Raw genomic sequence first — 53,278 nt, forward strand, 5'->3', positions numbered from 1 at the left:
TCCCCAAAGAACGGAGTCCGAGCAGAGAAGCGTCTCCAGTCGCCTAGGCGCAAGGACGCACACGGTACAAGGTACCCATTTACTTAATGTTTCTACATTAATGTCCCTATATTGTCTATTCTATTCTTGGATTTCTCTGCCGGCGTCCCCAAAGAACGGAGTCCAAGCAGAGAAGCGTCTCCAGTCGCCTCGGCGCAAGGATGCACACGGTACAAGGTACCCATTTACTTAATGTTTCTACATTAATGTCCCTATATTGTCTATTCTATTCTTGGATTTCTCTGCCGGCGTCCCCAAAGAACGGAGTCCGAGCAGAGAAGCGTCTTCAGTCGCCTCGGCGCAAGGACGCACACGGTACAAGGTACCCATTTATTTAATGTTTTTACATTATCTATTCTGCTTTTGGATTTCTCTCTGCCGACGTTCTCAAAGAACGGACACCGAGCAGAGGAGCATTTTCAATCGCCTCGGTGAAGGGGTGCTCACGACACCAGCACAATTATACTAAGCCCGGTGAATCCCCGTCACGAGCTGACGAGTATTCAACCCATTCATTGGAAAGGAATCCGACCCGCCCCGGCAATGTGGGGCTCGGACCCAAAGTTTACTAACTTTGCTAAAAAGTTGAAGTCCCAGTGACCACCTTAGGGCTTGGTCGAATTCTGGGCTAGGCTCGGAAAGACTCCCCGAGCCCAAATCCCTTAAGCACAAGCGTTGCTATACCACTAGTCGAAGGGCCGAGCAATGGAGCTCGGCAAGCCAAACCTAAAACCAAACCCTGTGGCGGGTAAAGCTGAGGCCCTAGAGCCCATATCCTCGGAACCTAAAATGGATCCGAGCAGAAAAACTCGGACTACAACAGACGAGTTTTCAAAAAATACATATTCATTTCAAAAAAGGCCCGTGGGCTAAGTACAAAAATTCGAGTTTGGCCCTTACAAGTATGGGGGGCCATCCCGACTTTACGAAAAATAACAAAAATTACATCAAGTCTCGAGCTCGACTACTTCGGCTCCAGTAGTACCAGGAGTAGCTGGCTCGGCAGTCGGGGCCTCTTCGGCGGCCTCGGCAGCAGCAGGAGCGACCTCGGAGGCGACCTTGGTGACTTCGGGGATCGCCTCGGCCGCTTCACCCCTCTCGACCCCTGCTCCCGGTTGGAGCAGGTTCACGTCAAAATCCGGGAGGAGCCGCCGCAATTGATTGCAGAAATTTCGGAAGCCTTGGATTAGCCCGTTCACCCCCTCCTCTGCTAGGAGGTCGCGGAACTCCTCCGACTCGCGAAAGAGCGCCACCGCGCTCTGAGCTTGCTCCCGAGCCTCGAGCTCCCGAGCCTCGTGGTATGCGGCCTTCTGCTCGAGGGTTCTTATTTCCCGCTCGAGCTCTGAATGTCGGAGGCGGGCATTCCCCACCTCCTGCTCCCGGGAGGCCAACGCCAGCTCAGCCGCGGCTAGACGAGCTTCCGCGGCGCGCAGTTCGGACCTTGCCAGGGTATGCGCGCCCTTTTCTTCATCGAGCTCGGCGGTCAGAGCTCGAGTTCTTTCCTCGGATGCTCCAATTCTTTCTTGGAGCACCTGACGTTCGGCCTCGGAGGCCTGGTACCTCGCCTCGGCGGCCAAGTACCTCGCCTGGGCCTCATCGTAACTACGCTGGCACCTCCGGGCCTTCTCCCGGTAGTCGTGGACTATGTGCATCAACATTTCCGTATCGTGTAAATGCTGTAAAAAGAGACAAAAGGAAAAATATAAGGCGCAACGAGTAAAATTTTTACAAATTACAGATGAAAAATTTTATTTACCCGAATGGCGTTGCAGTGGGCAGCGTCCATGAAAGCATTGTAGCTCATGGCTTGGATCCTGGCCCGATCGGCCGGGGCAGCGCAACCCGAAAAACCTCGCGCGCCACTCGAGGATTGTCGAGGGCCGAATCGCCCTCGTATACTGCCCAGACGGGTGTAAGGGGCACCCGTTCCCCCGAGCCTGATGGGCCCGGAAGGTCAGCATCAGCTGGCCTGGATGGAGCCGACCCCGAGGCCCCCTGGCCGCCCCCTAGCTCGGAGCTGGAAGGCTGGGGGCGGACAAGCGGCCGATCTGACTGCCGCATCGCCGAAGCGGGGCGCGCGAGCGCGGGACCCGCAGGACTCCTCCCCTGGTCGGCGACTAGAGCATCCGGCCGACCAGGAACTTGTGCCAAGGGCACAGGGCAGGGGAGCACTGCCGAAGCTCCCCGGGAGCCCGTGCCCCTGGAGTCCGCGCTCTCCCTCCGACCAACGTCGGGGTGCGCGGGACGAGAAGGGCCCGCGTCGGGGTGCGCGGGGCGAGAAAGGCCCGCGTCAGGATGCGCGGGGCGAGAAGGACCCCCCTCGGCCACCGTCGTCGCCGAGGTCGCTGGGGTCGCCGAGACCTTCTGTTTCTTTCTCGGCTCGGTGGGCTCGCCCGAGAGCTCGGCTGCCCTCTTCTGGAAGCGGGCGTAGAGGACTTCGCTTTTCGTCACCATCTTTGCGATGTCTGCAAAGGCAAAAAGGATTAGAACATTAGAACAGTAAGGAAATAAATACACCTTGTAATTGCTCTTACCGTGGGGACGCGCCGAGCTCAAGCCCACGTTCACCAAAGCGTCCTCACATATGAGGCCGTTCAGTAAGATGCCGTCCCCGAGGCTGCGGATGGCGTCGAGGATCCCCTGCTCACGTGGAGAAAGTCTGGGGGGTTTGTTGATGGACTTGAGCTGGGCCGGCCCCCACCTGGGGTCAAACCCCCAGGACCGTTCAGAACCCAGGAAGAAGAATTTCTTCTTCCAGTCATGAATAGATGAGGGGGCACCATGAAAGAGCGGCCGACCCGCCCGAAGGGCGATATAAAGCCACTCTCCGTCTCCCAGATTCGACTTAAAGATAAAAAGTCGCCGGAAAACGTTGACAGAGGTCGGAATCCCCTGCAGCAAGCACAGTGACAGGAAACCTATCACTGTCCTCCAGGCATTCGGAGTGAGTTGCGCCGGAACCAACTGGCATACCGTAAGCAACTCATTCACGAAACTGTGAAGAGGAAACCGGAGGCCGGCCCAGAGCGATTCCAGGTGCACTCCGATCCGGCCTACCGGAGGATCGGTTATCTGATCCCTTCGCCTGGCGGGCTCCAAACGGAACCCGTGAAGAGGGAAAAACCACTCTTTGATCATTTCGACCTCCAGGACGCCCATGGTAGACTCGACTTCACTGGGAAGAGCACCCATTGTGAGGGAAGAAAGGGATTAAGAAAGAAAAAAAGGACGACCTGGGGAAAACGCCGGAGAATAAAACTTCGGACCGAGAGAGGCTGAGAGGAAGAAAGCTAGAAGCAGAAGGCAATAGAAAGAGGACAGAGGGCCAGGGGAGAGTTTAAATAGACCTCCCCAACGGCCCGGATCAGCGAGAAAAACGCTGTATCCTGTTTAGATGGCGACGCGTGTCGGTCCAAAAGACAGAACGACGCATTTAATTAGGGCTAGCGCTTCGGACGCCGAAGCGCCCCATCGGATCGTGCGGCCCCATCATGAGCCCATGACGCGAGGACGCTTCGCAAAAAGTGTCCCAATAATGAGACTTTTCGGAAAAGAAGAGACGCTGCCTATTAAAGGCACCTCAAAGCGCTCGATAATTCAAAACGCGCAACAAATTAAAATTTTTCGGAATCCGTAATGACCCAACTGAAGCTACTTTCCACGCTCCAGCTGTTAGCCAACTGGAACTCGGAAGTCGGGGGGTAGTGTTGGGGGAAAAACCCCAAGTCATACCGCCACGGAGGCGCTCGGCTAGAGAACGCCGACCGGAAAGGCGCTCTAGTGTTGGGGGAAAAACCCCAAGTCATACCGCCACGGAGGCGCTCGGCTAGAGAACGCCGACCGGAAAGGCGCTCGACTAGAGAACGCCGACCGGAAAGGCGCTCGACTAAAGGACGCCGACCAGAGAGAGCGCCAAGAGGCGCCCAACCAAAATAACCAAGTAGGGATGCCCGGCTAGAAAGAGCCGACCAGAAGACGCCGACCAGAGAAGCGCTCGAACTAGGAAGCGCCGACCAGAGACAAAAAGCGCCAAATAGAGGCGCTCGGCTAGAAGGTGCTCGCCCAAAGGGCGTCGACCAGAAGTACTAGAAGCAACCCCGCCACAGGGCGCCCCTCTGGGCGACCAGCTTGGCTCGGCACCCTTGCCGAGCCGATGCCTTAAACTAATACTCCTCCCCGCGTAGCTTTCTCGAAAGGTCCGGCGGCTATACACGCGACTCTACTACAACCTGCCACTATCTCCAAGCCATCAAGGCATAAGATCTCCGCAGGTATTCGGCACGACCTGCCATTAATGCATGAGACTCCCTCAAGTCTCCAATGCACTCAGTCATTTAATGAACACGGCCCAAGACGATCTCCGGATCACTGAACCATCAGAGCGTATGGCTCTCCCTGACCGCCGGTTCATTCGGTAATAAATGCACTTACCATCTACGGACCCCAGGCCCACCACGGCCGGCGGTTCAACCACTCCAACAGGTCCGATCAACCGTGACAACTCCCTGGTTCCGGTCTGATTCGGTCCCGTTCCCCACTACGCCATTAATGGGCCAAATCGTGCCCAATTATTACAAAACAGGACAAACCTCCTGTCACCTCCCAGGTAACAAAAATCCTTCTATAAGAGGAAACCTGGGGAGAAAAGGGAGAAAAAAAGGACCCCAACAGAACCCTCCTAGACCGGGGGGGAATAAGAGAAAACAACACAGACACAATTGAGGACATCATCCTCTTCATCTTATCCAAATATTCTTGCTGTCTTCTCCATATACTCTCTTCCTTGCTCTCTCCACATATCTGCCCCCTCTGACTTAAGCATCGGAGGGCCGGCGCCGGGGAGCCCGGCCACCGGCTTTTTGCAGGACTTGCGCCCCCCAGGAGGACGCCACCAGCCGGCGCACCGTCGACCACCGTTCCTGCGGCGGACTTGCACCCCTTCAGGAGGACGCCACCAGTCGGCGCGCCGCCGACCACCGTCCCTGCAGCGGAGCTCCACCTCCCCCGGCTTCGCGGCAGCCCCCGGGTCCAATTTCCAGCAACAGATGGAATGCTGGATTACATACAATGTGCTCGGGATTGGCTTGAATGTAATAAGAATTTCCATTCTTAGTTTTTTTTAAAAAAAAAAATCTTATATGAGAGATTCTCTAATCAAATTTATAAAAGGTATCTATCGTTACTGTCCATATCTGGTGAAGAAAGCTTACAAAAATCATAATATTATCTATTTCCTTGGATAACTTAACAAAGAAGTACCATGTAAACGCCATTTTTTGAAAATATAAAAAAAAATTATATTTATTACAATTTTATACTTATATGAGAAAAATATTTATTATATATTGTAAAGTATATAAAAAGCTCCTCTCGTGCTTTGTTTGTTTCTGAAAAATTCTATAAAATACTAGGAATTGTTTGAAAAAAAAGAAAATTATTTTACTAAGATAATAACATATAGGCTCCATTTGTTCACAAATTCTTTATTTAGCATGTAAACACTCATAAAATAATGTTAATATTTATATGCTTAGCCATTATTAAAATTTATTTCTTAATACAATAATGTAATGGGGCTGGTATTAATGTGCCCCTCTATTATCAAAATTTATTGCTCAATTTGTACTACACACACACGTACATCACGTCCTCATCCGTATTAGCCATCACTAAAGTTTTTTTTTTTTTTGTCAATATGGAACATATCTTAATAAAACCGATATTTTTGTGTTCAACCATCATCAAAGTTGATTCCTGATTTGCAAAAGAAATTTGGTTATTGAAGTTTCTATTTATTATATCCTAAGGCAATTCTTGATTTATCACTTCTATATATTGGATATCCTTGAATGGTTGAGAGTTACGGTGACACAAATTGGATTGTCGAGTCTCTAGATCTTAATAAACTATCTGTAATTTGTTTCTTCTCTGCAGTGCTACATAGTTTGAGAATCTTTGGGGCAAAGTATCATTTCTTGAAGTGCCATGGAAGTTGAGTTTATTGCTCTGAATACCATGTATATAGAGGTAGGGTGGATTAAAAAATTTTATATCAAAGTTACTTTTTGTACTAAAACTAGTTCTGATCATATCAATCTATTATAATAATAAAGTCGTAATTAAATTGATAGATCAAAAAAGTACCAACCAAAAGATTAACCGGCATATCTAGCTATACTATAAATACATAACACAAAAAAATAATATAATTTCATTGGAATATATTGAGTCATAGAAAAAATTGGCAAACCACTTAACCAAGTGTTTAGGAGTGGAGTATTAGAATCATCAAGGAGGATAAGGCTTGAGCCTTCTCTTTGGCAACCAACAGTGGATGCTCAGTATATGTGACTGGAGATTTCATGAAAGATATTCAATATAGTAGGAATGAAATTGATTGAGAAATCATGCACGAGCATAATTTTTGAAGAACATCTCCTCTCATCCATATGGCGAGTACTCTTATTAGTGATAAACTAAACCAAAAGGTTGAATAACGCTCTTAATAGGTCCAAGATTGCAGGGTATTATATTACAAATACACTTGAAGACTCATTTATATGAGAACAATCATAAACCCCATAACAAAGGGTTTGGGCTAATCTTGACAAATTGTCATGAAAAATCAAGTTACTAAGCCCGAGATTTTTTAATATGCACTGACCATATTAAGATCCAATCAGTCCATATTATATGTGTGATAGTAGAAGTTCGAGACAAAGACCTAATTCAAAATCTAACCCGCTATGCTTCTTTCAGGTAAATATAATCAATACTGCATAGGTAAAAGTCCACAAGATACCTCATCCATTGCATGGCATATGTGGCCCAGATCTTCTTCTCTATGATTTTAGTAACTTAAGTTTAAACTTTTTTGTGAGGGAATGTTGAAATTGAAATTTGATTTCTTATATATGCCAACTCTCCGCTGATCACCTGCGCATCGTAACATATGCGTTATGGGTCTTAATGCATAATGTTATCCAAGAACCTCTCTCTCGGGTCTCGAACAAGACAATCATGAAGCAAATCAAGCCTTGTACTATTATTCCTTTCAATTTTCCACTCAATTTCTTCTTCTTTTTGAATTTTCTAAGCCTTTTCTGCTCTTTTTCCTGGGTAACTAAAGGAGTTTATTGAGCCATATCTCCACGTAATCGTGCTCATGATAAAAGGCTTCAAGCTAAGTTGGGTTCGTTGTATCTTATGGATGATCTCATTGTAGTCCTTCAAAAGGAAGCAAAATTCATTCTTAGGATGGTATCTCTATGCACCCCGTTCTAGCTAGGCATGCATTCCTTCCAAATTATTCTTACAATTTATCTTATTTTTAAATTTTAAAATTATTTAAAAATCTTGTTTTATATAAATTCTTAACAATTCCAAGAGATGGCAGCCAACATTTGCAACAGGTATTCATGCTACCGGAGCTTTCGACGTAGGAGGAGACCAAGTAGACATCCCAACGGCTATTCTAGTCTTGCATGCACTCCCCCAACACAGTTGGTCATCAAGGTCAGAATATAAGGAATTAAAACAAAACAATTCTGAGAACCAGTTCCACATCAAAACAATACCAAAGTCTGCTATCATTCCACCCAACACCTGGGACTATGAAATCTAAGAGAGATTTTGTATGGTCATCAGCAACATTTACGTTGAATCTTACTGTTGCTGTCCAAGTGGATGGCTATCAATCCAAGTGGAGGTGCCATTCTCCATCTTTTAGATAAATTTGTCTTTGCCTAGTTCACTGCTCCAGCATACAGCCCTCCACGCTGGAGAATATGAGGAAAGAGGAGAGTAGTGATGCCACGATTCTTTTAAACTGTTGGAAACCAAGAGAATTCACACTCACAAATTATTCTATGGAAGAAAAGTGAAGAGGATTTTAGGCACACATGAATAACTTGTATTCTACTTATTTTTTCTTAAAAAACAACTAGAGTACATGGATATTTATAGGCATCATTAGATGATCTTTTAACCTTCCTAATTGAATTGGTAATTACACCATTCATAATCCCAAATAAATCTCAAATAACTCCCTCTAAATAAATTCCTTATAACTCCATGTAACTCCCACATGACTAAAAGCCCAAAAGATATGTAACTCCTCACCATATTAATATGCAATTACAAAATAAAACCATAAGTTACTAATATTAAAAAACAAGTTTAATAACCAACATAAACTTACATTTCTGGATCATGACCGTACTCCAAAGGTTGGAAGTTTGCATTACTAGCCATTCCACCATTTTGCTCAGCAGAGCCCAATGCCAAATAGGAATGGATCAAGTTCGCCTCTTCCTATCTCGAAGCCATTGAAATCTTGCATCCGAAGCCGCTTAGTTGATAGGAATGCCGAGATACATCCCAAGGGTCTCCGTCTTCTTCATACCCAGGACATTAATGAGCTCATGAACACTGTGCGGCTCTGTACTGGGGCTGAATAAATTTACGTTTTGACCGGCACCTACAAAAACCATGAAAGCGCCCCCATAAGGATGGAGCATCCAGTGGAGTTAGCTTTGGCAAAGAGAAGACGGTCGATGGCGAAGCGAAGTGAAACCATCACTGTTATAGATTTTTTTTTTTTAAGTAATATTTAATACCCATTAGATTCTTCTGCAAATAGAATAGGGCATTTATTCAGAATAAATTATCCTTATTTCTAATGAGACAGAAACGTTTTTTCCCTCTTCCCGAGGAAAAATGGTGGTGCCACCATCCCTGATGGAGCCTAGAACCTTAGACCGGCTCAAGCTCTGAGGAGAAAGATGTCAATCAGTAGGGAAAAAAAAAGAAGAAAAAAAACAGGTGCCATGCTTTACGGCTTGGACTCTCTATCTCCTTATACAACTGCTCACACTGTTCTAACATGAATACAATTAATAAAGTCGAGAGAAAGAAAATGGTGAAAAATGAAGAGGCGACTACAAAATATGTCTAATAAACTTCTCTCGAGTCGTGAGCAGCGAAGGAGGTGACCCACTTTGCAGCCATATTTGCCTCACGATACACATACGCAGCCTGAAATGAGCTACAATCTCTCGCCATCCTATGGATTTCCTTAAGCAGTGGGTGGCCATCACCCCGGCAATTCTTATTCCAAATTCACTCGATCACCGTAGCTGAGTCCCCTTCCAAGAGGAGCCCCTAGAATATGTCTCGCGTAGGTGATGCCCTCCCAAGCTACTCTGAGCTCCACCCCTATAGCTGTCATGTCAAAGATGCGACGCTCTCGAATAGCAACAAGTTTAAAGTTGTGATCCCTGATCACAAAACTCATACCTCCTCTATCTCCACCTACAGACATACTACCATTGAAATTCACCTTGAATTAGCCAGAGGGTGGGGGGTCCCAAGAGACAAGAGTAAATCTGAGTGCTGCAGCAGCGAAGTGAGAGTTCCAGATGTTCTTAGCCATCCCGATAAAGTCGCCATAGTAGTATTGATGATTTTGGCAACATAAAGAAGAGCTCTATCCACCACGGACCTTGGGGATGTTCTCCTACCTTCAAAGAAGGGGGCATTTCGGTCCAATTAGATGTGATAGATCGGGTAAGCACAAATAATGCTCCACTTAACAGAACTCGATCTTCACAAGAAATCCCTTAGATGGCGTAAAGCTCCTCAACTGATCCCACGGACCGCGACATAGGAAATGAAGCTTTCCTCCAAATCTACACTACATAAGGGTAGTTAAGAAGAGCATAGCTGATGACTCCTCCACGTTGAGGCACTCCTCACACATCGAAGTAGTCCTCATGCCCCTTCTGACCACCACACTCCAGATCAGTAGACAGCCCCATGCCACCTTCCAGATGAACAAGGCCACAGGAGGATGGATGCGCATCCTCCAAATCCACCCACCATCGATCTATCAGGTTGTCTCCCCTCTCATTAGTACCTGCAGACCTCTGGCACGTACCTTCACCCTTCTTGTCGAAGTCCAGACCAGTCTATCCGTCGTCTCTCCAATAGGAATCGGAAGTGTCAGAACCTTCTCAGCCAGCTGCTTCCCGAATGCATTCCGGATCAGCACCTCATTCTATCTATCCACTTCCGAAGTGATTAAATCACTGACTCTACAATCCGCTAGCCTTGTCGAATCAACCATCGTCAGCACATAATTAAATCATCCAAACATCATCTAACACATTAATGGATTGCTCATCACCGATGGCCTACCTGATCGCAAAGAGCACTGTCGGAGCACAGACGCAAATCTCCTTCCAAATAAAAAAATAGTGACGCCTGCCTGGAAGTCAGCCGCTACAGTGTGTATACTTGCTCCTCATAAGAACGATATCACTTTGAGGCGGTTGGAATGGATGATATCACTTGCCATCCGATCATTTCGAAGATGACAAAAAAAAGTCCAAATTGATAAAGGCGAACAGATTCTCATAATCTCATTTGAGTCTGAAGGCCGTTGGTTTCACCCATCAGCTCTCGTGAGCTTTAATAGGTCAAGAAAAATTTACTTTTTTTTCCATCAATCTCTCTCAAAAATAAGACATTGACACCGATCTTGAATCGATGACGTGAGCTTCTTTCTCTTGTAAGACAGCTGGTTCCGACCGAATTCTCTAATATTCAAGTCGGAACGCGAAAGATAAAAAGGAAGATAAAGATAATAGAGAGAACTTAGTAATGCACGTATTAGGAATACTTTGCGAATCAAAGTATTAAAATTAACTAGGAGTTAGGAGTAAGGGCTCGTACCTATTTTTAAGAAGTATTTTGCGAATCAAATTTGGGCTCTTATCTATTTTTAAGAAGTATTTTGCGAATCAATAACCATCTAGAATTATGCCGTAACCGCATCAAACTAATAAAATGCCACCATATTAGCTGAGATTACCGTCTAATAAAATAATAATAATAATAAAAAAGAAACCTCCACTGTCCTCTAGAGTGGTTAGCCATGGCGGTCGCCGCCTCCACCACCACCGTCGCTGCCGGCAGCAGCCAAAAAACCCCTTTCCTCTCCCCCAAAACCCTAAATCGCTGAAACCCATCAAACCTCGTCCTCAAATCCAATCAAACCGTTTCCCCCATCTCCATCTCCATCTCCATCTCAGTTATCTCCGAATCTTCCAAGAAAAGAGCCTCTTTTCCTCGAATTTGAGCCGCCGCCGCCTCCTTGGATCCCGACCCCGCCCCCTGTCCCCCGAACCGCGGACTCTCAAGTCCTGCCTCGCCGCTGGTGAGACCCTCTACGACCTCTTCCTCCTGAGCTCCTCACCGACCCTCGTCGAGATCGCCGGCCTCGCCGGCTATGACTAGGTGGTCGTCGACATGGAGCGCGGCCCTAACAGCACCACCGAGGCCCTCCTCTGCCTCCCTGCCCTCGCCGCCGCCCGCACCCCGGCCATCCTCCGCCTTCCAGAGATCTTCTCCACCTAGGCTAAGAAGGCCATCGACCTCAGCCTCTAGGGCCTCACGTTCGACATGATCAAGTCCCCCGCCGCCACCGAGCTCGCCATCTCCTTCTACCGTTTCCCGCCGCGCGACGTCCGCGGATCCACCCACATGGTGGTGCGCGCCTCCGCCTATGGTATCGACGACAGCTACTTGGTGTAGGTGGAGGAGGAGCTGCTGGTGAGGTTCCAGGTGGAGACGGCGGCAGGGCTGACGGAGATCGAGGCGATCGCCGGCATCGAGGGGGCGGACCAGCTGGAGATGGAGCTGTTGGATCTGAGTGCGAGCATGGGATATCCTTGGGATCCGACGAACCGGAAGGTGAGGGAGGCGATGAAGGAGGTGAAGGAGAAGGGGCTGGGGATGAGGAAGAAGGTGGCGACGGCGGAGGGAACCGGCGATTTTGGAGAGTTTGCGATGCCGCATGCCATGGTTTACCACTAGGCGAACACTACAGGTTTCTTTTTGTTTTTTTTTATTTTCTGCGGCAGCAATTGGGATGATGTGGCAGCATTTTATTGGCTCAATGATCAAGTACAATGTAATTTCTTGCATGGATGGATAGTCTCATTTTAAATTTTTCTTAAACATTGGAAAGATTTGACATGGTGCGGTCGTCCCAGAATTAAGAATAATACCGGTGGAAATGATGAGGTCATCGGTTATACAACGATGACCCTAAATAGCAGCGATCCTAAAATTATTGTCCCACTCAATAATGAAATATCTGACCTTAAGGTCGGATATCCATGACTATTCTAAGATAGTGATCTTAAACGAAAAAAATTAGTATATAGATATACGATTAGTATGTTATATATTATATTATATTATATTTATATTATTATTCTATTTATGATATATATTATGTTACAATATATTATTAATTATATTATTGTCGTATTATTATTTAATGAGAATTTTACATTATGGTAGGAACATATTATCGTGCTTTATATTTATATAATAAAATTATTTAATATATTACTTCTATTTATCTTATTTTCTAATCAAAATAAATATTAGTATTAAAAAAGTATATTATAAATATAAATAAAAATATTAATTCTATAATAAAAATTAATATATAATTATAGGATAAAAAATTTATAGGACTAATAAAGATATTTTTTATAAAATATATTAATAATTGGTATATTAATATTTTATTATAATATATTTTATAATATTAATAAATATATTTTTGTGGAATATATAAAGAATAATTTTAGTATTATATGGCCAAGCATCTTGAATTTCTATGGAATGCCAAACAGGTTATTCATATCCAAAAAATTTTAATCACTAGAACAGCATACTAAACACAGTAGTTTTAGATCATTGGGGATCATATTAGCCCAGGATAAAGATCACCTTGGTGATCCTAGTTAGATCACCAATGGCTACTTTAAAAGAAAGTAAGGTTCAATGTCACATATGCACCGAAGATAAGAGAAAGCAATGCATTTGATCCTTCGGTTCAACTTTAAAGATCAAGAAAATCTTTGTCTAAAACTATTACATGAAGACCAGTGGTGGTTTAGAATGAGCCACTGAAAATATAAGTTAGAACAATACATTTATGCCCCTTACTAAAAAACGAAATCAATAAGATTCTCTCTTTTTTTTTCCCTTGAATTATTGACACAAAACATGGTCACAAAAAAAAAAAAAAATCTCAACCATCCTATCGTCTATCACCTTGAAATTCTTTGCTTGCGGGCCTTGAATCAAGAACCCCACATCTTGTTATATTTTCTTAAAAAATAAATAACTTTGAAAAGGAAGTATGAATTCTGGGTGAACCCTTAGACCGGGAGGTGGGAATAGGTTTATATTTTCCAACCCATTGCCTTTTTGAACTTAAAATGCTAAATTTTATAAGTTGATTGACCAGGGACTTGACCTTAATTCGCCGAATCTAATCTCCTATGTGCCTCTTCATCCATCCATTTCTCGGATTCTACTTTTCGAAGCCCACTTGTTGGGTTCTTTACTAAACTCGTGACTCCCGTGTACTTTTTAAATCCCTCACGCATCTCCACGCCACTGTTTGCATTTGTCATGTTCTAATGTATTTGATGAAAGGATCACGTTACAGTTTTACAGGTTGGTCAGTCTGACTAAAGTTAGATTTATCCTCACACGATTGAGAGTTAGGCAACTACCGGTCTATTTCAGTCACACATATTAAATCAAGTTGATTAGAGAGGAGTATGAACCACATGATGTGTGTATGTAACATTGTTCTTTCTAATATGGAAGCAACTAAGAGCTCAAAAGAAAATCCAAGAGTTTATTAGTTATAATGCCAACTCATTAGATTCATACGAACTTCATGATCGCACACCCAAATTCTCGAGTGTCATGCTATTTGTGAGGCTTCATATAGTTGAGCTCCCCCCTGCTTTCTTTCTACTTATAATTTCTGCTATCATATTTTTATTTTTAAGAGTAGTACAAGATAACGCACATGACACGATCAATTCGATTCAACAGCTAATAGCGGACAGGTTTTACGAGATCTAATCTATGTCGGGAAATGCATGTATTAACTTCAATAAATTGAGATGAAAATATTTTTCAACTTCTCAATTTCTATATTTCCTATTTCCAAACCTATTATAGGTAGGGTTTATTGCAATTTTTGTACCTAGAACAATAGTTATATATTATAACTCCGGCATTTTCCAGATAAGTCCACCAATTGACTCCGCCTGCCAAAACTGTGAGTATGAGGACAATACGGGCCGGCTGAGATGGCCGCACCCCATGATCTTTCCCTCATCCCATGTCCCTCCGCTGCCCCTCGCCATCTTTTCAAGATAATTAAGACAAAACGCATTTAAAACTCCGCTCCCCCTTGCGTAAACCTCCCCGTTTTCCCTTATTAAGACCCCTCAAAGCCCCCATCTTCTCTTCCGTTTCCAACCCCACCCCCGCCCGCCCCCCTCTCTCTCCCCTCCTTATTAATTTCTTTTCCTTCAGCAACGGAAAGACTTCTCTTCTGCAGCTCTCGTTGGACCCTCCAATCTCTCCCCGCGCTTCCGTCGTTTCCCTCGCTGCCCGGCCCCCTCTCGTGGCCCCACCCAACCTCTGGAGTGTCCGAACCCTTTCGTAGTCTTCACGGCTGCTGGAAGAGCCTGCGAACGTCGCGTATTTATTCGCCGGTTTCCGAAAGCCATGTGGATTTAAATGCCCGGTGGAGGAACAGCGCTTAACCGCCGAACTAAGTCCGCATCTTGGGTTTCCTGATCCCGAGGAAGATCTTTGCTTCCTGGGAAGCTCTCCAATAAGAATCAGTCGGAAGTCGGGCTCCCACAAGGTAAAGATCGGATCTTTTTCGCTGTTTTTCGATCAAAGTTGCGATCTTGGATTTGTTCTGAGGGAAGTCGGGTAGTTTGGCTGGAACTCGAACTCATACAAGGTAAAGACCGGATCTTTGCACTGCTTTTTATCTAAAGATTCAATCTTGGATGCTTTCTGAGGGAATTGAAGTTGTTTTGCTCGAATATCTTCGAGTATTCAATGCGGAGTTGGTGTTAGATTGAGCGGAATACTTGGAATTGAAGTTTTCAGAAGTTTAAAAATCTCTCTTTTTTTGTGGCCCTCCTTTTGATCTGGTTAAGATGCAAGCTAGGGTTTTGCCTTCGGAGGATGGCAAGGATTCGTCGCAGAGGACCCAATCGAGGGTTTTTCCGGCGAGGATTCTCAAGTTTCTCACGCTGTTCGTGGTTCTGGGTATTGGATTTTTTGTCCTTAGCGTGTACACGACTCGGTATTTTGACCTTCAGACGATTGGGTTCCAAGCTCGCCCTGTCATCGAGCCCTGTGTCAAAGAGGAGCAGAGCGATCTTAGACGTTTGATCGAGCCCCCAACCAACCTGATGCACAAGATGAGCGAGGAGGAGCTCTTTTGGCGTGCTTCCTTTGCTCCTCAGGTGAAGAAGTATCCATTTAAGAGGGTTCCGAAGGTTGCCTTCATGTTTTTGACTAAAGGACCTTTGCCGCTCTCTCCACTCTGGGAGAACTTCTTTAAAGGTCATGAAGGGCTTTATTCCATTTACATTCATTCCCTTCCAGATTACCAGCCCAACTTCCCACCAACTTCTGTGTTTTATAACAGGCAGATCCCTAGCAAGGTAACCTTTAGATTTCTATTAACTTACTGGTGATTCTTATACAATTAATGGCCAATAAAGGCATTTTCTTTCCTTACTTGGATGCCAATTAAGTGCTTTGCATGTTACCCTGTGTATTTGTGACCTTTCACTTAACTTATATTAGATTCTAGTTCTTGATGCCTTTACCTTGCCATGCGGTTTCATTGAGGACTGCTAGATTTTTATTGTATCGTTTTCTGAATAAAGAAAAAAATCTTCATGGATTATGTGTCTGTCTATATATTTTTTCACAGGTATTCTTTATTACATGTATAACTGGAAAATGAGTCAGGATAATGAAATCATACTGTTTCTCCTATGTTTAAATTGATTTTGATTAAATTCTCGCAATCCCAATTTATTTAATGGTAGTTTCCCATATGTCGACATGCTGTGTTGTGCCATTCCTCTCATAATCTCATTCTGTGCCTCATGTGCCATTTAATATCTCTCCTCCAAAGTTCCTTATCTGCTGCAGTTACAAAATCAGTTGTACTATTAACCAACAACGACAAAATAATACTTGTAGTAGAATAGCAGCTTTCGTATAGAACTGTGTATGTCTTTTAATGTCTGTATTGATTCAGTCTAAATGCACTAACGCTTATTGCTTTATCACACTTATCTGTTTCGTTGGTTAACTATATATATATATATATATATATATATATATATATATATATATATATATATATATATATATATATATATATATATATATATATATATATATATATATATATATATATATATATATATATATTCTATAATGTTGGGCCTTGAATTGGTATAAAATAGGTTCCGTGTTTTGTCTGCAAACCGGAGCTGTCATGAGTTAATTTATCGGCTAATTTAGGGGGCCTTGTTACTGTTGTGGTTAATGGAAAATCAAAAGAGAATCATCTAGAATATGAGTGACTAGAAGCTTACCTTGTTAAGAATTATCATTCAGCTGTTCAATGAATTAATGCAATGTGGATATTTATTAGATGTTCAAGGAGTAAACAATGTTGAATGTAAGGATTGATACCGCCTTCTTGCAGTGACAGAGAATGATACCTGTGCTGAACAACCAAATGGAGATTACCATGCTACTTTAAAACATAATCTGTTTTTATATACTGGTCAATACAGAGTAAAATGATGCTGGAGCAAAATATTATGATGCACGGGAAGCAAAATGTTTGCTTTGTTTAAAATGATTTTTAGTCTTAGAGATTTCTGTGACCTACAAATGTTGACATAAATTTGACAAAGGCTGTATTTGAAGGCCACATGTTTTTTTCTTGCGAATATGGGAATTTTAAAAAATCTTGCTGGATCAAAGAAGCGGCTTACAACCTTGGTTTCCTATAATTAGAACATTTAATTTTATTTCTGCCGATAAGAGTGCAAAATATATGTGACAACTATATACGAAATTCGCTTCCTAAGAAATTACTGATGAAAATAGAACAAAGGATAGCTTCATGCACGAGCCTTTAATAGAGATTCATGGATCCTGGTATAATTTTTAGGAAAATGAATACTAAATCTAAAAACCAAGGATTCATGTCCAGGTGGTATAGGCGAGACTCGCCGGTACCGTACTATTTCAGGAAGTGCCTAGTATGGGTGCGAGACACCAGTTCTCTCTTGAACCAATTTACCTCGAATGTCTCGATTATATCCACACACCCAGGATGCACTGAGATGGCCAAGATGCAATTTCTTACTTTTTATTCTTTATGTTAATGACTTTTTTGGTCCATCTCTACCATACCGTCCACCCCAGTCCCTACTGTCCTACGAGCAAACTAAGATGGGGCTTGGTATTGAGATTTAAATCCTTGATACTTGCTAGAAACTATTGCAATACTGAAAACATGCTACCAGCAAGGGGGACATCTAAGAGTAATTGCCAAAAAAATTTAAATTGATTGTTTATTTCAAATTTCCATCCATTGGACATTATATGCTTAGCTAAGTACACTATATTCACATTTTTCTAAATAAAACTAGTTTTTCTATCTTTAATTAATCATTTAAAATCAAGACTTTTCCTTTCAATTAACTCTTCTAATAAAGTTCTGATCTTGTTTTCCTACTTGAGAGGCAACTTCTTTTATGATCCTGCACCTCAATGAAGCTTCAAAGTCTTAGTATCGTGTACCAATACCGGTACCTTACTGGTGCACTAAGGGACAGCCAATATCCACTGGTACAGTATGTACTACTCTCTGATTCATGTCCTAAATTCTACCTCATTTTCAATAGTATTAGGCTTGTCTGCCTTAGCTCATGAAAGATTGTTAAGGTATTTCTAGGTAAATCCTCTAGGGTCAAGCGCAATGCAAGAACAGCAGTTTTGGTGATGCATTTAGAAAATCATCTAGGGTGGAAAAGGTGTTCCTTAGTCGTATGATAGCTGCATCAAGCAGATGTGTTTTACCATCTAGAACTTTAGTCCATTTAACAAAATCCAACATTCAGCATTTTAAAGAGCCTTTTAACTTTCTTTCTGTAGAATGAGATTCATTTGTGGTGCAGTGGCTACTGCACAAAAAAAAAAAAAAAAAAAGAATAATGAACTATTTTGCAGAAAAGAAAAGAGTAGCAACATCAGAGATGTGATTAATGGACTTACTCCACCTGAGCTGTTGATTTCCTCACAAAGCACCCTTATTCTCAGTTGCTGTTGAATTCGGATGCTGGAGGAGCAGAGTTATAGGATGTTCAGCTCTTCAAACATTTCTGGCTATTAGGCCTTTTGAAGCTTGATGTTTAGATTTTGTTGGGTTTTGATATCTATATATCTGAGTTCTTTCTTATATTTCGATGCCTTAAATAAATTAGCAGGGTCTTGTTAAAACAGGACTTGGACTAAGAAATAAAAGTATGAGACCTGCTATGCAATTTCCTTAAGAATTGGCTCGAACCTGCTCCAGCAGGGTGGTTCCCAAGTCCATCTAATATGAGGCTAAGCCTTGGATATTGAAAAACCAACCTGACCTGCTTAAGGATGGATTGTGAGGTTAATTTATCATTTCTGATAAATTCTCATTGATGCTAATATCTTTTCTGTTATGGTGTATTTTTTCTTGAGAGAATTTTTATTATAGTGTATTGATCTGTTGGCACCATAGGTTTGCAATGCCTTGTAAATAGGCATGGGAGACAGAGTTTCTCCCTACAATTTGTTTCTCTTTTCCTCCCATTACTTTGCTGCCTCCATCAGCAATCAGCATTGACGAATAAACTTCTGCAAGAGGAAATCGGTTAGATGGCTATGTCATCCGATGGACATGATTTTTTAGCCACATAGGTAGCTTATAGAAAATGATCCATGAATTGATTTGTGCAGAAATATGGTTTGGTAGCTCTGCGCATGCTGTGTGATATAGAGGGATAAGAAATGCTACCACTGTTTAGGACAAATCCCTAAGAGCATCTACATATCAAAGTATTAAAGAATAAATTGTGTCATAAATTGCAATAAGTTTAGATCGATCAAATTTAAGATTTTGTTGAAATTTTGTCAGATACGCTGTGTTAAATTTAATGAATTTGTAAATTAAAGTTAGGACAGCTCATGTAATATTTGGCTTTTCCTATAGACTACTGCAGTATATTTTTCAGTTCAAAGGGTTCAGATAATGTTGAGAGTTGGTTGTAAATGTTCATGAAATCTGATAGATCCTGCTTGGTTCGTTCAATCAACTCCATGTAGATAACAAAAGTTGGTTGGTTCTCATGAAGTGCAATTTTTATGTAGTAGTAGATGTCTATTTACATATTGATACTAGTCCGGAAACTAACACAGGTAAATCTTAATTGCTATACACAGCTCTGTCCTTCACGTAAAAATAAAGCAGAGCAGCCATTTTATAGCCCAAATGCTTGTTAATCCCCTTGGTATGGAGGTGATCTTTGGTTTAAACTTATCAATGTTTTCTCAGGTTTTTAGCATGTGTGGTGCTGTTGGAGGCTCTTCTGATCTGATGTGCTTATGGAGGCTCATAGGGCGAAAGCTAATTTTTTTTGGCCCTACTGCCTTAAGACTATAGTGCCTCATGCCCATGGCATCCTATATGTGTGAATCAAATTAAGTTATAAGGTTTTTATAGCACCGCTAGTCTGCTATGTATTTCTATTTCTCATAAAATAATTAGCATTGTTTGCACTTTATTAACCAATGTATGCATAAGAGATTGCAATTTATCATATAACTTCATGTCACCTGCAAGCATTTATGTGATACAAGGAAGTCAAAATTTTATTGGTGGCAAGAAAGAAGCACAATCAAATAGCTGTGATCATTCCGTGTCTATGTGATGCCGACGTTACTGCTTTTCTTTTACCGGATAGTTAGAGATTTTCCATGTAAAGAATTTACATTACAAAAAGCTTTTTAGTCTTGGAACTGTACTAGCTGACAATTAACCAAGTTTTTCATGTTGGACTGCTGTAGAACAATATCTGATTGTTACTTCTGCTACTTCGTGTTTATATTAATTTTCAAATTAAGAAGTAGATTAGATGAGTTAGCAGATTTGGTTTAGCCATTGCACAATTGTGCTTTAGCATCTCATTAGTTGCATCTCAAGATGTGATCCTTCTCAAGCAAATGCTGTCGGGCGCTTAAATATCTTGTAAGCAGTTGCTTAATGCGAATAATTTTTTTTGCACCTTGTTTTGACTTGTACTTCCAATTTAACAGGTGGCTGAGTGGGGGAGGATGAGCATGTGCGATGCAGAGAGGCGGCTACTTGCAAATGCATTGCTTGATCTATCCAATGAACGGTTTGTCCTGCTTTCAGAGTCGTGCATTCCTCTGTACAACTTCAGCATTATCTACCACTACTTGATGAGGTCTAGGTACAGTTTTGTTGGGTCATTTGATGACCCTGGTCCCTATGGAAGGGGACGGTACAACCTGAGGATGGCACCTGAGGTCAACATTATGCAGTGGCGTAAAGGGGCCCAGTGGTTTGAAGTGAATCGAAAACTTGCAATCGATATAGTCAGAGACACCAAATATTACCCAAAGTTTAATGAATTCTGCAGGCCATCATGCTATGTGGATGAGCACTACTTTCCCACCATGCTCACAATAGAGTCGCCGCATCTTATAGCAAATAGAACCATAACCTGGGTAGACTGGTCAAGGGGTGGGGCTCACCCTGCAACCTTTGGAAAGGGAGATATTACTGAAGCATTTTTAAAGAAGATTCTTGAGGGTAAGACTTGTTTGTACAATGACCAGCCTTCATCAGTTTGTTTCCTCTTTGCTCGGAAGTTTGCTCCAAGCGCCTTGGAGCCTTTGCTACAATTTGCAACCAGTTTGCTTGGGTTTGAATAATTAGCAGTGAAATAGAGAGAGCAGAAAAAACATGGGCTCACAGCACATGATAGTTGATTAGGTTTATGAGAAGATCTGCAAGAGAGTTATTAGAAAAATTAGTAGGTAATATTACAGCAAAAATATATATTCAAGTAGATAGCTAAATTTATAACCAATTTTCTTATGTACAGCAAACTTCAAGATGCCATGTTTACGATTCAAATTACAGGTTTTCTTTTGCAACTTTTCTTCTACAAGTTCATCTGTTCTTCTTCTTGTTCTGTATCCTTAAGAATATTCAACAGCAAGCGTTTACAGCATTTACTGTTACTCATATTATAGTTTAAGTTGTCCAATGTTCTTGTTTTACTGAAAATTGTGGCCTGTGGACTTGTCAGAAAAGAGTTGATGAGTTCATGTGTATTAGGGGCTCCCAAAGTTCGAGGCCAGTGGGCAAAAAAGTTGTACAATGTTGTCATTGATAGTTCGATAATGTGCAGATATCTCTAGATGACAAACCCTTTTCAAATTATTACCTTTTTTTTCACTGAAATATGATGACCATCCATCCTTCACTATATTGAAGGTGAAATGATACAAAGGTTCACCTCAAAAAAGGAAATGATCCAAACAAAAGGCACCAAGATTAGAGAGACATGATAAATAGAAAAACAAGAAGCTTAAAGGAGACGAATGCATGCATACATACATGCATACGTATGTATATGTATATATCAAACCAGTTTATGTATATATATAAACTGTTATTTGCAGTTTTAAAGGAAATTAGTCATTATTATTTGCCGAATTCAGCTTGTGACTGGGTGAATTATTTTTCAAAACAAAATAGTGGCTGCTTCTCTCTTTTTTTATTGAGGCTGCTTCTCTCAGTGTCACCAATAACAAATTATGTAGTCTGGTTGGCAGGACCATTCTTGCTGTATGACAATTATTGTAGTATCATAATGGTTAAATAGCAGCCATTGTGTAAATGCATATGTAACTCCACATCCCTTTTACCTTTTTTTTTTCCTTCTTCTGATATGGTATTCAATTTTTATTATTTTTTCTCTCCAGGAAATGTAATTTTTATGCCTACTCATAAAAAAACCTGCGCATAAATATACCGAGACACTCATAAACGAATCTATGACGGGGCCACCAGGCTGTGGATTCAAATAGGTTTTATCTTGGCGAAGATGCCATCAAGTTTGTGAGACTCCATCCCATGGCCCCGCCGCTCAGATTCGCTCAAAATTTTCAGCACCATCAACTTTGCGAGACTTCATCCCGTGGCCCGGCTGGTAGCCTGGTAATCATCCCTGCGCCAAAAACACATGGCGTCACGTTCGGTTTGGTCTCCCGAACAAGACGCCATTCACTAGCGGACATATTTTAATCACGGGAGTGAGACAGTCAAGTAGTAAATCTTGTCTTGCATGCATCCAAAGTATGGTATTGTCCTTGTCTTGAGCAAGTAGAGTAAATCCATGGTATTGATAGGTGAAGTGGATCCGTAGCATTCATGAGGAACAAAATTGTGCAGAATTTAATATAACTACAAAATCAAAGCAAACTATTCTTCGAAAAGGGGCACTAAATAGAAAAATTATGTCGCCCACAAAATTGTGCAGAATTTAATATAACTACAAAATCAAAGCAAACTATTCTTCGAAAAGGGGCACTAAATAGAAAAATTATGTCGCCCACAAAATTGTGCAGAATTTAATATAACTACAAAACCAAAGCAAACTATTCTTCGAAAAGGAGCACTAAATAGAAAAAATATGTCGCCCACAAAATTGTGCAGAATTTAATATAACTACAAAATCAAAGCAAACTATTCTTCGAAAAGGAGCACTTAATAGAAAATTATATCGCGCACCATACCCACCACATCGGTGATGCACCATGCTAACAAACTAAAACAGAATGTGCAGGATGGCAATATGATACGAGTGCATGATGATAATGATCACCACGTAGCTAGCATATATTGCTATACAAATGCGTCATTGTAATGAGTCGTCTTATTACATTTTCACTAGAAATTCTTTGAGGGATGCATAGGAGAGACTTAGCCTCATCATTATAGTACCAAGTTGTCTCAACATAAATTGACCTAAAATTTCATAACTCAACCTAATTTCTTGCAAATAATTTAGAAAAACCAAAAACAGCATTGCCAAAAATCTGAAGCTTACATGATAGCTTGATATCAAATTGCGAGGTTCCTCACCCCTAAACATGCATTAGGATTTTTTTTGCAGGGTTTAATGTTATTGATATTTTTTTAAAGGATAAATATGAATTCTTTCTTTTATATATATATATATATATATATATATATATATATATATATATATATATATATATATATATATATATATATATATTCTCCTGACTGTTACTTAAGATATTTTCAGAAAGCAGTTGCCAGTAATAGTCTGGCGGCAAGCACCTGTCCGGTGCCCAAACCTGATGAGGTCACTTTTTTTTGCTGATAATGCCACCGCACTCCGCTCCACACCACGCATAGTGCGAGCGGCAGAGAAGCTGAGACACCACCACCAGTAGCCATTAATTTACTACAACCGCTAGTGCTAAAACTATCACTCCCACCAACCAACAAAGAAAGAGATCGTCTCAAAGAGATGAGAATCGGAGGAGCGGCCCTTCGGCCAACCTGGAAGGCCGGGCCGGCCGGGGAGGAAGAGCCGGAGCCGGCGTGGACCCGGCCGGGAAGGAAGAAGGCGTCGGCGGCCGGGGTTCGGTCTTGGCTGACGGTGGACGCTGCCGGGGACGCGCGGGTGGTGGAGGCTGGGCGGCACTCGGTGATGCGGCGGACGGGGCTGCCGGCCAGGGACCTGCGGATCCTGGACCCGCAGCTGTCGTACCCGTCAACGGTGTTGGGGCGGGAGCGGGCCATCGTCGTCAACCTGGAGCACATCAAGGCCATCATTACCGCCCACGAGGTGCTCCTCCTCAACTACCGCGACCCCTCCGTCGCCCCTTTCGTCCAGGAACTCCAGCACCGCCTCCTCCTCCACCACCGCCACCTCCATCCCGCCGACGATAACCACCAGGTCCTCTCTCTCTCTCTCTCTATATATATATATATATATATATATATATATATATTTCACTTTCTTCTAACCTTTAATGCCAATGGAGTATACTGCACATATTTAATTTGCTGATACTCTCAGTTTTTTTTAATAGAAAAGGTCATCTTTCATGCTCCAGTTGTGATTTCTTTCTGAATGCATTTGCTTCTTCTTCTACTACTACTATTTAACCAATTCTAGGTTTTGCTTAACTGTTTTCGATATATGTTCATGGTATTTATGAGGATTTCTCTTTGACATATGTATGATGACTCTGTCAGATAATTTGCAACTAGAAACTTTATTCTGTGAGAATAAGATATTTTCTCTAAAAAATATAGGACGCTAGACAATCTCAAATGAATGATTGATCTATTAATCACATTTCATTGCTTTAAGGAAATGTGAAGCGGTATACCTCTCATAGAGCACCAAAAAAAAAAAAAAAAAAAAAAAAATCCAGATGATGCATGTTGAATTATCTGAGATTGAAGGAATCTGTCTTAAAGACTGGAGGGTGGGATTGAATGGACGATGGATCTAATAGATGTGATGTATGAGTAATTGGAGTAACCAAATTTTTGTACTGCAATCTTTGAATGAAGCAGTGTGATTGAATGGACATGGTAATGCCTTTTAATTGTCCACTACATGGTCTCATCTGGCAACGCATGAATCCAGAAGTGGAGAGGAAGGAGAATTCAACAGGATCAAGTGTTCGTGGGGGTTTTTGTTTAGTGCCTACTATTCTTACATGATTTTTTGTGAGTTCACAAATTGTGAAATGCATACAGTTTGTTGTATCCTTTAGATAGTTTTGCTCGAGCATTTGCAAGCAAAGGTGAGAATACTTTCTTTAACATCATGTGATTCTTTAAATACAACAACCAATCTTTGCATACCAATGATTATAGACTTTTGGGTATTTTACCTATTTTTTCCTAATTGTGCCAACAGAATGGCCTTTCTAAAGAGGTTTGGGTAACTGAACTCAGAACTAAGCTGTCCTTATAGTAGCTTTCGTAACTGCAAATAATGGCATTTGTTCTTTGTGAAGCTATAAGCTTTGTTTTCTTGTATATCGTCTTTTATTCCTTGTGTTTGTTGTTAGTTTCTCATTGTTATTTTTGTCAAAATCATTGTATGTTTAAAGGAAAGAGGTGTTGGCAGCAGTGAGGATTGGACTAATGTATATGATTTTGGGGAGCCAAAGTCAAGAACTGCAAGCCCTCCTCAGGGTTCTGAAGATCTTGAGTATCCTGGATCTCTTCATGCAGAGCCAGAGGCAGAGGAGAAAGGAAAGAGGGAGGAAATTTCCAGTAACGGGCCGAGAGTTCTTCCATTTGAATTCATTGCACTGGAAGCTTGTCTAGAGGCTGCTTGCAGTTGCTTAGAGAATGAGGTCAGAAACCTACCTTGAGAAATTATTATTTTTTATCTTTTTGCAGTCATTGTGTTCATTATCATAGTCGTCGACTACTCCTGCTGATTACTTGCTTAGTTACTTTGTCTTTTGTACAGTACTATTATATCTAAGGTATGTAGAACTGTTCCGAACCGCCTAGTTCGGAGTGTACCACTAAGCTATGCCAGCGGCGGACCGGAATGGTTCTAGCATTCAAAACAAGAAACCACTAGGAGGGGGAAGGGGAGAAGAAAAGAGAGGAAAAGAAAGAGAGAGAGGGGAGAGGAAGGGAGAAGGAGAGGGAGGGAGGGCCGCCGGAGGGATTTGCCGACTTAACTTAAAATTTTTAAAATAAAAAAAAGAAGTCCAGAGAGTAGAGCCCCTGCTCCGGCCCTCCGGCGCCCTTCAGCACCCCTCCGGAGCCCGTTCTCTCTCCCTCCCTCCTTCCTTATCCCTCTGCCCTTCTCTCTTATTCTTTTTCTCTCTCCCGTTCTCTCTCTTCCTCTCCCTCGCCCTCTTTATTATATCTGTACGGGCCTGGCACAAAACGACACAGGGGCTTACTGAACTGTGCCTCCTCTTGACTGGTATGGGCTTCGGTTCCGGCACAGCAAATCTTGGTTATATCCATTTTTGCTCTTGATTCTTTATAGAAGAATATTTCTCATTTTTTTGACACATTTCAAGGGATATAAATTCTTCATGACTTCAGTGGCTAAGACAATCCAATCTCTATCTTTGCAAGCCAAATTAAGTAGCGCACCCAATCAACAAAGATAGATGTAAGCTGTAGAAATCATTATGTTGTATTGCTTTCTGCAGTAGATGGAATCATGAATTTTTTGCTGCTTACTTGAATTGAAATAGTGCAAAAAAAAAAAAAAAACAGAAATTGTGCTTCATCCTGGTCTTGTTGATTGTCTGTAGACCTCAATGTTTGTTGTGTATTAACATATACCTTACATTTTCTCCTTTCCTTTTATCTTCAGCATTTCTGGTGACATCACAATGATTTGTCATTCAATAGTTTTCTTCCAGCTTATTTTTGTTCTTTTATTTTCTTAATAAGGCAACAACGCTGGAGAAAGAAGCACATCCAGCCTTGGATAAGCTGACTTCAAAGATAAGCACCCTTAACTTGGAACGTGTCCGTCAGATCAAAAGCCGATTGGTTACAATAACAGGACGTGTTCAAAAGGTCTGTAATTTTTTTTTTATGATTATATAAAGCATATGAAATCTCAGAGTATGGAGATATGGGAAGCGCTAACTTTAATGTTATGTTGTCCATCAAGTCTTTTGCTTCTACTTGCAATAAATTTGCGCCATGTGTCATTTTTGGACAGTATGCAAATTTTCATTGGAAATGAAAACCACATATTGTCTACAAATCATATTTAACAGATAACAGGACAATAATAATTGAGTAACTTTTCATTCTTATCGATAAGAAGTCTTGAAGATGTGAACCCTGCATAACCGACATTGATATAAGGGACCGTGATATATTTGAGTCAGGTGCACATTTGACAAGCCTAAAAATGTCATGCACGTATTTATGTTCAAACGCGCACTCAGAATTCATTTCTGACGAGACCGTTTGCTCTTTTGTGTTCATTTATTTCTTGCTGGAATGACTGAATTTAGCTATTCTGAGTTTAGAAAGGACTTTGCCAGTTGCATGTGAGCTAGAGAAAGCAGGATATGGTGATATCTAATTTTAGTTTGAATTTTGCTTTGGTGAAAAAAGGAATCTTATAATCTGATCTGTCCAAGTCGTGAGGGATAATATAGTAGCTTAATATTTTATCTCGTGAATGGGGAAGTGTTTCATATTGTGCAGAAGGTAGCAAAATGGGGAAGTGATGCGGTTGGACAAGGGAGCACAAGAGCCAAGCACCCATCCACACAGACACATGCACGCGCGCACACACAGAAAGATAGATAGATAGATAGATAGATAGACACAGAGAGAGAGAGAGAGAGAGAGGTTGTATGAGAAGGCAATCCCCTCACACCAGCTCCTGCCACTAGCTTCCGATCAATGGTTAACCCTTCAAGTAGTCTAAGGAATGTAACGACAGTCCTTGTAAGTCATGAATCCATATCTATATCTTGACTAAATTGGCGAGAGCCGTTGAATGTCACAAAGTGGAAAAGCACATCTTTGATAAGATGAGGAAGTTCTACTGGTGAGGGGTTAGAGCTAGACTGGAGATTGAAGGGGAATCAAGCAGATTAAGCTTGAGGGCATTTGGGTCTTAGGAGAAGAAATAAGAAGGGAAGGGAAAGTAGCCGGAAGCATTTTGGGGGTGGGAGAAAGAGCAGCGTGTTGGTTGCTGAGTGCTTGTCAGGAACACGAGAGATATAGATGGAAGAGGAGTGAGATTGATCCCCTCCATTATGATTGATCTCCTAATTGCAGTATTTCCTGCCATTGTCTTGAGATAATCTCCCTAGTTTTAGACACATTTACAGTTGAACCAGCACAGCTCTTCTTTATCAGAAGTATATAATTAATTGTAGCTGGTTAAGTGAATGACTCTGGAACATCGAATTTGAAAACATGGATGTCTCGCCATTAAAAATTGTTAGTGAAGCAAATTTCTTTTAGTTATGAAGAAGCATATACTTTGAATTCTGCAGATATATATAATGTTATCGGTCAATGTTGGTGGACCCTATATGGTGCAGGATGATTGGAAGGGAAAGAAGATGGATTCTAATCTGGGTTTTTACTAAAATTAAGCTGGGATGAAGACTTTGAGGTTGAGGTAGCTGATCAAGGATACAAGCAAAAGAGAGTTTCTTGTGGTGATGTAGCTAGACAAAAACTGAGATCATGGTTATGGGCGATCTGAGAAATATTGATGGTGAGCGGCTCTCTGTTAGGGTGGAAGAGGGAGTACGAAGTATAGTGAATGTCTGGAAGGTTAAGAAAGATGGTGTCTGCTGCTGATAAAGGATGGAAATTAAATTCTGTTTAGATTCTTTTCTTAGATTCTAGTCAAATGGCCTGTAGTATCACTATTGCAAAACCATATAGTTCCTTTTAGTACAAAAGTGGGTTTGATGGTTTAGTATACTTGGTTCTATTATTCTTCTGCATTAAAATGGATTGTGTTGAACCATCTAAATGGGCCCTAGATGTAATTCTCTAGGTAAGGAAAACTCTCAGCACTTATTTATGAGTTTATTTTCTGTATTGTTAACCTTATTAGATCAACACATCAATGCGGATTTGGAGTGCACAAGTTCATTTCACCTTTCATGGCAAAAATTAATATCTCTATTTATCGGAGCTTATTCATCCTAATGGATATTCTCATTATGTTCGCATTCCAATAGTGCTCTAGAATAGGTGTATTGTTATAGCACTTGCTCAAAAACCTGATGAATTATGCTTTGACAAAACATGAAGAGCTGCACCACAGACTGCAATCAAATAAATGTAATACTTTGGTGTTAAAGAAAAAGGGGCATTCCGTGGAAAGTTAAGCTAGTCCAACTGGTGGACAATATGTTCTCTATATTGATTTGGTTTGGATATAAACATAACTTAGCAATACCTCCTTGTTGTGTCATCCAGATTTGCTTGTTAAATTAATTGTCTGTTCAATATATGGTAGGTCAGAGATGAACTTGAACACCTCTTGGATGATGATGATGATATGGCTGAAATGTATTTGACTGACAAGTTGATGCAGCAAAATCTCTCTGATGGTTCTTCTCATTCTTCTGTATATAATCATGGTGATGGCATGTATTATGACAGGTACCTGAACAGTTGCTTTAAAAATGTTTTCTCTGAGTTGTGTTGTCTCTGGCTTGTGCTTGTCCAGTGAGTCGCTGAAATGCTTCATTTTACTGTTTGAGTTACTTTGTGGAAAATATTATTTGTTTTGAAGGCTGCATGCTGAGAGTTTGTCAGAGGAGAATGATGTTGACAATAATCATGAAGATGACTCTCAGAATGTTGACCATGACCGCTCACTGTCTGGGCCCAGTATTATCTATGGGGATGGCCACGGAAACCATACTTGCAGCACAAGAAGCGGTGTCAAACATCTTGACGTAGAAGAGCTTGAAATGCTTTTGGAAGCATACTTCGTACAAATTGACAGTACATTGAACAAACTATCTACGGTATGTAGCCTCTGAACTTGGAAAAAGTTAAAAATGAAGAGGAAGAAAAGTAAGTGTTCGTTATGCTAAATTGTCTTCATCTCGAAAGCACAAATAATAGGCAAAAGAGAAATTACAGAACCAAATAGAGTTCAAAATTTTATATGTTTTCTTATAAAGAAAGCAATTTGTTTATTTCATAATGTTGCCTACATTATTTGGAATTGAATACATTCCTTTATTAGATGTTCCAGACTGAAGCCAAAATCTTATCCATAAGTTTTGCTGCTGCCATGGGTTTAAGCATTTGAGAAATATCCACTATACTCTCAAGATTCTGCCTTTCTCATTCTTCTTGGATATTGATGTTGGAGAGGCATATCATGAAATAAATTAATAACCAGTTTTCACTATCCATAACTACAATGGAGATGTATCTTGCTTGATGATTATATTTCTGTTAGAAATTAGACTTGGTATACAGACAATCTACCTGGAGGACTTTGGGTCTTGATGTTTAAAAGTTCCCAAAAATTGCATTTGATATAACTTGTTTCAATAGTTTCTCTATGCATTTAATTTGGTAATGTTTATTGTAGATTTTAGCATGAATTGTTAATATTTAACCATGTTGCAGCAACAATGGTTGTAATTTCTATTGCATCTTATGTTCTGTTGACTTAAAATTGTTCACTAATTTGGTGGTAGCCATATTTATGCTATGGTTATCAGTTGTCTTTCACTGGTTCCCTCTTGCTATATAGAATAGCAGACCAGCTGATTGAAAGGGGAACAAAGGAAAGAAAAATCTCAAGGACACCGTGCGAACTGTCTGATTACTGACTTGGTCAAGTCATAAGTTTCCTATCAGCTGATCCATCCATATATTTTACAAAGAAAATTGAAGCAACTTAATGTTTAAATTACTCGCAAACTACTAACTTGAATAGCACTGGCTGAATATAGAGATAGCCGGTCGGTGTACTTTCCTACTAGAAGTAAATTAATTAAAATTGATAGGTAGCGCTCCTGCACTCTCATCGGAAGCATATATTTACTCACCTCAGATCTAGCAAGTTCATTTCAGTTGTCTGCTGCTGTTTGGAAGCAAATCGATGGCTCCCATAACTTTTTCATTTACAATGTTTTTAAAGTGTGGATTATTTGGTAAATGCTTTTGCATGTGTATTGTGTACATAGCTTGTACCAAGTAACATCAATATGATGAGTTCTCATTGTTGTCTACTTTGATGTTGGTCCATGAAGCTGAGGGAGTATGTCGATGATACCGAGGATTACATCAACATCATGCTGGATGATAAGCAGAATCATCTATTACAAATGGGGGTCATGCTAACCACTGCAACCTTGGTGGTCAGCGCCTTCGTTGTACTAGCTGGTATATTTGGCATGAACATCCAAGTTGATTTGTTTGATGAGAAGAAATCTGGTATGAATGAGTTCTTGTGGACTGTGGGTGGTGGAGCCACGGGAAGTATATTTCTGTATGTAATTGCCATTGCATGGTGTAAGCGTAGACGTTTGCTTGAGTAATACCTTTCGGCCATCTTTATTTATATGGCTCCTTGTAGTTGGGACAATACTTGGTGGTTATGAGTGGTTCATTATGTTTGATTCTCTCCTTATTGTTTTTGTTGTCTGTAACAAATAAAACTCCAGTTGTTGTTGTATGAAAATCTTATTGCCTTTCAACTGATCTTACAAGGAAGATCAGGTTTTTTTTTGTTTTTTTATCCATTTTATATTTTGCGAAGTCTCTTTGTCTATGTATCATTGCTTTTTTTTTTTTTTTGGTAAATCGGCGTCTCACTTACACATGGATGTGAGTGCGCCGCGAGGAATCGGAATACAAAATACGATTGAGGTCCTGCGGGATGGGGCCAGTGCCATCCCATATGAAGGCTCCGGAGTGATGAGCTGCGGAGGAGGCGACTCAGTCCGCCGTCAACTCAGAAAGAATCAAGATTGTCCGGAAGATGGCAGACATCCCTGACTAGTGGATGTAAATTTGGCCTGGCACGCCCGCACCTGATCCATTCAATCACTGTGACAGGATCACCCTCCAAGAATATCCACTGAGCCCTCAAGTGTACACTAGCATATACGAGATCCTCTCATGCTGCGCGCAGCTCTGCCACTAGGATGGACTCATCGAAGATGCGTTGTCCTTCTAGCGCAATCAACCTGAGCTCCTGGTATCATTGCATATTTACTATAATGCAATGGCACTTTTCTGCATTTGATCATTCCTCGGCTTGAGGGCATTTCATAGAATTTCAAACAGGCAATCAACGACTCATCTAGGATCATGCAATGGCAAATTATAAACAACCCACGGGCACAATAATGTATCTTCTGCGGTTAAGATAACCAGAGGTAGAAAATATCCTTTTATACCTTTTTTAGACTCATCTAGGATTCATGAAAAAACTCTTTCTCCTGCTTTACCTTGTTTCCTCTAGTGTTAGCATGAAATTATTTGGGGCAATTTATGGTATAAGTATATTTCATGTCATTTAGTTGGATTTGGTTAGATAGATGGGTTATTCGTTAGAAATGGACGGTGATGATGTTTGCGTCGATCAACGTCCGGCGGGACTGCATTCCATTGGGTACCAAATTCAAAAGCCTCACATCAATTTTCCGGTATATAGGACGCACAGGACTAGTGATTCGCGAGCAACACCTATAAAAGCCACGCGCTGTGAAACGACGCCCGAGTGCCCAACTCCGCTTTCTCCACCGACCTCTCTCCGACTTCCCGCTCTTCCTCTGAGGTTTCCTTAAACCTCTCCTGCGATCACCAGTGGCGCTCGAGACCGCCGAGTACAGCCTCAGCTGCGAGCGCCGAGCCCACGAAGACGACGTAAGCGATCTTCTCTTCTCTCTGCCTCCGTTTCGTCCTCTTCTCTCGTTTACGTTCGAATTTCTCCGCTTCGATCTTCTCGTTTCTAAGATTTTCTTGAAATCATCTCGTAGATCGCCCAAATTCTGTGCAAGATCGGAATTTATAGGGGTTTTAGTGAAAACCCTAGGCATCCTAACTCCAAGATTCTTGGTTTGATTCTTCTGATTTTTCGTGATCAAATTCGTCGCATCTGTATGGTACCGAAACTCCAAGATTCTTGGTTTGATTTTTCTGAATTTTCGTGATCTGGTTCGGGGCATCTGTATCCGTAGCGATTCTGGATTCACGACGTTCTCCAGGGACAAGATGGTTAGGTTCTGGACCCCGGACCCGGACAAGAAGCACCGATACGTTCTTTGGAAGACTCTTGCTGGGGACTCCAGCTTTCTGGGACCTATGGCTTGGATTCCTCCAAGGGACCGTTTCCCTGAGGGTGGGATTGTGTCTGGAGGGTTCGACGCCCTCATGTTGTTGGGTGACTTGAGCAAGAGAGAGGTTGCGGAGATGATGAAGGCACATCCGTATTAGGTCGCTGGTCTCGCCGTTGATGAAAATAGGGACATTATGTGGTCATCTATTGACTGGTAACAATGTTCCGGTGATTCTTTAAGATGTTATCAGTTAAAGTCAGCTTCTATGTATCTAACTGCCGGAGATCATAGTGATTCCCTATCTTTTTTTATCATATTTCTATCTCTGGTGCGACTTGTCATGTTTGGTTCAGTTTATTCTATCTTTATGGATATCTTTTTCTGTGCTTTGTGTGTTCACTGAGTTTTTTGAAATAAGTAATGCATTTCGAGGTGCAAATGCATGTGCCTGTACTTCAACTCCTGCTGCAATATAAATTTACATGATCTTGAAATAAAATACATGCTGAAACCACTCCAAAATATTGATTTTTAAAAAAATTTTGGTATATTTCAGTAAATTATTCAGTCTTTTCTTCTATTCATAAGTCCTTTTTGAAATATTCTTGCTGCTGTACTATCATATACCGAGCTCTGTTTTGTAGTGCAATACAATGGTGGTGGTAAGGTCATGCTATTGAGTTTTGGAGGCTCATGGGGTTGCTGTTCAAGCAGTTATGACGCTTACCCAGTGGTGAGCTTGTTACTGCTATTTTTTTTTAAGTGATATGGAAAATTTGGAAGAAATCGTTCTTTGTGGTTTTTTGCATAGTTTAATTAGCCTAGAATTCTCTAGCCTTCTAATCATGAAGTTCAGATAGACAATTGACCCTTTGAATTTGAAAATTTTACTTTGGATTTTATGCAGAAATTCACTACTGGTTTCTAGTGCTGCTGAAGTTTGTAGATTTGTATGTGATGTCTTTGCAAATTGGCAAATTTCTCAACCCAACGAACTTAGAAGATATGGCATTGGAACATTGTTTCTTTACGTGCATCTCATTCTTTTATGGTAAAGAAAGCTTAGTAAACTTACATAATGGATCAAATGGACATCATATCTTGCCTAATAATTCTTGCAACTCTCTAATTGAAAGCTGAAATTGCTTTTAATATTAGGCATCAGATGATGCAACCTTACAATTTTAGGCAGCTCAGTTTTGTGGTTAATGATTTGATGTGCTTGAATGACATGGTGCTATAAATGTTCTTGATGATGATTCAACTTCGAATTTTTTGGTTTAAGTTGGGAGAATTACCATGACAAAGAGCCACTTAAGCAAAATTACTTGATGAAACTATTGTGTGAGCAATTTGTGAGGCATGTATGCCATAGATTTCTTAAAACTCCTTCATTCAAATCATCATTGTGATTCATAATTTTCAGGTGAAGTTTAATGATGAGGTTTGAAAACTTCATAGTTCATAACATTTCTATAATGGAGAATTATAGTTAAAAAATGGAGATTACTACCATGAACAACAATTATATTTGTGGAATGAAAGCTTTTACTAAATGTTTAGATCAATAAGGATACAAAAAAGCTCTGGACGATCCCAATTGAAGTTCCAAATGATTGTTTGGGAGCAGTTACTGCAAGGACTTTCTACACTTGCATGGAGAGAACCATTTTGTCAGTGGTGAGTTACTTTAAAAAACCAAACAAAATAAACTTGAGAGCCTTGTGAAATTGCTTGGTAGTTGGAAGAAAGATGAGGGGGGGAGGGAGTGGTGGCGAGCATGGATTGGTCCATGTAATGAAAGATGAGGCTGACCATCTGACCCCTCAAATCATTAAAAGTTGCCCTCTAATTTTCATTTGAGTTCCAAGCTTTACCATTGGATGAAAAATTGGTAGAAGCAATCTAATTTTTGCTTATTTCCAGTGATAGTGGCACTTGACAAAGGAGGTAAAAACAAAGCTATAGAGATGCCCTTAGTGCGCGAAGTCTTGGATTGGAGAGATTGAGTATCTTAGTTAATTTTAGGTTATTTTCCGAATCAGGATTAGGTCTTGCAGCATTGTAGATTTTCATAATTCTGTTTATACATATCTAGAAGAATTATGCTAGTGTATTTAATAGTATGGTGTTAAAACGTCTGCGCCACTTTTATCTCTATAAAGTAGAAGAATGCAGGTACCTTCACTTATTGGTAATCTGTGCTGTTAAATTGTATCCAACAGCTTTCTACTAATGACATTGGTGGTATACAACCTTTCTTGTGGAGGTTAAGCTTTTGCAAACTTTTGCAACACACAATAAGCTGCAGTGAGTGTAAAAGTGAAATTGTAAAAAAAAGTTAAAACAAGTTAAGCCCACCTACACATTTAGAAAATGCCTCAATTTAATTATAAAGCTCCCAAAGAACTTAATTATGGCTTGAATCAACATATTGAGCACTTAACATAGTCTGCATGTATGTCTATGTATAAGTAGTTGTAGTTGTGTATATATATATTCTTGTTAAGAAGGTGCATAATATGACCGATTTGTATATGCTATCTAGGTTCGAATGACACAACTCTTAAGCTATGGAGAGGAAGGACCTGTTTACACACTTTTATGGGGCACACAAGTTGGTCATATCTGTTTACACACTTTTATGGGGCACACAAGTTGGTCATATCTGTATACGAATGATTTTACAAATTCTAGCTATAAATGGAAAGCTGTAACAGAATCATTTGTTCGTCCAAAGTTGAGGAGTTGTTGATAGTCGCAAGGTGCCAGATTCTAGTGATGCTTTAACACCCAGAAAATGTTCATATATTCAGTGATGATTTGTTCTAACTGTAAAAATTGGAAAAGGGTCTCCTGATCACAAAAAATGTAGAAGTTTTTCCAAAGGTCCAAAATTGGAATCCTAGGCTCTGAAACCATGGAATTTATGTCCAAGTGTTACAGACAGTGCACTATTTACAAACATACTTCAGAGTGTAGGGATGCATGCTTGCAGTCCTTGTATTGGTTGCAGAATGCATTTTTTATGATTGAAGAATGAAAGTTTAAAGTTGTAAAGCACATCGAATATGCATCTCTTATGTACCATAAAATAGACGTCAACATTGGAGTTTTACAAAATTTATCTTGGAAAATAGAAGATGCTCTTAGCCATGCCTATGCATCACTAAGACTTTTATAGCAAGAATCCTTTAATCTATTTAATATTGCTAAACCGACACCGAAGCGCCTAAGACCTACGTGCCGCCGCATGGGTTGTAGGTCCTAATCGCACAGGTCGTAGGTCCCTGCTGCATGGGTCGTGGGTCCTAACCGCACAGGTGGTGGGTCCTTGCTGCATGGGTCGCAGAACCCAACATGAGTTTTATCTTGTTAGAAAAGTTTGATGTTAGTTAATTGTAGGAAGTTTTGATTTTTGTATACTTTCTTTACGAGAATTTTTGATGTTATTAGGAAAGTTGGTAGTTAGAATTTTTCAAGTTAAAATAGGGCTTGAAATTCTATATTGGAAGGTTGAAAAAAAGAATTCCCTTATACTACTTATAAATACCCCTAGTGGGGCTCCTCTTGTAATCATACTAGAGATACTTGAGTTATTGATTAGTGTGAATTCTCATATGGAAATTGTTCTTTGCTTCTTCCTATTCTCTCATTTTTACTAGATTTCTGGAGTTTGTGAGCGAGCATGTGAGAGGTGTATCTTTGGAATGGCCAGCCAAGATGGTATTTTCTGGCTTAGAAGAGAGTGATCCGCTCCTAGTCCTCTTCCAACTACCGTTCGTCTATTCTAACACTTTGCATTGTACATGCGGGTTTCTACCTCGCTATAATCCGTTGCGCTGACATACCTTTCCTGTTTCAAGTTTTCATCCCAAATTTAACACCTCCTTAGCGTCAGTTGGAATCAAGCACAGCTTCAAGATGCCGCCTCATTGTTGCAATGTTGAAGAGCATGTTGAACGTGTACGAGATGTGCATGACATTGAATTGGATGAACTACACCGCCGGCTTCAACAACTTCAAAAAGAAAATCAGTGGCTTTGACAACGACAAGAGCAGTATGAACACCAACATTCTCAAGTTTTGATCATTACTTTGACAAAGAGCTCTTTGATAATGAAAGCGAGCGTTCCAATGAAAAAGTGAAAGATTTAAATCCGTTCTACAATAAAAAAGCATCTTCATCGAGCGAAGAAAATATTCGTTGCCACGCGAACCTTAATTTGAAGATCAGGAAGTAAGTCTTCTCCAACTAGAAGAGTATGATGCCGGAGTGCCCAGGACAAATGTGCCACTGCATGGGTTGCATGTCCTGACCGCACGAGTCGCGGGTCCCTGCTGCATGGGTCGTGGATTTCGGCCGCACGGGTTGCGAAACCCAACATAAGTTCTCTCTTGTTAGAAAAGTTTGATGTTAGTTAATTCTAGAAAGTTTTGATTTTTGTGGACTTTTTTTTAAAGAACTTTTGGCGTTATTAGGAAAGTTAGTAGTTAGGGTTCTTTGAGTTAGAATAGGATTTGTAATTTTACATTGAAAGGTTGAAGAAAAGAGTCTTCTTGTACTACTTCTAAATACCTGCAATGGGGCTCCTCTTGTAATCATGCTAGGGATACTTAGAGTTATTGATTAGTGAGAATTCTCTTATGAAAATTGTTCTTGCCTTGTCTCTATTCTATCTCTCTCCTCCGTTTTGGTGGATTCCTAAGATTTGTGAGCATGTGAGAGGTGTATTATTGGAGCGGCTAGCCAAGGTGGTGTTTTCGGCCTTAGAAGAGGGTGATCCACCCCTACTCTTCCAATTATCTTATGTCTATTCGAACACCTTACATTTTACGTGCCATAGTGGGTTTTCTACCTCGTCAAAATCGGTTGCGCCGATATACCCTTCCTTCTTCGAGTTTTCAGCCTCGGTTCAACACCTCCGCGGCATTATAAGCATTTCAAATTGTTATTGTTCCAGTTATTCTGCAACTAGTTTTAATTCCAATAAACAAAATACGTGTCATAACTTAAACATGTATACAGAAAGCCATTCCCCATCTAAAACTTAGTTTTAATTAATTAATATTTAGAAATTTCTTTGATAAGTTTAAAACTGTTGGGTTTCTCTGTTAAAGACAAAAAGGATATCATAGCTTTGTGGAGTTAACATAAGTACTAGGGTAAGAATTATGAGGAAAATGAATGAATAAGAATGAAGATTTGAAGTATACACTGCTAGTAATAATTGAACAGGAAAATGTTTTGAAGGCTAAAAAGATTGTTTTGCTTCTAGTAAAAATGTTTGAATTCCCAGATTCTGGACATGCTGTCAAGTTGCCAATTGTCGTTTAACAAGAGTGCCCATCTATCTTATGCCACACTTCTACTAAAGTTTCTTATAGTGCATATATATAAATATTAAGGCTATAAATTCTTTGGTATATTAAATATTAATCATTAAACTCAGACCCCTTTTCAGTGCCACTAAAACTATTCATGGCTTCCGTCTCTAAATTTGTTAATTCTATGAGTTTTTTTCTAATTATTTATGGCTGTTTTGAAACTTCTAAGCATTTTCGATCAGGTATGACTGAAAGGGCCATCAGTCATAACTATCTGTATCATCAAATCTTGACTTTTCATTAGAATGCCTAGGTTGAAATTTGAATTGTTAATGCATTACATTCTTATCCTAATTGTTTTGTTTTTTTGAAATGACATGGAAACTATGATAATAGTTACTTCTGCAGGCTTGTCACATTTATGTTGTATAATTGACTCTTGGAAAATAATTCCAACACTTTATGGATTCTTCTTAGCTATATCCTCTGTGGGAGAATTGCCCTTGGAGGGGAAGACAAAAACTCAAATTGTAAAGTTTATACATATGGTTTACTAAGTATATAGATGTATGTTCTGAAGTTCTATATTTGAAGGTTAAAGGCATTTCAGTTCAAAATTTACATATTAGACCCGCTCCATAAGCATGAAGAGCTCTCCTTGGATTATTTGTTCTTATTTAAATAGATTCTGTTAGATTTCTGGAATCACTAAGGACTTAACATCTAATGCTCTGCTGACCATAGCTATCCTGGTTCGAATTTCATGTTACTTTGATCTGGTAACTATCTTCCACTCAACTTTTAGTAACTTGAGTGGAGAGGTGCCATCTGTGAATATTGGTTTAATTTGTGGGAAAATTGCCCACTTTGAATTACAAGATAAATAGTTTTCCTGCTTTTTTTTTCCCCCAAAAACAGTTGTGATCTTTTTGGAGGTACACTTTGATTCGTTGGAGAAACACTTGATTAAATGAAAGAATTAGCTAGATGAGATTCAACATCAGAAGGGTCATACCGCTGTTGTAACTTCTCATCCATGTATTACACTCTGCATATGTATATACAAAGTACATCATTGCGTGACCTCAAATTCATGCCCTGTGGTTTAAGCTTGTACATATCTATATGCTTTATGTTGTCAATGACGATGTCTATGGCTTAGAGCATATAAAGAGGGTTTTATGAGGTGGTAATAAATTACAGCAAAGATTGTACTGTGGGTATATGGGTATAATGTTTATACCTTCAACAGCACATGCTCAAACAACTACCTTTTTTGGTTATATTTGACTTCTTCTTCATCCTAAGACACATGAGAAACATGGTCAAACTTGCCACATGAGAAGCACCATACATTTAGGTGAGTAATATTCAGCTATTTCCACCAGTAACTTCCAAGTAGGCATACCATAATCTTGTAGAGGCTTTAAAACTGAAGTGGCATTTGCAGTAGATTGTTCTTGAGCCGCTTTTGCTTAATTACTACCATCACCAGGGCAACTTGATGAGATCATAGTCCATATTTGAAGATCAATCCTGTCATCCTAGATTGTGGTTCTTCAATGTCATTTGGCATCTATCTATTTCATATACGTTCTCTTGTAGATTTATTTTCTTGTGGCTTGATCAAAGAATTCTTAAGGATCCACTGTGAATTGCTGTAGTTTTTCTGCTGGTATTAATGATTGTACATGTAATTATCATACTTAGATGGGAATGAATTGATTGAGAATTAGTTCTTCCTTCTCCAGCTACGTAGTACCTCTTTCCTGTCATAATGCACATGGCCTCTCCTTATCAACTCCAGTGCAAGTGAGCAAGCTTCTATGTGATTCTTCTTATACCGCATGTCTTTAATCTTTTCTGTGGTGATAACCATGCAACCAATGCGTTCATTTCAGACCTTCATTTTCTTCCCGGGGGTTATCTTGCAGCTTTGTGGTTTGGTAGTTTGTCCCTTGAAAACTAGATAAAAAACTTAAAAAGAATAAAGTGGATCTCTTACCATTCTTGCAGTAAATGGTGTCATCTTCTTGTAGTTTGCAATTGATAACACTTCTTAAGAATGATTGGCAAACTAGATTCACAAAGCCAGTCTCTAATATAATTGAGTGCACAAGGCTCTTGCCATTGTTGTATCTAGGGAGGATTAGATTTACAGCCTTAGCCTTGCATGCAGATAGGTTGTTTTCTGTGTTTTAGGTCACAATGGATCAAGGTAGGCTGAACTGATACCAGGCTTTGTATCAGTCAGCCACCGGTTCGGTACCATGCCGACACTTGGTATGGCTTGGTAGGAACCGGCATGCAATTTTTTTTATTTTTTCAATTTTTTTATATTTAATGATATTTTATAGAGATTTTGAGTAGTTGAAACATTAATTTGATGTTTTTAAGGTGTTTTGATATTCTTTGATGTGTTGTTTCTTTTTTTTTTAACATGATTTTTATTTATAAAATGACTATAATTTCAGTGATGAATATAGTTAAAGTATATAAATCATTATATTCATAAAGAAAATCAATAAAATAAAGAATAGAAAGTTAATTTAAATGCATACCAACATCTAAAATCTTATTGACTGGCGATGTCTCTCATAAATGTCGAGGTCGTCTTGGTATGCAGGGGCTCAGAATGAACGGGCGATATCTCTCATAAATATCACTCTATCTACGTGTCCCCCCAATCCTGTAAACTCGTCGAGCACGGGGTGTGAGTGTGGGTGAACGGGCTTGGTACTGAGCCTGAATCGGTGTGAGTTGCCTCAATACCGCTGATCTAGGGGCCCGAACTATCTCGATTTGGCTCTGGTATGGTACGGTATGCTGTGTACTGCCCGGTCTAGAATGGTACGGCGCACCTTGCAGTGTATAATACTTTACTATCCATAAGAACAAATAATAAGACTTACCCCATTATATTATAATCCATAATATAATTAAGGTTAGTCTTCTTTTTTGTTGTGGATAGTAAAGTATTATCTTGTTGTGTACATTTTTAGGTCGTGATGATTCAGATTATGATATGTTTTCTTTATCAAATTTTGTTTTCTAAGTATAGTTAATGTTTTCTGATGTGCAGGTGAGATAATTTCATTTATCATGAAGTTATTCTTTTTTCTTCCAATTTCTTCATTATTGCAGCTATGCTGTTCTTTTGGGCGAAATAAAGGATAAGCCCAGTCTCAAGTTCTCTGTGCGGCACTTGGAGTATGGCCAGTTATTTATGCAACTGTTCTAAACTCAATATCTTCCTTTCATTATCTTATACTAGAATGTGGCATGTGCAATGAACATGTTATTTTATTTTTTATTAAAAGGAAAATTTATATGAATAAATGAAAAATACTAGAAAGGACTTCAACCTCTGACTGTGTGGTTAACACTCACATGGAGAAAGGGTAAATGTGCGGACAGAACATGATGGGTTAGGGAGAGGTGATGTGAGGAAATGCACAATATTAGTTGTGGAGAAATGTGGATGGTCAGACATCCCACATGGACAGGCACATTGGAGTTGGCATTATATGGTAGAATAGGTAGTTTTGTTTGGGCACGACATTAGTATTTAAAAGATCCTGCTGTCTTTTAATCCAAATTTTAAAGCTCATTCTTTGACAATGCTTGCTTTATTCAAATATATTGGTTCTAATCTTCTCCCCTAATGGCTTTTAGATTGCAGAGGATGGGAACCAAGACATTGGTTAAAGATTCTGAGTGCTTGTTGCCATTGGTTCACTGGTATCTTTTTTGAAATTTAATTTTATACTGCAGGTGTTCAGTATTTATTTGAACTTTGGCATCTAAATGTCTACAATACCATGTAGATTAATTTGCTTAAAGTTATCCATTCTTCTAGAATGCTCGAGCTTTTCAATACATGTGCTTGCACGTACACAAAAGTACATACATACACATACATATGTACCTATCTAAATACCTGCCTAGATATTTATGTTCTGAATGTTGATGTGCATTGATCTTGCTTGTGCTTCTTTCAATCATTTTTTTTTTTACTTTGAAATTGCTAGCTGCAGTATATTTCTGCAATCATTCTTCTTGATCAGTGGTTAATTATCAGATTGCACTATAACAACTGCTCTTTTATCTTCTTTGTGTTAAGTGATCTTCTAGTGTCTAGAAGCAGATTCATACCAACCTGATCATTTAAGAAAATAGTTAATAAAATCAATTATCCATTCAAGAGGAATAGTATTTAAATGAACCAGCAAAACCCTGCATTTGTTCATTGACGAGAAGAAAATTGGAGAGAAACTATAGAGAACACAGTCGCCCTCCTCCCTCCCATTATTATGGAATACGAGTTCCTTATTGCCAAAGTAAACACTAACAAGAACTTTCCATGTGAATATCTCTATTAATAGAATCCTGTTAACTTAAGAATTTGATGCAATATTCGACAGGTCTTTGAGGGCATGTTTTCCATGTGATGAAATTTAAAATATAGAAGGAAAAGAAACAGGAGAACAGTTTTCCTATTCTTCAAGGCTAATCAAAGAGTCAAATTTTTGACTTCGAAAAGCAATGTAAATGTGATCTAGTGGTATGAACATCAATAGATTACATTCCTTCAAAGATGGGACACTGGATACCTTGTTAGTGTGGCATACAGTCTCTTTAATTGATGCCAACTAATTTATCATTGAACTACTAAAAATTTAGCAGGGTAGTAGAGGTTAGCTCTGCACTAACTGGCATGTTCCAATGATGGTTGTCAGATACTTCCATTGATCAGTTTCCACGTTGGCAAATGCATTATGTAATATCTGCACTTGGGGAGAATGTTATTCCATACCTTACATTCCTTCAAAGATGTGACACTGGATACCTTGTTAGTGTGGCATAGAGCCTCTTTAATTGATGCCAACTAATTTATCATTGAACTACTGAAAATTTAGCAGGGTAGTTTAGGTTATCTCTGCACTAACTGGCATGTTCCATTGATGGTTGTCAGATACTTCCATTGATCAGTTTCCAAGTTGGCAAATGCATTATGTAATATCTGCACTTGGGGAGACTGTTATTACATACCTCTTATTATAGCATTTGGGCAGTCATGCTATAATATCATCGAATTCGTTGTTCACCTGAATATATTAATTCTGCTATGAAAATGCATTGATGTGAATTGCATATTGCCATATCAGATGAACTCTGATGTCTGAAGCATGCTGCTTTCTTCTATGCCATTCATTTTCTCTATCTCATTTCAACAGACATGGAGGGGCTGATTGGATGCTTGCAAGAAGTATCTGTAGGTTTGTTCTTACATGGCTACTAGTGAGAGTAAGTTTAAAAGTGAGAGTGAAGAATTCTTCTGATTGGGGAACTTCAAATCATACAATCCAGAATAGTTGGGATGCTAGAAATTACCTTTTAGAATAGTTGGGATCCTTAAGTTTCTTCTCTCTCATCAATTTCGGCCACACATGGAGTTTAGCGAAGGACAGTTTACGCAAGCATCTAAACATGCCTGCAATGAACAATTTTGTGTGCTATTAACTATGCTACTGCTTCACAGTTATGAAATTTTTGCATTCTGTTCCTAAGGTGTAAGATTGTCATCTACTAGTGGATATTAGTTCCTTCAAATATTTATGCACCGATGAAATCTGTATGTCTTTTTAGGAGATCAAGAAAAATGCAAATGGTTTGCCACATTGAGGGACTAATCAGCTCCTAATAACATTACAAGTTTTCTGCGACGGCTTTCCTTGATTAATTTAAATTAGATGTTAGATGACCTTGTGAAATCAGTTGCAATTTATTTGGATGTCCAAAGTGTTGCAAATGATGCAAAAGCTTCAATGAAATCAAAGATTGCGGTAGTTGGAGCTAACATTGAAGGTTATAATAAAAGCTGCATAAGGTCAATGTGCAGGTAATTCAATGTATGACCTTCACTTTTGTCCCAAATTTCCCCACTGATCTTTATGTTGCTTATGATTCTAAATGATCATGTGCAGGAGCTTCACTGCATCCATTTAGATTTAGTCCTGATGATATTAGCTGCTTTATTTTCCTTATCCACGCAGCAACTCAGCAACTTCAGACATGCAGATTAATTCTAATAACATGAGCTGAAAAGCAGCCTTTGGCAAAGAGACGCTCGGTTATGCAGTGAACCAACAAATATGACGGTCCCTTGACGTTTAGATGAGACTCCAATGGCTTGGAATCAACACGACCAATGCCATGATTTCAGCAAAAAATGCCGCGTGCATGCATTTACATGTGCCTTTCAACTGATACCGTCCCCTCCTTGTTTCAACGTGGTGTGTCGTAGGCATTGCGAAATTTCAAGGATCCGCATTTGATTCTTTTCGTCTCATCAGCTTCATGGCCTATGGATTTCTTTCCACTACTGTAACATTATATGTGCCATCTTATTTTGTCAAATTTGTTTTATTTTGCAGCGGGCATGCGTCCAGGCGAAAAGTAACATCAAGTAAGGCTTAGCCATGATATTCCTCCCCTGGATGGTGGCCTGCACTTTCTTGTAGGGACGAAATATTTGGTGAGCATGAACTCTTTTTGTCACCTCAAGAGGTTCACGTCGGAGCTTGAGCACAAGAGGGGACTCCTCTATGATTGAAATAATATCTCTTCAACATCTTGGAAAAGTTTATTCCTCTTAACAAAATTCTTTGTCAATAATCATTATATGCATGTTTCATCTCCATTGATTAGTGTTTTTTTTTTTTTTTTTGGTACCAGTAGCGCCCTTTTTTGCGGCCCTTTTCTGAGGATGGCAATGACGACGTGAGCAAAACCGCCTCTTTTTTTCGCTCGTACACTGTTTCTATAGCGTAATTTACAGATCTACATAATTTTTAAATTTTAAAAAAAATGAAGTTTGAATTTGGCCTTTTGTTTTACGAAAAAAAAATCCTATACTAGGGATATCAGTGAAGATTGCCTGGCAACTTTACTATGTTGTCGTGATTCGTGGAGATTCTAAGTCGTGTTTGGCAGGCAACATGTCAAAATCATTTAGAGCATCCATGCAACAAAACAAAAGAAAGTCTTCCACTAGTCTAGCTTTATGGTATGGTGACTCTGATGAAAGCTGTTTGTTGGGGTAAAGCAAGTTACACGCAGGGTATTTCAATATTTTGGGTCCCGCTGCCAAATCAGTCGTGTTTGGCAATGATATGGGTGTGGATTGGCCTTGGCCAAAGCCGGAGCATACGCCACCAAATAGTCGTGTGCTTTTCCTCTTCTCCCTTTCGAAGTGGCACTGATCGAACTGGTCTTCCAGCACAAACACAATCTAGAGAGGAACTCGGTTCGACCCACGCAAGTTTTGGACCAAGGAGCACCAGGCAAGTTGCATACGAGCGATGCAACTCTGCTATTATGAGGTTTTGAGTTGCTACTTGTTAGAACACTTGTCTATCCATATCCACTATTTGCGGATTGGAGAATTTTTTTAAAAAAAAAAATTTACGTTTTATTAGCGCTAGATCTTGAACGATGTGCTGCAAAGGATGGGAGTAGAGTGGATAGATGGTTTCTAGGTTAAACGTATCGATGGTGTTTCACCAAAAGGAGGAAAATGTACGGACTTGTATGCCAGTGCTTTGGATAGAAATGGGGATAGGAGCAACAAGGAGAGGAGAAGAAACCTGCTTTATTTGCCGCTTGCAGTAGGGGATGATAAGCTCAGATTTCATTTGTCAGGGTTTGCGAGAAGTGAGTTAGACAAGGCCTTGTGATGCTAAAGTTCTCCCTCCGGGGGTTCCACCTTAACATCTGCAAAGCCCGGCAAAAAAATTCATGACATCTCGGCAGACTAAACTATTAGCAAGCCAAAACTTTCACCTGATGGCCTGAATGGCTTCTTGTTACCATCCTTCCAATCTAAATAAAACTTCATGCCGGCGGACATGCCGGGATGGGCACAACCTTCATGGACGCCATGTAAACTATGAAGCGAAAATGCTTAAGGGAACAATAAAGGAATAAAAAAAAAAAACTTTGTTAGGATGCTGGAAAGGCAAGCTTCAGAGAATTTGATACTAGAGTTCGAATCTTTAGATTTTGCCAGACAAAATTCAAAGGCATTCTTTGATTAGGGAAAAAGAATATCTATATATTGGCCATCAGAAATATACTTTAGTTGCATTGCATCTTCGCTTTGGATTCTTAAGAAGTTTTTTTCGAAAAAGAAAGGCAGAAATGCTTGTTTCTCATTCATTGAAGCATTGGATTTTGATGAATAGGGAAGAGAGCGAGACAAAAAAAAAAAAAACAAAACAACAGAGAAGAACTTCAAGAAAAAAGCGTTCTCTTCTGTGTGTCCGTCTCTGTATGAATATATGAAGTAAATTATACAAAAAGGGTACTCTTCTCCTTTGAGTTCCCCGAGAATTAGTATAATCCTCCGTCTCTACAAATAATTCGTCGTCTAATAATATTTCACCTATACATACATGGAGGCGAAGGAGAATGGAGAAGAAGAAGAGTAGAAGAATTCTTATTCGTTCTCCCTCCTCATCCTCTTCCTCCATTGAATCACAATCATTGCTCTTTATTAGCCTCAGAAGATCCAGAAGTATGAGTCCGGTAACAACGGACGCTACCGCAATCGTCGTCCAAGGCGAGACCTTTCCGCCTCCTGACCGCCCTCTTGACGTGGAAATCGACGAAGAGGACGAGCAGCGCGGCGTTGAGCACCGAATTGAACACCCAGGCGCCGATCCCGTTGCAGCCCCCCTTGGAGAGGTGGAGCAGGAGGACCCCCAGATGGCACAACAAGTTGCACCCCAGCAGCGCCACCTGGCACGCCACTACGACCGGGAAGCACGAGGCGGCGCCGCCGCTGGCCACCGGCAGCCCCACCCCGACCCAGAACCGGTACCCGAAGACCACCGCGTGCGCCAGCGTCGCCGATAGAATCGCCAGCACCTGGAACGACTGCGAGAACTCGAGCCAGAGGAAGGACATGCACACCAGCGCCGAGTGGCTGAAGAGCCGCGCCAGCGCCCTTGGCCGCCGCCGGAGGATCGCAATGAAGGTCCGCAGGAGATGGAGGAAGCGAGAGAGGTAGAAAGCGTAGGACCAGAAGAAAACCCGCCCGGTAGGGCGAGTCCCGAGGGGAAAACAGAGGAGCCATTGGAAAGGCGTGGTCTTGATGCGGCGCCAGAACCAACGGGTGTCACGGATCTCGGCGAGGGAGGAGAAGAGGATGCCGGCGAAGATGGTGGCGGAGGCGAGGGCCATGGCGAGGGAGTGGAGGGCGGGGAGGGGACCGAGTGGGACCGGTCGGCGGCGACCGGCGAGGCGGAGCGCGAGATGGAGGAAGAGAGAGAGGGAGAGATAGAGCGCGATGGCGGAGATGAGGAAGAACCAGGTGGAGCCCCAGGACTGGGCGTGGCTCCACCGGAAGCCCACGATGGCGGGGTGCTCCGCTAACCAGTAAGTTATTCCCCTCATTCTATCCCCCGGAATAAGGTTGGAATAGGAGGAGAGAAGGAGGGGATGACACTATTAAATATGAAAGAGGGGAATGGACGGAGAAATGGGGAAGAAGGGAACAAGGGCGGGGGGGGGGGGGGGGGGGGAGGGATTAGAAAAAAGGTTCGGGGACGGGGACAAAGAAGGCGGCTTGGGCTAGTTTTCGGGGTCACAAAGGAAAAATCCACGGTTGGACGCGTGCAGGGGCTTGGAAACGAGCGCAACAACTTCGTCGGTTCAGATTTATAGGCCCACGGGCGAAATGGTCTTTGATGGGTGGCATGGCGTGCACTGCGGTACACTGGTGCTTAAACGCTTCCCTTAGTTGGCAGCTCAGCTGGCTAGAAATTTTGGCAGTTAATCCAACGTGGATGGTTTCTTATTGGTTTATTTGGCACTTGGTCCTTGGTTGGTCGCTTGCATATTTTTTCTCCTTTTTTTTTAATAAATATCTTTCTAAATTTCAAATTTTGCATAAACACTCTCTCAAAATTAATATTTGCATTTTTATCTTCTTAAAACACTTATTTTGCTATTGTATTTTTTTTTCATTCTTGTTTTTACATATATATATATATATATATATATATATATATATATATATATATATATATATATATATATATATATATATATATATCTACCCTATCTTATGCCTTAAAAAATTAAGAATTTTGAGTTAACATGACTACAATATTTTTAATGGGTAGATATAAAAAAATATTTGTAAGGCGATCGCGATGGAGGACAAAAAAATAATTTCAAATTTTTATTTTATTTTTAATTAAAATAAATATGGTTTTTATAAACGGTATTAAAAAAAACATCGTATTAGGGGCATTTGTTAAATAAACAATGTTTTATGGGAATACATAAATAAATATAAATTTTAAAAAATACTTATGCAAATTTGAATTCTAGAAGGGTATTTATGTAAAAAAAAAATTGTTCCTTTGGTACGATGGGATAAGGTGAAATCTAACTGGGACACGAGCCTGAGAAAGACAAGCACCAACACAAATCAAAATAAACTAAAATATTGTTAGTCTTATCTGTTATACATGGGCATAATTGTTTCTAATTTCCATACATAGTTATGTCTTCTTTTATAAACCTTAAGAAATGAAATTAAAATAATCATTGAAACCATGGGCCAAGAATGACAATCATTAAATTTTGTTTTCTCTGAAATTTATGTGCAATTTAGGCCCTTCTACATTACATGGAGGGCTTTGAGACTTTGGATGCAATTCTTTTGGTACGCTGATTAATAAGATATGATGGCTATTTCGAATATCAAAATCTGTTGCATATAAAATGCTAAGGCCCATACTATATATTATACTAGATATTAATTTGATGGATCTCTATATAGCAAATCATGCATGGCACCAATTTATGATAATAGAAATTTATGTTCATGGAGCTCAACTATTCAATGCATCCATTAGATCCCTATTTGAGAATGGCTGAGACATTTAGGGCTTTTGTTTCAACTTTGAATTGCTTCTTATATTATATGAATTGATTCATTCTACCTCGTTTGAAATAAGGAAGAAGTGAGTGATTGAGCCCAAGCAATCATGACAGGCCTTTTGTGCAAAAAACTGGAAATTGTTTTTGGAAAGAAGCAAAGCAGAAAATTCAGATAATTACTTGGGTTTTTTGCACTTTCAATGCATATGGTACAACTTGAGCTTTCTATGACCCAACCTTGGACGCTAATTGTTCGGTGGTACTACCACATCAACAAAGCACCCTCACTATGAGGTCTTATATTTGGTGGGTGGGAGGCCTATGTTTTCCTAATTTCTTATGTTGATTGGGCTATCCAACCTGAATAAAAAGAATGAGGTAGGCGGTTAGCTATAACATAGAATACTCGTTTGATTCGTAAAAATATTTTCTTCTCATTGGCATTTTTTTTTTGTGAAAAACTGATGCCAGAAAATATGATGCTTAGAAAGAATGTGGTAGGTGGTTAGCTATAACATAGAGAACTCATTTGGTTCGCGAAATTTTTTCTCTCTCATTGGCATATTTTTTATAAAAAAGTAATATTTGAAGATATGATATTTGAAAAGTAGCTTTTACATATTTGCTTGATCATAGAAAAATGACATGTTTCAAAGTGACCTATATTCGATCGAGCATCTAATTTTCTAAAAAATATATGTATAATATCTGTTATGACTTTAATAAAAAAATCTTATTTCATTCTATCGAAAAGCTTAAGCATATTTTTTTTATTAAAAAAAATCTCGATCAGTGACAATTGAAGTTTTCCATATCCCACATAAATTTTTATTTTCTATAAAATATAAAAAAAATATTTTTAGGGAAGCTACTTTGTATTTTTTTAACAAACCAAACAAGGCCGGAATAAAAAAAAATTGATAAGCTTACTCGTGTGTGAATGGGTTTTTTTTAACTTCGCGTGCTTGGCTATTGGTGGATACATGCCAGTATTCCGAAAGTGACCATCTTTAATAAGTTTTTTCTCCTTCCAGAAGCTTGCTCTTCCCTGCTCTACTATTCAATAAACTCATTGTTCATTATTTTTTTTATAGCGTCGTACTATTTTATTGTACCACCATTTTTAGACATTCCAACCGGCTGATGTAACGGGGGGAGGCAGTGGGGCCATGCTTGCGAGAGTTGCAGCCATTAATGGTGCAACAACTAGCTCCATTGAATTGCTGATGTTTTCCCTAACATGATTGATAGGTCTCAATGGGAGAGAGAAAATCTCGGCCGCGTAGCAGCCCACGTTGGCCCCTCTCATCGAAAAATATTTAATGCGGATAGAAATTTTTGCACATATCTTTTTCAAGCTATAGATCATTCTATATATATGTGTACGTCACCTCAGCACTACCTCAGTGCCAGATGGACTAAATAGTATTTTCATCGAGCATGTCCGAACGAAAAATATTCAGTCCTTTACATTTAATCGACGCTCATGCATTATGTACAGCACCAATGAAAGCAAAGCATCGTTTCAACTCTATGCGTTTTTTCGCATGGCGAACAAATCAGTAGTTAATGAAAAAAAAAAAAATCTCCTCCGTATTTAACTCTTATTTAAGGTGATATTAAGGGCAGCATGGTTCTCGGTCAGCAATTCGTAACTTGTATATATTTTTGTGACAAGACCTTCTGCATATTTTTAAGAGATATTTATTTGGAGCGTAGAATAGTCGACAGGGATGATAGGGATGATGGGCATCCACGTTATAAAGTTGCTGAAATAAAAAAAGACGGCTGCTTCCACATCCTTCTCGTCCACACCTTTGCCCATGTCAAATTCAATGCATTAAATTAGCAATTAATTACTTTTCTAAAGGCATGCTAGTAGTCAATACTCTATTCAGCGGATTTAATTAAGGTAAATGATGTAAGAGAAAACTCTCCTCTCAAGAAAACAAAACAAAACTCACATTAATCTAGTTATACATGCTTCCATCTGATTTAAATTAAAGAGAAAATATTACTTAGGCACCTCTTTAATTTAGCGCTAATTTTATATGTTATCCCTTAAGTTTAAAAAGTTTTGATGTAGTTTATGGAGTGAGTTAAGTGTTTTAATGTGGTTCCGCCATCCATTTTTTTTACCTAAGTTTATGGAATTTCATATTGCGATGGTTACCTGAAACTTTTAGGGTTGAAAAATCCTTATGAGGAATGATTTAGATGAAGAGGAGGGATGAAAAATGATGAGAAGAGCAACAATGTTTAGAGATGAGAATAATGAGGTATTGGAAGAAGAAGAGATGGTGGGAGTAGGTAGGGGCTTGGGACCATGTTAGATAGAGAAAAGAGATAATGACGGTGGCAGGGTTTAAAAAGAAAAAAGAGGAGATGTTAGAAGAGGAGGAGGGATAAGGACGGTGGTAGAGTATAGAGAGCAGGAGGAGATGGTGAAGAGAAAAGATAAGGACTGTAGCAGAGTTTAGAGAAGAGAAGGAGGATGTGTTGGAAGAGGAAGAAGAATAGGTGGTGGGAGCGGGTGGAACATGGGTGGGGCTCGAGATCAGGTTAGATGGAGAGAAAGGATGAGGTGAAATTTCAATACCATCTCTCTTCTATTACTAAAGAGGAAATTTTGTCCGGAGTACATAAAGTTCCACCTATCCACTTAACAGGACATTCTTTTAGACCCATTCCTCAACCAAACACCATGAAAACCTTATCTTGCGAAATGAGTCCCATGCCATCTACAGTACATGGATAGCTAATCCAACTTTTTATTGCGCAGCTACACCACCTTAAGGAACACCTATTACATGGTTTCATCAAAAGTTGAATGATAGCATGATAGAATTTGGAAAACCAAGAACACTATAAGACATAAACAAGAGAGACCAAGGTTAGGTAGAGCTCAACTTGGTTGGAGGTAAAGAAGGTCCTTGACCTGTGCTACAGACTAATGTAACCTTTTGTGCTTTTGTTTGCATGAGAAAAAAAGTACCTCATTAAGGGCTCATCAAAGTCTACATTTTATGAGTTCTACTTGGCAATAGTGGTAAACTACATATGCTAAAGTCTTACACAAGTAATCTATAAGAATCTGAAGGAAATGCTGTGGATATTTGAATAAGATGACCGGTCAAGCCAGCTTGACTTTGACTCACCAAAAACGGCATCTAGAACCAATTTCCCAGCCTGGACTTTGAACCGGTAAAAGATTCTGGAAGGACTGGAAGATGAGCAAGATTGCAAATAGGGATCATTTCCATGACTTGAATTTCCAAGGCAACTCTACCTTAGCAAGCGTATATGACGCGAAATTGAACCGTAAGGCTAAAGCTATGATTCTTCTTGTTTAGAGAGAGTCAAACAACGTGTCTTTTAAGTTTATTTATATTTTTCCACGTAACCGGCTAATGTAACCTTTTGGACATTGCTCCCAGGGGCAATCTAAGTCTATCCAATGTTCTAGAGCCCACTTGATAAATGTGTTGCCTTGTCCCTTGTGGGTTGAGGACATCTAGAAGGTCATGTTTCTAGGTGTTTTGTGTGATTCTAGACAAGGTTCATTCATGTTTTCTTCTAGAATTCAAAAGGGCAAAATAGAAGTTTCTGATATTTTATCCAGATCATTTTTCAGGTGTCATAATATTGCTCAACCTCATTATCAGGTGTCTGATATGTTTATCTTATGACGACAGTACTTTGATCCTTGTGAACCCTTGTTTGATCAAGTTGCTGACATTTTAGTCTCAAGCATGATGCTAACATGAACCTTAAGCCCATAAATTTCATTTGCTATCAAACCTTGGAATGATGTATGATAAAACTCTCTAAGGTGGTTTTAGATACCTGTAGTTTAAAAATAATGATGGTAGTTCCTACATTTGCAAGTATATTTTTGGTGTTTGATGTAGTTGGTTTATAGTTGCAGTAAAATAAATTTCAGATTTGTTTGCCTGTAAATGAAATTTATTTCCTACTCCATCACCACCTAAAACCTGAAAATGGAAAAACTACCCACAAATGCAGCTGTAAATTACATGCTTTAAAACATTAGGCCGACGCTGCATCGACTACTGGTTTCATTTGCTTCGGCTCTATT

General features: G+C 40.0%; 4 protein-coding genes, 1 long non-coding RNA gene and 1 pseudogene across 7 annotated transcripts; 4 read left to right on the forward strand and 2 right to left on the reverse strand.

The window, feature by feature from the left end:
• Window positions 1-986: 986 nt before the first annotated feature.
• Window positions 987-1,697, reverse strand: LOC120104543 (caldesmon-like). The gene is made up of 2 exons (XM_039115846.1): window positions 1,220-1,697; window positions 987-1,144 (listed from the first exon to the last, which is right to left on the reverse strand). Exons 1-2 carry the CDS (start codon window positions 1,695-1,697, stop codon window positions 987-989), a joined length of 636 nt encoding a protein of 211 aa, XP_038971774.1.
• Window positions 1,698-8,549: 6,852 nt separating this feature from the next.
• Window positions 8,550-12,025, forward strand: LOC103712311 (annotated as a pseudogene).
• Window positions 12,026-14,386: 2,361 nt separating this feature from the next.
• Window positions 14,387-21,292, forward strand: LOC103712290 (glycosyltransferase BC10-like). Of its 3 annotated transcripts, none has more exons than XM_008798771.4 (3): window positions 14,387-14,899; window positions 15,102-15,614; window positions 20,335-21,292. In XM_008798771.4, the coding sequence occupies exons 2-3, from the start codon at window positions 15,102-15,104 to the stop codon at window positions 20,974-20,976; spliced, it is 1,155 nt and encodes a 384-aa protein (XP_008796993.1). In that variant the 5' UTR covers window positions 14,387-14,899; the 3' UTR covers window positions 20,977-21,292. The 3 variants fall into 3 exon arrangements, with proteins under 3 accessions (XP_008796993.1, XP_008796994.1, XP_008796992.1); XM_008798772.4 differs by having other exon boundaries at window positions 14,387-14,797; XM_008798770.4 differs by having other exon boundaries at window positions 14,387-15,614.
• Window positions 21,293-23,441: 2,149 nt separating this feature from the next.
• Window positions 23,442-31,334, forward strand: LOC103712312 (magnesium transporter MRS2-3-like). The gene is made up of 6 exons (XM_039115722.1): window positions 23,442-24,044; window positions 25,219-25,467; window positions 26,540-26,668; window positions 29,100-29,245; window positions 29,379-29,616; window positions 30,862-31,334. Exons 1-6 carry the CDS (start codon window positions 23,613-23,615, stop codon window positions 31,147-31,149), a joined length of 1,482 nt encoding a protein of 493 aa, XP_038971650.1. The 5' UTR covers window positions 23,442-23,612; the 3' UTR covers window positions 31,150-31,334.
• A 733-nt stretch (window positions 31,335-32,067) lies between these two features.
• LOC103712292 lies at window positions 32,068-36,554 on the forward strand. Its single transcript, XR_003386649.2, has 3 exons — window positions 32,068-32,482; window positions 33,540-33,628; window positions 33,803-36,554. It is a non-coding gene; the product is annotated as an uncharacterized LOC103712292 (long non-coding RNA).
• Window positions 36,555-46,418: 9,864 nt separating this feature from the next.
• Window positions 46,419-47,799, reverse strand: LOC103712293 (elongation of fatty acids protein 3-like). The gene has a single exon (XM_008798773.4). The coding sequence runs from the start codon at window positions 47,680-47,682 to the stop codon at window positions 46,768-46,770; it is 915 nt and encodes a 304-aa protein (XP_008796995.1). The 5' UTR covers window positions 47,683-47,799; the 3' UTR covers window positions 46,419-46,767.
• Between the last annotated feature and the right edge of the window lie 5,479 nt (window positions 47,800-53,278).

The sequence above is a fragment of the Phoenix dactylifera genome, unplaced genomic scaffold (assembly GCF_009389715.1).
Source record: "Phoenix dactylifera cultivar Barhee BC4 unplaced genomic scaffold, palm_55x_up_171113_PBpolish2nd_filt_p 000007F, whole genome shotgun sequence".
Taxonomy (NCBI): Eukaryota; Viridiplantae; Streptophyta; class Magnoliopsida; order Arecales; family Arecaceae; genus Phoenix; species Phoenix dactylifera.

Bases quoted from the DNA above. Each gene is read 5' to 3' on its own strand.
- LOC120104543 (XM_039115846.1), bottom strand. From the start codon at position 1,697: ATGTTGATGCACATAGTCCACGACTACCGGGAGAAGGCCCGGAGGTGC. The intron at 1,145-1,219 runs GCTTCCGAAATT...AACCGGGAGCAG, and splicing joins GGTGAACGGGCTAATCCAAG to GGGTCGAGAGGGGTGAAGCG.
- LOC103712290 (XM_008798770.4), top strand. From the start codon at position 15,102: ATGCAAGCTAGGGTTTTGCCTTCGGAGGATGGCAAGGATTCGTCGCAG. The intron at 15,615-20,334 runs GTAACCTTTAGA...CCAATTTAACAG, and splicing joins ACAGGCAGATCCCTAGCAAG to GTGGCTGAGTGGGGGAGGAT.
- LOC103712312 (XM_039115722.1), top strand. From the start codon at position 23,613: ATGAGAATCGGAGGAGCGGCCCTTCGGCCAACCTGGAAGGCCGGGCCG. The intron at 24,045-25,218 runs GTCCTCTCTCTC...GTATGTTTAAAG, and splicing joins CCGCCGACGATAACCACCAG to GAAAGAGGTGTTGGCAGCAG. The intron at 29,617-30,861 runs GTATGTAGCCTC...TGGTCCATGAAG, and splicing joins CATTGAACAAACTATCTACG to CTGAGGGAGTATGTCGATGA.
- LOC103712293 (XM_008798773.4), bottom strand. From the start codon at position 47,682: ATGAGGGGAATAACTTACTGGTTAGCGGAGCACCCCGCCATCGTGGGC.